The sequence below is a fragment of the Chinchilla lanigera genome, unplaced genomic scaffold (genome assembly GCF_000276665.1).
Source record: "Chinchilla lanigera isolate Chin_1 unplaced genomic scaffold, ChiLan1.0 scaffold00025, whole genome shotgun sequence".
Taxonomy (NCBI): domain Eukaryota; kingdom Metazoa; phylum Chordata; class Mammalia; order Rodentia; family Chinchillidae; genus Chinchilla; species Chinchilla lanigera.
In genome coordinates this window covers 22,355,190-22,427,278 of record NW_004955426.1, presented here as the reverse complement: position 1 = coordinate 22,427,278, position 72,089 = coordinate 22,355,190, and the positions used below count along the sequence as shown (strand labels likewise).

At 43.2% G+C, this 72,089-nt stretch overlaps 1 protein-coding gene across 7 annotated transcripts; it reads left to right on the top strand.

The window, feature by feature from the left end:
* Positions 1-14,954: 14,954 nt before the first annotated feature.
* On the top strand, positions 14,955-40,666 carry Gdnf (glial cell derived neurotrophic factor). 7 transcript variants are annotated; one of them, XM_005386221.2, is made up of 3 exons: positions 14,955-15,305; positions 19,991-20,089; positions 37,580-40,666. In XM_005386221.2, the coding sequence occupies exons 2-3, from the start codon at positions 20,017-20,019 to the stop codon at positions 38,062-38,064; spliced, it is 558 nt and encodes a 185-aa protein (XP_005386278.1). In that variant the 5' UTR covers positions 14,955-15,305; positions 19,991-20,016; the 3' UTR covers positions 38,065-40,666. The 7 variants fall into 7 exon arrangements, with proteins under 7 accessions (XP_005386278.1, XP_005386280.1, XP_005386276.1 ...); XM_005386223.1 differs by having other exon boundaries at positions 19,991-20,167; XM_005386219.2 differs by lacking the exon at positions 14,955-15,305 and adding an exon at positions 17,414-17,624.
* Positions 40,667-72,089: the final 31,423 nt, after the last annotated feature.

Sequence of the window (72,089 nt, the reverse complement as noted above, 5' to 3'; positions counted from 1 at the left end):
ACGTCCAGGACAGTCTCCTCGCAGCGAAGTCCAGAGTACAAGAGGGCAGAGGAAACTTGCTATGTCTATTAAAGTCTCACACAGAACTGACACATAATCACTTCTGTCCTCTTTCTACAGGCCAAAGCAAGACATGTGGTGCTTACTATAGGCTTGATTTTTTTCATGCATTATAATCTTAATGACAATATAATGAAGAAAGCATAATTATTACCTTTCTTATAGAAGAATAAACTGAAAATAATTTTTCAAAATCCTAAGGGTAGTAAATAGCAGGAATTTCAATATGGAGAATCAGATTTCAATGTCCCTCATATTCACCCAGGAGTTGGAAGATCCTAGATCCACCCTTTATTTCACAGTCACAGCAGTCACAAAAGTCTGAAGTTAATTGGGACATAAAATTTTTATTATTCTGTTTTGTTTTTTATTGGTACATGTTTGCAGTGTATAATGATCACATTCCTCACAGGGAGATGGCACATGTATATAACGTATCTTAATTCCTTTTTCATCTCCTTTCCCCTCACCCTTAGCCTATCTTGTTTTCAATTTCTTCTTGTGTAAAATGACAGTTATTCTAGATTGATCTTTAATCTCATTTACAGGTATAAATTTAATGCCAGAATTTTATGAGCTCAGAATCATTACATTTACTATTAAACTGACAACAGCTGCAAGTGAATAATCTGCTATCCCTGACTTTGGTATGAGCAGCCATATTCTTGGAGGTCACAATAAGTTGATGAGATCTTTCCATGTAGAATAAATATCAATTTTTTTTATTTTAAAGATAAAAGGAGGGAAACATTAACAGACATACAACATTTTACAACATATCACAAGCACAATACAGACAATACAGAGTTACAAACAAAGTGGTAGGGAATTAACAATGGTGGTTGTATTACATATTGATATCTTCAATCAATTTAACCACCACTTAAAAAAGAACTATTGAAGTTTGCTTTTTGGGTAATCCTAAAAGTGCTAGAAATAAAGGAATTGCTTTGTAGAATTAAATTCTTCTCTTAATGTAAAAATTTTCAACAATTTATAACTGCAAATTACAGTTCCCATGGAAGCGCTGTTATGCTACAGGTACCAATCTTACCCTATGCACTCTGTACTTTTCCTGAAAAAAGCAGAGTGAAGTGGATGCATCTAGGTATTCACAGAGACAAATCCCATTTCCCTAAGAGCAAAAGCAAATGCTGAAAATGCCTCATATCTATTGTTACTTAAAATAGCCTCCTAACATTTTCTAAGGATTTTTTTTACAAATGTACTTCCCTATTCTTCTCAAATAGATTTTCAGACTTAAGAAAACAGACAATTTCTACTTGTTTGATTCCCTCTGATCACTTGTATTGTTCTGTAAAACTGGATGGATGTAATGATGGATGGATGGATGGATGGATGGATGGATGGATCAATAGATGGATGAATAGGTTAATAGGCAGAGCGAGAGAAAGAGAAAGAGAGAGAGGGAGAGAAACATTATACCTCTTTTAGGACTGCTTTTCCACCCATCCCAGACAACACCTTGCATCTAATCTAACTGGCTCCTACTCAGATATGGATTTTAACCTCAAATGTTGCATCCCAAAGAAGATTCTGCTGCTCCCCATTTGAGGTCAATTTCCTTTATTTTGTCCTGTCTAGTGCAGGGTTCCTTTCTGTAGAGCATTGATACTGTGCAGTTATGCACTCATCAGTGTGGTCACACAGCTACTCAATGCTCATCTCATCTAGGCTGTAAATCTTATGAGAGCAGCAGCTATGTATGAGTCTTTACAAATGAATAGATGAATGGCTAGGCAAGTGTATGAAGAATGGACTATGAGTTTGGAACTTTGTTGTAAAGATGCTTTTACTGAGCATTGGATTTTAGTATTTAGGAAAAGAGGAAGCTTCAAGGTCAAAGAGTATTTATAGAGTAAAAAGGTGTGAGGGATTTGAGGAAACTTCTGTCTAACTGCCTGCCTACACAATATATCTGTACATATCTGTGGTGATATCGGACCGACATGAACAGAGTGCATAATTTGTTTTTTGTTTTTTTTTTTTTTTTTCCTCCGGTACCGGGAACCGAACTCACGACCTTGCGCTTGCCAGGCAGGCGCTTTTGCTGCTGAGCTAAATCCCCAGCCCCCAGAGTGCATAATTTGTGTAGGACTTGATCTGGGGAGTAGCCATTTAATTTCTTGGGAAATATCATTTGCCATGATCACCTAAAACCCTGAGGTACTTAATTTAGTTTACATCTGTGCATATTTTATTCTAAAGAACCATTTTACTCATGATTTTTCAATTAACCAAGTTATCGTTTACCTAGTTCAGTGCAATGCAATACAATATATAAGCTAAAAGATGTGGAAATCATATTTTCATCAATACAATCATTTGAAGTACAGCAAAACATTTTACTATTTCAAGGAATCTAAGATAAATTTTATAAAATGAAGACTCTTTTAAATTTCAGACCATTTGACCTCTAATTTGTGTTTTATGAGTCTAGATTCTTAATCCAGACTTTGTGAAAAGAAGTAGACATGCAAAGGTACCTCTGAAACTAGATTATACAAAGTAGAGATTCCTCAGGAAAATGACTCTAGAGTTTGTATCATCATATATACTTGATAAGTAAACTGGCTCTCTCTAGTATGTTCTAGAAGCCACAGAGAGAAAACCTTCAGATTTCTCTTTTCTTCTGCTTCCTTCCCAGATTAATGCTGACTGATGAGATTCTGTCCTGATGCAGTCTCAATTCATAGCTTGACTTAGCAGCGGACTACAGTGGTCCTTGCCTATATGTCCTGATGAAGACAGGTTGTGTGGCAACTGCTGTGTCCTTAGGGAATCATCTCATCAGCTATTCCTCCTACCTGATGCTATACACATAATAATTGTAATAATCTGGCCGCACCATTAGCTGCTTCCCCATCTTCCTTGCTAGCAAAACTCTGGCTACCCAGGTAGTAAGGGGCCCAACTCCAGAAGCTGATTCATTTTGGTCTGAAAAACTTGGTACATCAATCTCCTCTTTTGCCAGTGATTTTTCTAGGATGTGAATATAAGCCTGTTTTGATCAACAAGATGCGAAGGAAAGGTAATAGGGAGAGGGGTACTAGGGGAGACTTTCCTCCTCAATTGAAGGAGAGAGGATTGGAAGGAGATCCCTTTTCACGTCATATCTTCTTTCCTTTTTATTTGTGACACTGTCATAGGACATGATACTTGGAGCTGTAACATCCATTTTACATCATGAAAAGAAGTATCACTAACTTATGTATATTAGCAGAATATAGAAAGCAAATGTCAGGATTTTAACAATATTGTCAAGCCACTGGGACAATCTTTGTAACTATACATTCAGATAAGTGAACTATAAATGTCAATACAGTTTAAGCCACTGCCTATCCAGTTCTCAGCTACTTGTAACCAAATACATCCCTGATAAAAATAATAATACAGTCAAATCTTATATCAACATTACTTCATATTCTTGAAAATAATTTTATACCTATTAACTCATTAATCCAGTCAACAATCTGGGAAGAGATAATGTAGCCATTATTATCCTCCATGTTTACAAACAAGATTTAGAAAGAACTAGTCTTCTGTAAAACATTGGAAGAACTAGGATTACAAGATTCTTTATTTCAGTTCAGGAGTTGGCAAACTACAAGGGGTGACCAAAACGTATAGTGAACGTTCAAATTGTAAAATTTCATTACAGTAAAAGTCATATTGCCAATAATCCCCTCAGAATATTCCTCATTTTAAACACACTTATCCCATCATTCTTGCTGCTTTCTTATGCACCTCTAGAAGACCTCTTTTATGAGTGTCTTCATGAAGTGCTATCAAAAATATTTTCAATGCTGTTCCTGAATACCATCCAACAGAAAAGCGGATCCACAAACACATTATGGTATGTCCTTATCCACCTTAGTCTTTGGGTCTGCCATCAGCAACTTCTGGCTCTTCCCCAAAATGATCATGAAAGATAAATATTTTGAATCAATTTATGACATCAAACCAACTACGACAGCACAACTAAAGACACTCCTAAAAGACTTCTAGAACCACTTCAGAATGTGACAAAAATGATAAAGTGTTTTTTAAGCAAGAAGGAGTATTTCAAAGGAGGTTAATGGCAATGTGTCTTTTATTGTAATAATTTTTTTAAAATTTAAATATTCACCATAGCTTTTAATCATGCCTTGCATAGTTCATAAGCCAAATACACGGCTGGCAAACTAAGAACACTTTGTATTCTTTAAGTGCTGATAAAAACATTGAAAGAACACTATTTTATGACACATAAACATTATGTGAAATTCAAATTTTAGTGTTCATAATAAAGATTTAGTGGACTACAGCCAAGTATATTCATTTACATGTTGTTTATGGATGCTGTAGTGCTGCAATTATGGAGCAGACTAGTTGTGGCCAAACATATGACACACAAATCCTAAAACATCTACTGTCTGGACTTTTACAGAGAAGCCTTGCAGACTTCTGCTTTAAATCCCATTACTCTACTCAAAAAAAAACTATGTGGAGTTGCTAGGACACCACAGTTTATACCCTAGCTGTCTGTCATTTTTTCCCACCCTCCCTAATCTATTGACAGGACCATAACCCCAAGACTATGCTTATAGGGGCAGGGAAATGTCTTGACTAACTGCTAATTAACCAATCTGGCTTGAATTCTTCCCTCAGTAAACACCAGAACACATCTGTTTGAAGCAATGTTTTCACGAAACAGTCTCTCAGTCAAAAAAGAGAAGTCTACTATCCCATGCAGGCCATGCTGCAATATTTTTTTTCCTTTTCTGAGATTTGTCATCACATGAATGTAAATGGATCATGCGAAATCAGGTGTAAAGCCTGCAAAAGAACTTCTGGAGAAATTATGGGTGTCCGCGTTATGCCAACCAAGCTTATGCAAACCAAGCAAAGCAGATAAAACAAATTTCTTTATTTGTTAATTGCTTTCCAGTCTTGATTTTTGTAGCATAATATTTAATGAATAATGCATTTTATCAGATTAGAAATACATACATAAAAATTCAATACCATGCCTCATACATATTTTGTGTTCATTAAAATTAATTGACTGCTGGGGATATGGCTTAGAAGTAGAGCACTTGCCTGGCATGAATCAAGCCTTGCTTGGGGTCAGTCCTCGGCACCACAAAAGCAAACAAATTAATTGAATCTGAAAGTCCATAAACTATGAAGAAGAGTATTTTTAAACCATTTAATTGTTAAAATGATGAAGGAGTATGCATCTTTAGTAATAAATGCTAGCAGTCAGCAATCCACTAAAATTCAACTAAAATAAATTTTTTCACATTTTTGTGGCTCTGGTTTAAACCACTTCATAAAATCCCCGAAACATTCCTTGAAAGATACAATGCCAGCTCTCGTCCAGAGCAGGCCAACATGGTTTTGCCACAGTTTATATAATCTTCACATTGTAATAAAACAACATGCATGCTGGTCTGTAAAGATTTTTTTTTAAGAGCCTCTGAAGAGTTAAAATGCTGCCCCATACACCATCATCAAATGGAGGACGTTGATTCTCCAAGATAACAGGTGTTTTTAGGGTTTCAGAACCACTGGCTGTCTGTCACCTGCAGAACTCAATGTTCTGGGTTTATCCGCCCGCTCTGTTGCTGGATTCCATGGTAATTACCAGGCTCCTACAGCCGGCCTGACATCTCGTGTAATAGAAGTACACAGCAAAGAAATAAACACAAACAGCTGTGGTAATTTCAGCAGCTTTCAAACCATGCACAAGCTGAGGAAAAGTTTCTCAATCAAAAGGGATCAAATTCAGGGAAGAAGCTCTCAAAATACACAAGCAGAGGTGAAGTTTGCATTCAAAAGCCCCCTTGCTGAGCCCAAAAGAAAAAGAATTATAAAATGTGCAGATTATTTTAAATAGCTGAAAATACCTTTTTTGTCCTAGACAAAAGCTTTATTTTAGAGATTGTACATACTCTGGCTAAATGATAAGAAACTGGTGTGTTACCAAGGAAGTCAGTGCTTAAAGATGGCATGAAAATACCTTTGCACTTTCTGAAAGGTAGGTGTGCAGGTATAATTTAGTGAAGTAATTCCATTAATTGGTTAAGTTTTTAAGATTATATATTATATATGATAGACACTGTGAAATGATAGGAAACCAATGAAGAGTAAAGGGCTTCTGGGATGTGGGAAAAGAGAAGGGAAAGAAGGAGAAAGTTTGTATGTATGTATATACAGGATAGTTAACATGGTTGTTCTTCTGTCTTCTATTTCTATGCTGAAAGAAACTGTCAATGAGTCTTTGGTTGACCAGTATTGCATGTTTATATCTGTTTTCACGAGAAGCCACTTTGAAGATATCAATATGTAATACAACCACCATTGTTAATTCCCTACCACTTTGTTTGTAACTCTGTGTTGTCTGTATTGTGCTTGTGATATGTTGTAAAATGTTGTATGTCTGTTAATGTTTCCCTCCTTTTATCTTTAAAATAAAAATTTAAAAAAAAAATCAAACAAAAAACGCTCTTTAATTAAGTATGTATAAAGTGTAGAGAGAAAAAATCAGCATGTCTTGTGAATCTACTGCTCACATTAAGAAAGAGATGCATTACCTTTAATGTTCCTTGGAGAGACATGTTATTGTCATCCCTGTCTGTGTGTCCTGGTAGGTAAATGCTTTTCTTGATTTCATGATCTTAATTCCCTTGTTTTTTCTTCATAGTTGTATCTATATTTTTCCATAGCTAAGGAACAGTTTTATTTCATGTACTTGAAGTTATAAAAATAAAATCAGTGTACATTGTTTAAAAAAAAAAAAGATTATATATTATATAACAAACAAGCTTAGACCTAAGTTAGTAAAAATATGAATACAAGGTATGATTCCTAATGAGCATGTTCATTTTTTCATTATTTTATATGCTAGAAATTAGCACATGTGTGACAAAAGAGGCAAAAATGAATGATATAATACCTGCTTGTACTGGCTTAGACCTAGAATGTTCCCCAAAGTCTTGTGTGTTCAGAGGTGGGGTTTGGAGAAGGTAATTGATCATAGGGGCGCTATACTCAGTGGATTCACCCACTGATAAGTTCATAGCTGAGTGTACTATTAGGAGGTAGGCCTGGTTAGAGGAGGTCTGTGACTGGACATGTGCCTTTGGAGGGTTTATTTCCCTCCCCAGCTCCTCCCTTCTCTCTCTGCTCCCTGGCTGCCATGAGTTGAGCAGCTTTCCTCCACTGTGCCCTACCACTACAAGGTTTCTTCTTTGGAGCCGGTCAACCATAGACTGACTACCCTGAACTGTAAGCCAAATTAAACTTCTCCTCCTTTAAATATCTGAGGGTGTCAGATATTTTGTCCCAGCAATAGGAAAGTGACTAATACACTGCCCTTACAGAACATTTTGTCTAATAGACCTATATCTACACATACGATCAACTGCATACAATGCATACAAAATGCAGTAGAATAAAGGGTGTTTACCCAATAACATTGGGACATATGTTATCCCAAGTGTATACTACAGCCTCCTAATAGTCACCTGGAGCCATCATTCACTTCTTACAGGAATGTTCTGATGATTCAGCACTGAGAGTTCTTTTGGAATCAGTGTATAAGCTGTGTTGGTTATCTATTGCCAGAACAATACTGTATAACAACCACAAAACCTCAATGTAACAACTATTTATTGCTCATCTATCCAGAGTGACTGGTGAAGCAGCTCTACTGATCTTAACCAGGCTCACATGTCTAGGATAGGGAGACAGTGATTTGGATCTTATTGACCTTGGCTGATAAAAATGGAGCAACACATCTTTATTTCACGTATCACAATCTCCAGCATGCCAAACCAAGCATGCTCTCATAGCAATGACAGAGTTATCAAAAACTAAGTGGAAACATGTTAATCTCATGGCTCTTGGCTTAAAATGGGCACACTGTCACTACCATTGTAATCCGCTGGCCAAAGCAAGTCACAATGCCAGTTCAGATTTATGGGATAGGAAAACAGATATCTTCACTTTAGGAAGAGGTGCTATCACAGGGCAAAGAGGATGAAGAATTTGGCCATCATTATAATTTACCACCAGATCATACCAGAAAAACATCTTCTAAATTATTTTCTCTTGGGTTTACCACCTTGTTCACTAGAATTGATTCCTGATCATTTGGTTTACACCAGAAATTGAATCTACCTCAATGTCCAGATAATTTCCACTCCTGGATATAGGGATGTTGTCTCACATTTTTTGTGAGCTTTGGCAACTGAGGGTCTTATGAAGAGAGATGCTGAACTGATATTTGTTGGATGAATGAAAAACTATGTTTTCATATGATAAATGTGTTTTGAATGATAGCTGCATATTAAGATATGCAGATAGTCTCCTCAGATGACTATTTTGACATGGATGCCACATTATAATACATCAGTGTTCCTGGTTTTCTATTTTTAAACTGATCCATTGCATTTAAATCACATGCCTACTATTCAACATTTTAGAACAGATACTTATATTTAACTTTGATTTTAGCTTTAGTTTTTTTCCTCAGGTTTCTAAAATGCACTTCCCAATCTTTCTCCCATTAATTTTCAAACAGCAAAGTCATTTTGCAAATATGCTGTGCCCTAACCTTCTGCTGGGTATATTATGGACTGATTTTTCATTGGCTAGAGCATGACTCTAGCAAGGATAACAACAATCTACCTTGCAGAATTGTTCTGAGAAGTTGCATGATGGATTTCTTGAAAAATGGTCTGCAAATGTGCTTTATGTAATATTAATTCTTTACATTTCTACAGCCCACTTTCTCTCAAAGAACTCCAAGCACTTCACATATGGTTGGCCAGATTCTCTCAGAGCATAAATTATGCCCCAGGAGTAAGTTAATTGCCTGGAAGGGGGCATTAACTCTTTCAGGTCACTAGGGTTCCACTTAGAGCACTGCAGGAGGACAGTAATTTACGAAATAGCACCCCAGCAGCTGGAAAGGATATGTGCAATATAAATTATTCCCAGGGAGTAATTTATGAACTCAGAAAACCTGGTTTATTATCTCATCTACTCACACTGTAGCCCAGTGAGAAAGAAACAGCAAGAAGAGAGAAATAGGTAGAAACATAGGTGAGGTTGGGGATGCTAGCTAGACATTTTCTAACTTCCCACAGCTTGTCAGGGGCAGGACTCCAATCAAGTCTCCTGATCATCCAGCATGCCTTTTCCCCATTGAGTGCTGTAGTATCTGGGGCTCTCAACTTGAAATTTCTGCTAATCAGGCCTGGGACTGGAGTGGGCTCAGAAAGATGTCTAGGATACAAAGTTAGAGACCCTAGTGCTGGACCTGATGCTAAATCAGGAAGGGATGGATTAGCTTGAAGCCCTCAAAGAAACAAAATCCACACTTACATTTACTACTTATGTCTAGTAAACCCATTAATATTATAGGAATTCACTCGTTGATTAATCAGTTTTCCCACACTGAGAAGTAGAGAAGCCAGCGGGGAAAGGGAGTGTGAGAGTACAGAAAAGAGACTGCCTTATTGTTTTGTTGCCATAGTTGGAAATGGTCAAATAGTTCATCTATTTTAGGTAGCAGAAGAACAGTCTAGATTGAAGTCTGTTTATTATGCAATTAATACATGGCAAAGAAGTCCCTTGGACAATTTTGGCTTGAAGGTCCAAACATTAACTCCTTGTCCCAGAGTCAATTAGCCATAATGGCAGTGTTCTCGAACTGCCACTTGTGAATTCCACCTTTTGAAGAAGGTCCCAAAAGCTTTACAACAGGCACTAGATGTTCTGCTCCGCAAAAGAATTACATACGCGTATCTTGATTCACCCCGAAATCTCAGTCTTTCTCTTCTCTCTCTTTCTGTCTCTGTCTCTGTCTTTCTCTCACACACACACTCTCTCTCTTTTTCTTTCTTCCTTCCTTCTCTCCAACTTTTGTGATGGCTATTAGAATATTACCGGTCTTCTGAGGAGAAAAAAATCTATTTTGCTCTGTTTTGCCTGGGATCTTTGCTATATTCCAAAAGGTAGCAGTGAATTTCTTTTCAAAATTCAGTTCTTCGTTCAGCCTGACAGCAGCCTCTGACATGGAGAAAGAGCCCAACAGATTTATCTGAATTTTGACTCATTCCTTGCCCAATAAATTATTCTAAATCACACTTTCAAAGAAAAATAACACAGCACATCCCCCTGGGCTCCTACACACACACACACACACACACACACACACACACACGCAGAGCAGTGAAGTAATTTGACCCTACACTTACTTGGATGGTACAGAATGTCATTTATTCAGTGACCCTGCATAAGTCATTTAACCACCCTCTGCCTCCATTTGTTCTGCTGGTAAAATAAGGAGACTAGACTAGAAGTCCTTTCCACATCTGTAATTTCATAATTCCACTAAACCATTTCCATAGTAACAAAGTCTGCAAATTCTAAACTAAATTTTATAGCTTACCTGATTGAAGTTTTATTTCTGGAAAAGAGGAGGCTCATAAAGTAATCTCAAGAATGGAAAACAAAATTAGCAAATAATTAGATAATCTGATCCTTATCAAGGAAACTGTTGCAAATTATTCATAACTTTACCTTGACAATGTCAGGATTAATAAGTTATGAAAAATAATTTGCCCCAAAGATTTTGCTTTACAAAAAGCCCATTACACTGCCTTTTCCTCCCCTTCCCCTTTTTCCTATTCTCTTTTTAAAGTGGTCTGAAGGCAAATTTGTCTTTTCTTCATGAATAATAGTACCACTGGTGAAAATAGCTGTTAGAGAGTGAACGATCATGGAACAAATCCCGGACCAATAAAGCAGTGACTTTGAAAAGGAAATTGCCCTGCTTAAGTGATAGATTCCTTTTCAGCCGTCATGACCCAAGTTATGAGGGAGTCCAGGGACTCGGGTCCTGCCCTTATAGACCAAGCAGCTGCAAAGCCGCACTGGGAGCTCGCTGAGACTCTCTGTGAAGGGCCAAAGGCTGCCTGCTCACCCACCCCACCAGGTTGCACGCTGCAGCCCTACAGAACTAGGGGCTGAGCAGGAATGTGTGTGTACTTCACATGAGTCTCCCCAAGAGTCCCTTTCAACTAGCCTGGATCACCCTTCCTTCTGGTACCTACCCCAAGACCTACTCTGAGTTCACCAGCTCTGCGCTACTCAGTATTATTTTTCATCATTTCATGTTTGCCTTTTTCCTTCCCAGGGTCTGTAAGATCCTTGAGCACAGGAAGCAACAATTATTTGACATCCATCCATTAGAGATCCACGAGAAATCCCCATGGAGATGATGAGACCAGTGAAAGGGAAGAACAGAGCTTCAAGTTTTTTCCTAAAAGAAGAGATGGGATGTTTGAACAACACTTGCTCTCTGATCCTTAGGCAGTGTTTTCTAGATGAAAAGCTGAGATCTGGGACAAAATGAGAATTCTTAGCTGCTGTTGTCCCCGATTTAGCAGAGGATGCTCTGCTATTAAGACCCAAAGCGATGCTTTGACTTGTTGTCTCCTAGACTTGGCTAAGAAACAGCTTCAAATCCAACATATCTTTGTATCCTTAAAAAGATGAACAGTCAGAGCTGTGGGTGCCCCTCCCCAGCTTTTTCGGATGAGTGATTGCAACATCAGGCCATCTATACTCAAGACACCAGATACTTATGTCTTGCCTACCTACATTCAAGGCAGTCACTTCAGAAAGAACATGCTCTGCATTCATGAGCATGTGGTGGTTCTGTATAGAAATGTTTCAAATTTATTTGTTTTAATTCTAAACTAACTTTTACATCTTCCTTTATAATACTGTTGGTGATAATTACTAATATTCCAAAAGGAATTTAATGTTTTAGAAGACACTTAGTCCTAGAAGCTATCAAAATATAGTGAGCTTCTTAGTTTTTGCTTTCAAAAAGAATCACAAAGTGATTGCACCCACTGAAAAAATAAAGTTAATTGGCAAATTTAGGGATCACTTCAAAGCTATCAACTCTTGGGCTGATTTAACTGCCTTGGATAAGTCTGAGTCTTTTTTGTAAACTCCTCACGGTTCCATGGGCCATGTGAAGATCAGGCTCCAGCATGAGTGCCTCATGCATACTTCTGTTAGAGTATTTATCACTTTACACTGCACCATGATTACATGTATGCATTGGTTCCTTACAAAGTTGTGTCATGAGTCCTGTAGTGGACACAGAGCTGTTAAAGCCTCAAGCGCCTGCCATTCCCTTTTCCCTTTCTGAGGGAACCTCAGGAAGTTTCCTAAACAAAGGGGGCCAGGCCGTGTGCCCTATGACCCCAATAATCTGGACACTGATGATTGGCCCAGAAATAGGCACCTGACCTCAGTTCTGCCCATCTACAGGGTGATCAGCCACCTATAAGGAGGTCTGATACAAAAGCTCAATCAAACTGCAGCACTCAGAGCCCTTCTGAACCAATTAGATCCTTTCTCTAAAGGAGTTTAAATGTGAGGTCAACAGAGAGCTGAGCAGTTGGTAGCAGGAGCAGAAGCCAAAGGACACCAGGAGAAAAACAGGGAGCAAGAGGAGCTGAATCACCCTGGCGGCTAAGCCTCTTAGTAGGGACCGGCAGATGCCTGCTGCTGAGGGGGCAGCAAGATAACCCAGTCCCACAGCCGTATCCTGAATGACCTTCCAGTTCCTGAATTTCAATCCAGTTTTCGTGAGTCCTGGCTGGGTGGACTTTCCGGAAGGCTTTTCGGAGACATGTGGCTGAGTAGTAGAGATTCCAATCAGCCTTCCTTCCACAGTTAGCCCCCATTCCTCAGGGTTAACTCAGTGATATCTGGTCCTTGAAACCCCAAAAGCCCAATCACCAGAATTCCCAGGGCCTACCACTTTGCCTGGCGTACAACAAGTGCTAACTAGCGGCGGGTTCTTGGATGGCCTGACCATCTCCAGTAAAAAGCCTTCTTAAAATGAAGAAATCATTTACAATAGAAACACTGATCAGGGTCATCTCCAGATTCCCAAAATAATACTATAGTGCAAAAAATATGTTCAGCTCATTCCATCTGCCTATTTCCAAGCTCATATACATTGCTACCATAAATCTATCAAAGAAGGGAATGTCACATTCCACAGAACTGCAAAGAGCATTTTGATTTCAGGTAAAGGATGTTTGGATGACTTGACTTTCACTTCACTTAATGTTAAATCACAGTAATGTTAGTAAAAGCAATTTTCCACCCACACTAACTTCACTGACAACCTTCAAAGTAGCTGATCTTTGACTTTTAAGAAGTTAATAATATGCGATCTTCACTCTCCTGTGCCACACACATTCCCCATGTCTGTTGTCTGTACCAGCTACCTGAAGAACACATACTCCCCAGCAACCAGATGAGTCATCAAATAAGAGGTGCATGGATGTAAAACTGGGCCTGTTCATGCTTTCCTTGTCCTCAGCTAATAAAATAAAAGAGGTCCCACTGAATTCTGGTCCACTGGCATCCGGAAAATAGGTTAGCAAAGACATACCTCATTTAGTGCATGATTTTAAAAGTAGAGCTAATTCCACACCCCATGTGAATGGAACATATTTACGGTTACAGCCATGCACAGGGTGTGTAAGGACTTGCCCTCCTCTTGTCCTCTACAAAGGAAGGTTTCTGGTTGCTCTTGGTGGTGAGCTAACCAACAAAAGGAATGCTGAAAAGGTCTCACCTCTCCCATTCACAGAGCTCGGGAAGGGGGCTGGGTTCTTGCTCGCTGGAAACGCAGTACCGAACCGGTGCTTGCTGAGATTTCCCACCGGCATATTTGAAAATCTGTATAAAGTAGGTTTTCCCCAACCTCCCCTGACCTCTCTTTGATAAAGTGATCTTATGCCTCTGGAACTGGGATTTTGAATGTATGTGCCTACTCCGTGTCTGGTATTATATTACGACAGCATGAAAATGAAGCCTAGGACTGAGGAGCCGGCCAGCCTCAGAAGCCTTCTTCATTGCCTGCCATGTAATACATGATATGCAAAGCCTCTGACTTCAGCCAGCAGATATTTGGAGACCGTGTTGGCCCTAGCATGGGGACTAAACTAATGTGTGTTTAGGTCAGAAAGCGAATCAGAAAAGCTACTGGAGGGCACGTCACGGAGTGAGAGCCCTATAAATGCATCCCCATTCGCAGCGTCCCCTGGCAAACACTCGGCTTCCCTCCCTGGGCTGCTCCACATCTCTCCTTGTTGGTGCTAGGAGAACTCCAGCTGGTAGCTCCTCTTCTGCCGCTGACTTCTGCCCAGCAGAAAAGCGAGAGGGCGAGACACCAGAGGGGGAAGGAACGCCTTCGACAGGCGCGCGGAAAGCCCAGCGGAGCGCTGCACCAGGCAGAGCGCCCTCCCTCCTAGCGCGGCGCGCAGAGGCGAAGCCCGGCGCGGGCGCCGCAGCCAAGTTCGGATTGCCCCCTTTGGTCGATCTGAGCCGAGCTCCGCACATTCCTCCGGATCTAACCCGCGAGGAGAAGGCGCAAGCCCGGCTGCTTCTTCACCGGCTCAGCGCTCTCCCTCCACCCCCGGGAGGGGCGCCTGGCGTCACCCACTTGCACCCCGCACCCCCACCTCCGGAGCTCCGGCGCTCCCTCGCTGCTCTCCTATCCCTCCCCCGCCGCCGGCCCGCCGCAGAATCTCGACCCCTCCCCTGCCCGGGCCCCGCGCCCCCCCTCCCCCACCCCGGCCCCCGGGCCCCGGGCTCTCGACGAGCAGCCTGCGCTCCTGGCGCCCTCATGTCTTCAAGGGACAGTCCGCGCGGGTTGACGTGGTGTCTCGTTCGGATCTCCAGGCAAGACCTCAGCTCCCGCGGCAGCATCAGACCGGCCCGTCTCCCCGCCGCTGCGCCCCGAGGAGGCGCGGAGTGCCGCGGCCGCCGCTGAGCCGCCCGCTGCGCCCGGGACCCGCGCAGCCTCAGCCCAGAGCGCGGCGCGCGCAGCCCTGTCACCCCTCGCTCGAGGCAGGGGCGGCCGCTCGGACTTCGGCTCCTGGGGGTGCGGGAGGCCGGCGGGGGAGGCGTCGGCCGCTCTCGCCCTGCTGGCGGCAGCGGCGGCTGGAACCTTGGCCGCCGCCTCCTGTGCGCCCCGCTGCCCCGCGCGACCCCAGGATTGCGAACTCTTGCCCCCGACCTGTTGGGAGGGGCTCCGCGCTCCTGCCCTCGGCCCGGATGGGTCTCCTGGCTGGGACTCGGGCCACCTGGAGTTAATGTCCAACTGGGGGTCTGCGGAGACCGGATCCGAGGTGAGTGAGGGCGCAGGCGGGGGTGGCGGGGGCGGGGGGCGCCTGCGTGGCCAGCGCCAGCGGGCAAGGGGGGCTCCCGGGCGCCTGAGGCAGAAGGGCGCGGCTGGACCCCGGAGCGGCAGGGAGAGTGAGAAGTAGGTGAGAGAGGGAGGCGAGAGAAGTTGAGCGGGAGAGGCTAGCCCCGCGGAGGAACAGGTTGCCTTTTCTCCACGTAGGCAAGGATCTACGGAGCCCCTGGGCACCGCAAGCCTGAGAGGAACAGTTTCCTTCCCCATCGCGGCAGGGCGCCCCTCTGCCAAGTACCCAAACGACGTGGGGCTGGGTTCGTCTTCGAACCCACCAGAGTGCCTCTTCCAGACGTGCAGCCGCAGAGGTGTTAACACTGCCAAGAGTGTAACGTACTGTTGGGCTTGTTTCGGTCTATTCCGAGGAAAAGCTCAGGCCCGGGGAGCGACTGCTGCAAAGGTGCTGAGAATCTAAAAATAGCGGGCTCATCTGCTCCCGGCGAGGTCCTGCGGGGCTGCGTTCTTCGCCCAGTTCGAGCCCGTTTGCTCGTACTTTCCTAATGCCCTCATCCTGTCGAGGTCAGGGGAGGGGACAGTCCTGGCCTCAGGGTTCCGTCTCCAGCAGACTCTTGGGACTTCTGAGGTCTGGGCTAGGCCATAGAGGTGATTATTTTGCCGACTTCCTTTCTCCCGTGCTGTCTGCCTCCTTCCCCAGTAACACCCCGCCGCTATTTTGCACCACCTCGGGGCTGACCCCACTGTACTTTGGTTCACGCCCCATCCAGTGAAAAAGAACCTTTATCCGGCGGGAAAGGACCTTCAGCGGGTCCCCCAGCCTCCTGGCGTCGCGCTCCTTTGGCCCCGGGCAGAATCCGCCTGCGGAGCCGCCGAGAACTCCCAGGGAGGGCCGAGCGGCCCCAAACTCGCCACGCTTGCGCTCATTGGTGGGGACAAACAACTCTCGGCCCCAGCAGTGAATAGGTTAGAGCGCGCCTCCGACTCTTCCCCTGTATTTTCAATATTTACTTAAGTGTTTCAGGGAAGAGATGCAACTTCCCACCATCCCACCCCCGCGCGCACCCCTCCTACGCAGCCCTCAGAGTGGGATCCGCTGGCTTTCCTCCTTGCTCCAACCCTCCCTGTCTCACTGTGCCTTCACTTTGGTGGTGGAGCTGTCGCCTTTTCAGTGAGTGACAAAAGTCGGGGGGCCAGGAAGCCCGCCCCCCTTCCTATTCTGGAGGAGATTCCTAGCGCTCCCGGGCCGGGGCCCTCGAACAGACAGACCCCTCCCCAGCTTGCTCGCCAGAAGCGCCCGCAGTCTTCTTCCTCCCGTCCTCTTGGGTCTGGCAGTTATGGGGGTAAGAGGGGGGTAAATTCTCCATCCAAGGACACCAGGCACTGTGAAGACAAGCAATAGACCTTTCAGTAGTTTCTGTTCCCACCCGCAAAGAAAACCCTCGAATTTATAGCGAGCCCCGCCCCCACCGCCTCCGGCCTCGGCCGGAGACTTGGATCTCGCAGGCAAAGCCCAAACAAACCTCCCCAGCTGCCGCACGGGAGGCTGCGGGGGCGCTGGCGGCGGGATGGCTCGCCCCGGCAAGGCTGTCTCAGCGGCGCAGGGAAAGGGGTGTCTAAAAGGAGGTTGCCAAGGAACTACCTCAGGCGAAGTGGGAGAGGAAAGCTCGGGGCAGAGAATGGAGAGGCAGGAGCTTAAAAAGCGGGGATGTCGCTCAGGACAGGTTCCCGGGCTAGCTCTCGGATTTGGGGAGGATTGTAGCGGGAGCGCTTGTTCTCCAGTTTTATACTTAAAATGACAACACAGCCTCCCGGCCGCTTGGGCGCTGCAGGACTCTGGCGGATTCTGGTGCCCCCTGGTGCCGGGAACTCAGAATCGACACGCGGCGGCTGCTGCAGACCTCTGGCTTTTCTGAGCGTCCTTTCCGCCCCGGGCCTGGGGACCCACAGAGGGCAGCGCCAGTGGCGCTTCCCTTTTGCCCGTTGGACCTACACCCAGACCGGGAGCGGCCTGCCTGGCACGGGCGCGAAAGCGGGGTCACCTGGTGCGGCCGACTCCGGGAGGAAAGCTTGATTGGCGCACGTGGTAGCACATTAAACTATTCGCGCGTGTAGCAAGGGCGAGGGTTATGTGGAAAACACGTCCGGCAAACGCAGATGTGTTTTAGGAACACGACAGAGAGACGAACGGGGAAGCCTCGGGTTGGAGCCCAGACTGACTCAGGACAGCGTCCCAGGAAACCGCGGCGCGCGCGGAGTCCCCAGACCCCCGCCCCTGTTTGCTGCCTGCACAGACCCGGTACTAAAGAGCCACTAGGACCCGAGCTGGCCCCGGTGGAGGAAGGAAGCTCCTTCGAGGTGCTTTCGGCGCCCAGCGTAGGGCGGGAACGGGAGCCTCCTCTGGCGAGGCGGAGAGTGTTGCAGTTTCCTCTCTTGCCAGCTTCGCCACACTTCTAATTGAGGCTCTCAGCGTCCAATTTAAAAAGTCCTCGGTCGTCAAGCGGAGGGGGGGAGGGAAGACCTTCTTAATGCGGAAGGGAAATCTGGTGCCTCTGTCGCTTTCTGCTGGCGGGCACCGCGATTTGGAACGGCGCCTTAGCCCCGCGCCGCCCTGCGCCCCAGCCCGCCACTATTTCACTCGCACCCCGGGTCTGGCGGGGCCGGAGGGGCAGGAGGGGCAGGAGGGGCAGGAGGGGCCGGCGCCCAGAGAGCGGCAGGCTTCGCGCTGCCCGGATCCCTGCGGCAGAAGCGCCTCTCTGCCCTCATTTTGCAAGTCGTGGTAGTTTTCCTAGGCCTGCGCGCGGGACCCAAAGGCGTCGCACTTTCCCGGGTTTTCAAGCCAGCCCGCGCAGGGCGAGGGCTCTGAGCCGCGGGTCTCTCGGAGTTCTAGTCCCCGCACGTCTCCAGAGCCCAACAGCTGCATAGAACAGACGCCCAAGGGATGGAAAATGCATTCGTCTCCGCAGCGGTGGGAGGTGGCGGCCGAATTAAACGGTTTCCTGGGTGGCCAGCCCCCGGCCGCGGCCGGAGTTCGGAGTGGGGGGCTGGGGACGTCCTGGAAGGGAGGCGGGAGCGCCTGGGAACTACAGTGGCACCTCGGTTCACAAACTTGATTCTTTGCATGATTCTGGCCACAAGCCGAGTTGGAGAAGTGAGTCAAATTCAATGGTTAGGTTCAGTATCGTCCAGACAGGAAAGGGTTGAGGGTTGTTTTGGGTTTTGGTTTTGTTTTTTTTCATTATCTGGAAACTGTCTTTCTCTTCCCCAAGAAAAAAATTCAAGGAGGTTTTCCAAAGAATACGCTTTCTTGGGGAATGCAGTGGGGGGTAGTCAACGCCATTAATTTCATAATGTGAGGAGTCTCTTCAGTCACTTGTTCCCTGGAGACTAGCACACTGCGATTAGGAAGGGACAGGGTAGCTCCGAAACCCAAGGTGGCTGGTCCCTCTCCACCCCTCTTTGGGTGGGGCTTAGTCCCGAGTTTACTGTGGCTTTTTCTCCTCCACTCCCCGCCTTGTGGCTCTCCTTCTCAGAAGTGTAAGGCCTGAGAAGCCAAAAGGAGCCCTCTTGCTGAGACCGGGAACCTCCATGGGGTCTCAGTCTAAGCCTTAGGGTGAGGTGTAGCTGAGCAAGAGTTCAGGCGACCAGGGTTGTGAGGTGCAGGGAGCTAGCAACGCCTGAAGGGAATGCGACGGAATTTCACGTAGCTACAAAAATAAAATCAAGAGTTTTAGATTAGGATTTTCCGGGGGCTGGGGATTTAGCTCAGCGGCAAAGCGCCTGCCTGGCAAGCGCAAGGTCGTGAGTTCGGTTTCCGGTACCGGAGAAAAAAACCAAAAAACTAGATTAGGATTTTCCTAGACAAATACAATCCCAGACCAGCGGCAATGGTGAAGCATTTATTGTGCTCACCGCCATAATATCCCCCTGGATCTTTTCCAGCGTCGACTTTCATAACCTTAAGAGGTGTGATTGGTATTTTTAACCCAGTCGATGCTTCAGAAGTTAAGTAACGTAACTCAGATATTTCCATGCAGACCAAAAGTCTCCAAGTTCCTACCAGTGGCAGCGACAACTAGGTGGTAAACTTCAAAGGATGGGGGCAGCAGGGAGGGTAGTGGTTCCACCGAGCTCTGGCCCCTGTACACACACACCCGCCTGGGAGAAGCACAGTCCCAGGCAGACACCTGATTTTATTGCCAAAGGCTTGTCGCTTGTTTGGGTCAAGAGCTGGCTCTAAAGCCTGAGGGGTAGTTGCCAGGCCAGGAAGAAAAGTCTCTGGCTGGGGGCCAGGATGGGGGCTACGGGATTTACCCTCCAGGTAATGGGGTGATGGCGGGGCGCTCCAGTAAAGGGGACAGGCCAGCGATTTCTGTGTTGCTTTGTTGCAAGGTTTCCTGGCGGGGACGGTGGTCATGCTCGAAAATCTGGCCGCTGGGTGAGGTGCCAGCCACACCCGGGGCGCACCGGGAAGAGGAGCCGTCGGAAGCCTTGGAAGGAGGGCGGAGGGTGCCCAGGGAAGCCCGGGCAGAGGAGGGTGGTGACGAGTTTGGGCGAAACGACCCGCGGGGATGCTGGGCCAGGGCAGCGCCACAGCCCTGGGCGCCCCAGTCTAACTCGCATTCTGCCGTTCTCTCCCCGCCGCCCCGCCGCCCGCCCGCGCAGGTGCCGCCGCCGGACGGGACTCTAAGATGAAGTTATGGGATGTCGTGGCTGTCTGCCTGGTGCTGCTCCACACCGCGTCCGCCTTCCCGCTGCCCGCCGGTAAGAGGCCTCCCGAGGCGCCCGCCGAAGACCGCTCCCTCGGCCGCCGCCGCGCGCCCTTGGCGCTGAGCAGTGACTGTAAGAACCGTTCCCTCCCCGCGGGGGGCCTCTGGAGGACCCCGGCACCCCACCCGCCGCACACACGCACCCCAAGCCAGCTCTCAAGGCTTCGTGTCTCCGGGCCAGGCCCTGCGGGTCCTAATGTCCCCTTGGGGTGTGTGGCTTCCCAAAGGCCCCAGGTGCCTTGTCAATGAAGCAGTGTGGTTTTCCTGGCCCCAAGGGGATTCATGCGGACCTTTTATCACGCTGAGGAGCAAACATTCCTCCGCCACTATCACCGCAACAACACACACAAGCTGTTTCCCTTTCTCCCCTTTTCTATCACAGAGACACATTCCCATTTTTTTTCTTTCTCTCGTAGCAGTTTGTTTTGCTGTGGCTGGATGTGCTTAATTCTCAGAACTATTGCACTTTCAAGAGGCTGGCTTTTCACAAAACCAAGCCAGAGACAGAGAAAACACAGAAGGGCCTAGGTTTTCAGAGTATGCATCTGGGGAGTGTCAAGTCAGTTCAGAAAAGTTCCAGTTCTAGAAAGATGTAAAGGTAAATAGTGCAGGCTGGGATGGGGAAGAATCTGTAGTTCATAGCCCCGTGAGCCAAGGTAAAACAAATGCTAACTTGTATAAGAAAAAAAATTATTCTTATCAGAAAATGTCAGTGACTTACCTCTCAAAAGTGAACACATTTCAGAAGCAAGTCACTTAGAGTGTGTCAAGTGACTTGACATAATTTACTCTCTGTTCCTCAAGACTTGAGCATAAAGTGAGGTGCGCTAGATTACAAGTTATAAAGAGACCACAGGGGAGGTATGCAGGTAACAAAGGTAGCAATAGACAATTTGACACAACCCCAAAGTAAAGTAATAGGGAGCTGCACGCCAGGATGCCACACTGGCTTTGCCCCACCCCCAAATGTTCTTCTAGCTTGAAACATACTCTGGTCCTAATGATGGGAGCAGCCTGGCGCACATCAGCCAAGCGCTAGGAATTCCCTAAACATGGTAGCCTTGGGCTAGCAAACACCCATGAGAGGTGAGGTACTTATTTTATGCTTAGTTATAACAAAAGCATCTTCTTGCACAAGTCCCAAGAAAGAAAAGGTGCATATTATATAGACAAAATAGGGTTTCAAGAGTGATTCAGGGTTAGAAAGAGAATGTGTTTGAAATTTAGGTACCTGCTCCAAGAGCTTCCATCATTTAATTACATACACCTATCTTTGAAGGCTTTCCCTTCGATCACAAATTTGGTGTACATAATTGTTCTCCAATAAAAATTAAATTTAAAATGCCCTTTGTGCCATTGTCTTCAGAGCAGTGTGCAGTGGGAGTTAAGTAACTTATTTTTCCTTCAGTGAAACAGGTTAAGTCAGGAACAGACACAAAGTGGCAAGTTACTAACTTGGATGTTTAAGAGAGAAAAATGACTATGCCTGATTATAAAGCTGATTAATTATTTAATGGAGGTTTAATGGCCATTTTAGTATCTTATCTACCTAACCTCATTAAATACTGGCTTCTGGTTCTGGCTGTACTTTCAATTAACTCTGGAACAAATTGCTTACTTTAGAATCTATGAAGAGTCTACAACCATAGACTAAAGGGAGGCCTTTCTGCTCCAAAATGCCAGTGGCTATGAAATTTGCTCCTTGGCATTTCGTACTCCTGTCCCAACTGTCGTTTAGGAGGAGATTCAGGAGCAGAGACTAGACTCACCCAGGGAACTTTAAAATTTGATGCTGGACCTCACCCCAGAAGATTCTGGTAATTAGTTTGGGGTATGGCATGGGCATCTTTTAGACATTCCCCAGGTGGGTCTAATATGCAGCCAGGGTTGAATCGCTATAGCTTGATAATACTAAGAGAATCTGCAGTTCATAAAAGGTACAACCCACACAGTAAGCAAGTTAGCATTGATCCTACTGATTGCATGAGGGAGGGCATGACGTGTGGGAAAGGAGTTACTTCCCTTCCCCCCGCCCCACTGATGGTAAGTCATCAGTAGACAAGATTCTGACTGTTCTGTTCTATTTGAACCAGCACAACATACTCAATTCTGTTTATCTATAGGAAGACTCAATAGATCCTAGAGGAAACCTGACAGAGAACTGTTCTCAAAGAGAAAGTGAACTGAATCCTAAGCCAAATTGACTTCTTTCCAGGTATGTTCAATTTGGTAGCAAGCTGTCAGTGCAGGGAAGGCAAAATAATGACAGTGTGCAGACTTTGAACTCTTAACCAGTGTCAACATGCCCATCATCGTGCTGACATTTATATTCTGCATTATACACGGTGCAACTGGTTAAGGCTTATGTAGAAAAACATTAAGTCACGTATTTCATTTGAAAATAGAAAGTACTATAAATTCTGTCCTCTATCTCCTTTCAGATGCTTATAACTTAGTAATTGAGCAAAAGAACTTTCATTATATTAAGTCACTGTGTGCTTTTCAAGGGAACTGGAACTATACCCATTCCACACACTCACCCTCAAGAGTGCGTGTATTCTGCTGCTTCCAGCACAAATGAAGTATCCAGAATTCAATCCATACATAGCCTGAACTAACCATAATTGGTTAACTTCCTTGCCTACAGGTTGACTTTAAAGCGAGTGGCCCATAGTGGTCTCCTGTACTACCTTGTAACTTGTCTAAATTCAAGGACTTGTGATTTGCCTTTTGGAGCATCCAAGATTTTCTCCTTAGCTACCTTTGTTCACTTGTGGTATTTTTGTGCCAGTATCTTCTCCAAAGGGGCATAGAGTTAAGTGTGAGGAATCTTCAAGGTAAAACTCGCAGATATTTTAGCATTTAAAGCTGAAAGGAAACCTTTCTGGTTCTGAGATCTAAAAAGGTAAAGCAGCTTGTCCAAAGTGCCAGAGATCCATGATGGCAGGATGCAGGTCTGCTGAAACTGGGACCAGCGTTTCCCCAGACGATTGAAATGCAATTTTTGTGGGAAAGGGAAGCACCTTATTTAAGAGGAAGTTCTTCAACTAAAACCTGTCACACAGATCCCCTGAATTTATCGAAGGTTAATGCATTGTAATCTTGTTCCATATCTCAGCTCTAAATCTGTTTTACACCTAAAAGCATAGAATGTGTGTGGTTTTACAGTTGTGCAACCTGAGCATACATATCTATTCAGCAAGTAGTTAATGTGTGCCTGTGTGTGCCAGGCTGTGTCCTCGGTGCTTAGAGTACCTTGGTACTTGGTCTCTACTAGGTGAGCCTTGGTGTCTAACAGGTGAGACTTTTCACCTAGCAGAGAAAAGTCTTTGCCTAGTGGAACATACTTTCCTATATGAACAAGAGTGATAGATGTAAAAAAATAACCATGAAGGACCCTTGGGTTGACAGAGTGGGCTTAATATTTTATACAACTAGAAGCCAACTAGAAGAGACATTATTACATTGTTAAATTGTAATTACAGATAATCCTCAATTATAATACAATGGGATTATATCCCACCAATTTGGTAGCAAGTCATGAAGTATCCTATAAAAACGATTTTTAAGCAAACTATCAAGTTCTTAGGCCAACAAAAACCTAAGTAAACCATTATGTAACTGAACAATAACTTGCAAGATGACCAGGTGAGAGTCTATGCCTTAGGTGCCACCACTCATAATCTGCAGAAGAAAAACACAGAGCAAGATATCAGGAGGCTTCAAAAAAAGAGCACAAGCTAGTATATATGGATCAGACCATGTTTGTATCTCAGCCTGCCACTTACTTAACCAGCTGCAACTTTACGTCTCTTCAAGCCCAGTTTCCTCATCTGTATGACAGGGATAATACTAAACCTGCCAAGGCATTAAATGAAATACTGTTCTGTGATGCCTGTGCTCCATAACTAGATATCATAGTTGTTATTTGCCAACTCCTCCTTCCCAAGGCTCCTCCCCAGGTACCCAGTGAACTCCCTTCTGCCACAACTGCTGCCAGGACTTTCAGCCGGCTCAGCACAGTATCAACAGCAGCAGAAGTGCTGGCTTGCATGAGGCTGTTTGGACCCCATAGTTGGTTGGTCAGGCTGGCCTCGCCTGAGATTCTGTCCCCCGCCCCATCAGCTGCCTTTGGCCTTTCCCAGCTTTCCCAGTCCCACTCTTCCCCAGTTGCTGAGCTCAGGTACTTCCTGTGGAATTTTCCCCACCAGCCTCCCTTGGTCATGTGAGGGAGCCTCTCTTCCCCTATGAGAAGAAAGGGGCCAGGCCAGGGTGAATCCTCCCTTTAAGTGTTAAGAGGGTATGAACTGGAAGCTACCTATACCAAGAGGGAGAAGTTCTGTTTTGATTGATCCTGGTTGGGCATTTAATTTAAAATATTTCTGAAATCCAGCAAAAAAAAAAAAAAAAAAAAAAACCGCTAGTAAACTTTAGTAAATGTTCAACTCATTAGTATACAACTAAGGAAGCTTTTAGTGCTAGGTAGATGTTAAACTTCCAAATCTAACACTATGAGATGTAGCATTTTAAATAAATAAGCACCATCCACCCATTGCTTCATGACTGTATGGTGGAACAAATACCATTAAAAAATAACTACATAAGCTAGCAAGGGGCTCTTCACTTGGAAAAGATCTGTTGGAATTAAAATCCTGCAGGTCAGACTCTTTTAGGAGGCACTGATCCCTTACTTGAGGTCCAACACCAGCATCTCCCTCTGCCCCTGTCTGGAGACTGATTTCAAAACATTGCTATTGAGAGAAATACAGTTAAGACTCACTTTGAATTGGCAAATCTTAGGGTATTATGCTGGTCCAGCAGCCTAAACTTCACAAAAGTCTGTTTCTGCAGATAGGAAAACAGAAGGTATCTGGTATTTTGCTTTCCTGACCTTGCTTTGATTTTGTCTTTATTTAGCACTCATAGCCTTCACTTGCCGAACATATTTGTTAGTTAATTACCTGAGTTCAGTCAAAAAACATCAAGTGCTTTTCAGTTGCTAGGTGCCGTGCAGCATTAAAAAGGCAAAACTGTGAATTTAAGTTGTTTGTGATCTAGTTGTGAACTGTACATAGGCAGGTGGGCAGATGGACAAAGGAGTGGGTAGTGCCAGGCTCTATTGAAAGGGGGTTACTCCGACTGAAGTCATGACAAGAATTCCTGGCACTGAGGTCCCTGGGATTTGAAGATTACAGCAGAAAAGAATTCAGGAAAAAGGGCGGATTTGAGCTGGTACTTGACAGGCATTGGAAGGAAAAGGGAGACATTCTAAACTAGGGAGCAGCATGGGAAAGTTTGTGGCCATGACATAGGGAAGGTGTAATAACAGAGACAGGACACAGCAGTGTCCAAGTACTGGACAGTAAAGAGGCACTGGGAAGGAGTGGGAAATGACAAACACCTTGGCAGGTGACTAACAAGTATTTTCCTACAGAAATCTAGGAAAGAAAGGGGTTGCTCCATTTTCGGTGACAGCAAGTGCTTCAGAGCTGTCTTGCACCAAATATTAGCCAGGCTCCCGTGCGTGTGCTCTATAGCATAGGCATATTCTTTTCATTTTGCAGTATTGTGCCATTATTTTTTATAAAGCTTCTAGACATAGACACAATCCAGTCAACCTATTAACCCTTAAGTAAGTGAATAAGTACAAATAAAAACAATGTTGAAGTTGGGGTCATCTGTTTTGAACAAATAAGTTTATATCTCATCCTAAAATCAAAGAAGACTGAGCTCTTCTGGACAAAGTTGTCTGTTTTATAGGTGAAGAAATGAGATGCGCAGAGGTGTCTAAGGTCACACATCTAGTAACTGGCAAAGCCAGAATTCAAACCTCAGACATCTGGTCCCAAAGCCAGGTTTTTCTTTTTTCCTGGCTTAATATAGACTATGCTGTCAGATGAGTAGATTAAGAAAACACAAACATTTGGCTTGCTGATAATAACATTTCTGAACCCTAAAACACAGATTTCCAGGAAAACCACACTAGATAAACAAGAAATAATATTCAATTTCTTTTAGGTACCTTTTTTGATTTCCATTTGGACCATGTGGACCTACGGTGTTATTAACAACCACCATTTTAAAGCCTGGATATAGACATTTTAAGGAGAGAAACTTGGATTTTTATAAGAATCCCTATAAGAGTGATACTTTTCACAATTAGAGAAGGCTGACCATCTTGGTGACAACGCAAAGGCTCCTCCAATAGCTTGTGGGAACTGCTTCTCAGATCACTCCCATTCTGCTTAGGAACAGGGACATTCACATGGAAACCAATGACAGCACAAGTGCCAGAACAACTTGCCCAGTGGGGACAGGAGTTGGTTTGCATCAGCAGGGTGTAGGTCACCATCAGAACACAACTACTGTAGCTCAGACAAAGCCCACTTTTGTGTAACTTGGATAAGGTAAGGGAGGTAGAAAGGCCTGGCTCTAAAAAGTCTGTGGTATTCTATTTTGCATGCAGCCCTGCCACTAAAAATGTTGGAAACTATTGTCCACTTTTATATTGACATCTAAAATTTTTCATCATAAATTTAAGTAGTTGTATCACTATGTCATTTTTGGCCTAATCAGGAACTTTATACATGCTTTAAATATATTTTTGACAAAACTTTGACCCTGCCAATATTTTCAATTCTTGGAAAAGTCTCAACCTAAAGAGTCCAAATAAACTGGCCTTTTAATCAGAAAAGGTCTGACTTCATTTTCAGTTCTGATACATATACTGATTATATACCCCTTGATAGCGATGGCACTTCTGGATCCTAATAACTAGACAAATAGATGGACAGACAAGCAGATGGAAAACCCAGGCTTGCCAGGAGTCTGGCAGGATGAAGCGTGGGGTCACTGTTTCAGTACTCCTTGGGTAATTTCCACGCCTCTCTAGCAGGGACATCCCCAGGACGGTGAGCACCCACACACCCTTCACTAAGACTGGCCTCTTGGTAGGAACTTGTCTCTTTTTTCCTGAGAATTCACTGCAAACATCCTAACATTAAATACTTCTAACAGGCATTTTCTAAGAACAAGTACAATTTTTTAGTAACAGTATCAAAAAATTTCACATCAATATAGTACTGTTATCCAGTAGCTAGTCCATATTCCAATGTCCCAACTGTGGCAATAATGCCTTCTGTAATTGTTCCAAATCCAGGGTCACAAATTGCATTTGTTTGCCTGGTCTCTTTGTTCTTCTTTAATTTAGAATTGTTCTCAAGTCTTTTATTCCTCCATGGCATTGACAGTTTTGAAAAGTCTGGACTCTCTTGCTTACTGTTTCCCAGACTGCCCTTCAGTTTGAATTTGATTATTTCTACATGATTACTTTGAGGTAAGCATCTGGAGAATACTATATTTGTGATGCTCTATCTTCACATCCCGAGGCATCTGTTATCAGTTTGCCCCCAAAAGCTCCATGTTCCTGAGTGTCTTTGTGTGTCCCTTGAGGCTGCCCATCCCCAGGCCAGGTGGTAGGAAGTGTCCCTCTCACGGTAAGCACATGAAAGGCTTCAGAGCGGGTGTGGGGAGGAGCCAGCACAGTTGGCAAGCATAGTTATAAGACACAGCATGAGTAAGGTGAGGAAGTAGACACTGGTTCCCTTAAAGCTACCCACAGACCTGCAAAAAGCCTTCATGTGTCCCAGAGGGACACATGCCTCAGTCTGAAGACAGGCAAATATCACTCATGGGAATCTGTAACTCACTGATTCTTGTGTGATTCATTGTGAGGCATTTCTAGGACACAGAGAAGCACCATAGGTTCCCAAGGTTGGCCTGTACCTTCTGCCCACAGACCACTATGCTAGGGGCTCCAGGGCCTAGAGAAAGATCTCTCAGTAAAATATACTAGCCTAAAGTGGACCCAGTCTGGATCCCCTTTGGGGTAATCTTACTTGCTAGAAAGCCCTCTAGAGACTATAGAGTCTGTCTTGTGTAGCTACCACCCGTCTAAGCATCACTGAAGAATGACCACGGATGTGGCCACCGTGCAGAGTTACTTGAGGCCTATTTTTCACGTTTTCTGTGAGCCAGCTCCTGAGCTCAAAGCTTTGTTATATTAACCTGAACACAGGTAAACGTGCGACTATCCCTATGTTAAAATAGGAAGACTAGGGCTTCCTGGGGGCAGCAACATAACCGGGTCTGGACCAGGGCAGCTGAGTCCAGAACTCTTCATTCTCACCAGTCCACGAGATCATTTCCTGCCGGCCTGGGTCACTCAGATATGACTCTTCTGATGACACCGAAAAGGCCACAAGAAAAGAAATCAGGCACTGGAGTTTTGCAAATGCAGGTATCGCAGAATGAAATCCACACCTAATATCTGAAGAGGCCTCAAGATTCCAGTAAATTTATTCACTGGGGGTAGAAACTATCTGACCACAGGAATCTATAAAACAAGGTCAAAAGATAGAGAACTTTTTTTTCTCCCACTTTTTTGTCCTATCTTCTGTTAGTTCTTTCTCATTCTCCGCCAAGTCCTAAGCTTCTCAGTCTTCATTTATTCATTGCTCAGCTGGTCCCCTGGGACAGGAAGGGAGCTGAGGATTCTGTGGGCCCCCCAGGGGCATCCTGTGTCCTCAGGCTGGAGGCAGCGCTTTGTAGGGAGGAGATTTCCTACCAGGGCCCTTTGGAGTCTCCCCCACTCCCACCACCACTTGCCTCTGATTACACTACAAGGCATTATTTTCCCTCCTGGGTTTTTGTGCACTTAATTTTGCTAGGTAATTCCTCACCCTTTCCTGTTCAGTTTTTTATAAGAGCAGGAACACAGGTCACGGCGTGTGCCTGTTAGCCCGGGGTGTTTATTGCTGGCTGTGGAGTGCTTTTAGCTCACACCAGGTGTCCATGGGTTAGCTAACAAATGGACACCCTGTTGGGTGTTTTTCCGACTTAAAAGCTAAAGAATGGGCATTTTCCCCCTCCGGGGGGCCATGCTGTATTACTTCAAAATCATTAGCATAACTATAATGAAAGGATGGGCCACATACTTAGAAATCAGAGCAACTGGAATAGGGATAATGAAATGAATATATTGTTTCTTGAGTGGGCTTTTTCGGCTATTTGTATTCATGAAGTAATTTCCAGTACATTATTATTATAAGTGTTCTTAGCTGAGGTGTAGGCTAGCAGTTCGAAATATAGTGTAAGTAATAAGTGTGTGCCGTGTGGGTCAAAGTGGGTGGAAATGGTAAATAAAATGGCATTTTGGTGGGCAATGTGGCTTTTACAAGTATACCCTAGTCTCCTTTTCCTCTATTCTGAAGTGGTTTGCATTTTGGTTGGTCTTTTTCTTCTGCCTTGAGAGAATCCAGAAATGTTTTGTTAAAACAACAAAACACGGGTGTTTTTACAATGCAAATACTTTTCAAATAAACTGATGTCATGCCTTATTGTCAACAAGCCAGTGGTAATGGAGAGAATTCACTGGTAGCTCCGAAAAGGGTCACAGTGACTTTGTAAATCGCTTCATCTGGTGATTGCTTTAGAAAAATGGGTGCTATATACCCCTTTTGGAGTTAACCCAAGAGTAGTCTATGATGGGCTTTCAAACAATAGATGAATTCTGTATCCAAATAGGAAAGCACAAAGATGGTCATTACGTAATGGAAGATGCACCCCTATTCAGTGCTTTGTGACTTATAGGCTCTGTTATTATTATGATTAATTATTAATTAATTCAAATAAATGAGAAAGGGACCACTTTTAAATAGTAGCAGATGAAGAAACTTTTACAGAATTTTTCAGAGAACTGAAACACTTTCATGGACTCACACCATCCGTTTCAGAGGTCCCTGCAGATCAGAGAAGAGGGAGAATTCACAGCACAGTGCATAGACGGCCATCTAGGACAGGTTGTGGGGTCCTTATGATCCATTTTGTGCCAGTTACAGTAGACAGTTCTAACCTTGGAGTCACTGGCCAGGAATAACCTAAACATACTTGCAGCAGCAAAACCAAAAATGAATAATATGGAGATTTTAAGGAAAAGGTGAGATTAATGTTTGACTTCTGGTTGATGGACACTAAAGGAATTATAGACTGTGGCTGTAATGTGTCCTCTCAGACAACACTGGGTCTAGCTCTGCTTTTGCAGATGGAAAGTGAGGTTGAAGAATGTTTCACAATGGAATCTGGATTTTTTCAGACACAATTACAGGGTCCTTTCTGCACATCCTTTTGCTTCTCTTAAACAGGGCACTGGGAATAACATGCTGGTTTGAGAGAGGATTAGTGATGGTTATTTCAAACATAGCAAACCCGCTGAGCCAAGAGGTTGAGTGAGAGCTGCTAGATCCTGATGGTGGGGACTGAACTGAATCTGCTCCCTGACAGAGGCAGCTAAAACCAATGTCTGGTAGCACTTTCCAGCCAAAGCTTGGACTGTCCACATCTCAGGGCTTTAGAGCTAGCAAGGGTATTGAATTGACCTCAGAAGGGTTAAGTGACTAGTCCAAGGTCACGCGGTTGGTCAGGGCCCAGCCCAGGCCTGGAATCTTGGGCTCTGTCCTCTCCAGCTCTGCAGCAAGAGCCTCCTCATTTGGTGCCAGACTGAGCACGAGGAGCTTCCGGAGACAGGTCCTCTGTCTGAGTCTGCCACGCTGCTGGCTGGTGGTGTTCCGGTTCTGACTGGGGGCTTGCCAGATCTGTCTTAGAGTGACATGCAAGACCAGGACACAGGAGAGATGCCCTGAATGTCATGCGTTTTCCATATTTGGAGACTATTTGCTGTATTCTGTGGCCCATGGCAGCTTATTTTTGGAATCTACTTAACGTACCTAAGTTCATCCTGAATTTTTCAGTAGAAAGTTTAGCTCTCACTTCCTATGCTGAGTTTGGTAAGTAGGTGAGATGAAGTGAGCATATCTTGTGCTTGTTTCAAAGTAAATGATCCTTTGCCTAAAGACTTGAAAAGGTGTGAGGTAGAATTTTTCCTTAAAAAGGCAGCATGCAACACTAGAGCTAGCTTGAGCTTTAAAACCAAAACAGCCCATTATTAGTAGCCATGTGGTCTTGCACAAATACTTGTCTTCTCTGAACCTCAGCTTCCCGATCTGTAAAGAGAAGATAATGTTCAATCCTACATTAGTCTTATAGGGATAGTGTCAGGTTCAAAGTCAGTGCTACACGAGAGTAGGCATCCACTCCACCTTTACACTGATATATTTTAAGTGCTTCAAGGAAGCTATTAAAATATAACCCAGTGAAATTTTATAATGTGAGGAATTTTACAGGTAGTGCTTAGCCATGCAGTTCTTATAATAACATTTCAATATTAGTGAAAGAAAATCACATTTGTATCTTATTGAAAGGTGAAATTTACTTATCTCCAAAAAATGGCATTAGTCATTTTTGAGATGTTATATCATTCCTAGGCTGATTTTTCTTTTCACGTACATGCATGTGTGTGTAGATGGAGATAATGTCTATTTTTCAGATAGTTGGCATACACGGCAGTTTGTACAATACAGATAGGCAAAGAATGTCTCCCACACTGGTAAGGCTCCATTTTCTTGCCGTTTGTGGACAGCCTGTCTCGAGTGCTCTGCAGGTCAGAACCTGCCCAGTGCCTCAACAGCCCCAGATGCAGCAGTCTGAGGCCTCATGCCCCAAGGCTAGCTCCATTCGAGGGCTGGGCACTGCCCCAGGTGAGGGCATTGGATGCTGATTCCAGACACATCACTCACCTGTGTGGGCCTGGTTAAGGCAGCAGCTCACACCTGCAAAGGTCAGTATGTTAACCCTTGGACAGAACTTGAGCTGGATGCCTTGTGGTACAGTAGATAGGAGGGTCCTCCCCAGAGGAAGAAACACCTGTGCTTTCTCTCCAGGGCCCTGCCTCTGCCAGGGCTGACTTGGCAGAGCTCAACTCTGGCCAGGAGACCTCATCTCCCAGAGAGGGGCACCATGGATATTAGGGTCAGGCCCCTCTTTCCTCAGCAAACTTTTCTCCATCCTCAGAGTCCAGTTCCACGCTGGGTGAGGAGTCACTTTCTTGCTGCTGAGGCAACAAGCTTGTTCTGCCTCTCTCTTGGGTTCACAGGTTGAAGACATAGGTTACGAGCCAGCTTAGATGTTCAGCAGGGCCAGGATAAAGGCAAGAAACATCTATAAGCGTATACCCGACCTTCTGATTTAAATACAGTAACCTGTATTGTTTCTGAGAGAAAGCTGACATTTTAGGAAAATACTTTGCCCACTGAGGCTATCTTCACTAAGATAATATTTTGAATTATGTAATTTTGAGTTCAGCTATTAGAAAGAATACTCAGAGCCTTCACTGTTGTTCCTATAAAAACTCAGTCAACTTTACAAAAGAGTCAGTCTCCCAGTCCTTTGTTCCTAGGGTGATTTCATTATGTTTGTGCATAATCCAGGCAGATAAGTTCCTTTCAGTGAACGGTCTGTTCCCAGAGTTGCACCCCGGTACAAGGCTTCATTTACCTAAATGGCTCTGTTAAAGGGACACAACAAAGTTAAAATACTTTAAATAGAATAAAGCCAAGACTTCAGCATGGATGACGCTGAGGGATGACTTATGTACCCTTGAGGATTTTTTTTTCAGTACTTTGCTTTGAGATGGATGTTTTCCAAGATATGTCTTCTAAGTGTGTTTGAGAAATGAGCAACCGTCTGACCTACCTGCTTTGTTTTGTTTTTAATGATGCTCTTCTTTTGTGGCTTACAAGTATTTTATTGTCGAAATTAACTTTAGTGAGGGCTGTTTGTGTATCTCACATTCTGCCAGGACTTTGTAAAGTAGAAAGTGATACCCTGCTAAGGTTTGTGTTGTTTGTTTGTTTTGTTTGAGATGGTGTCTTGATATTTTGCCCAGGATATTCTCAAGCTCCCGAGCTCAGTCCTGCTACCCCAGACTCCCCAGTAGCTGGACTACAAGCACATGCCACTCTATCCAGTGCTGTTAAGTCTTACTTGAGGGAACTAACCCAAACCCTAGCCCTGTTCCTTTCTCCTCGGCTCAGGGAATTGTTGGAAAATTGGAGCAACTGTGGGCTTCTCGGTTCATCTTGTGGAGTTACTTGCCTGGGCTGGGCTAGATGCTTCTGTGGAATTCTTAAGAACAGACCCAGTGATGTTTGCCCAGCCCCCGTCTGCAAAGGTATATGGCTCCTAATGCCCCCCAAGACCCCACACTGATAAATTGAGGTTCTCTGTGAATTAACTCAATGGTATCACAAAGCCTGGAATTAGGAATTTAGTTGGAAGAGTCAGTTGCCCATTCCTGATTTCCACAGTTCATATCTATGTAAAATTTTCCAAAGAAATATTTAATTTTTGTTCTATTTTTTAAGAATATGAAGGAAGGAAGCCTTCAACTCAATAAAAGTCACATATATTGAACTTAATATTTCTGTAGTAGTTACAAGGTAGGAGAGAGACTTTTCCATCAAAAGGAGGAGTTTTCAGTACTATATCCTCAGTTTAACACATCAGATATTTATCCAAGAAGCTTTCTTTTTTGTTTGTTTGTTTTTTGTTTTGTTTTGTTTTCCCGGTACCAGGAATCGAAGTCACAACCTCACGCTTGCCAGGCAGGCGCTGTGCTGCTGAGCTAAATCCCCAGTCCCCAAGAAGCTTTCTTTTAACTTTATTTTTTAGAGCAATTTTAGGTTTACAACAAAATGAAGAGGAGAGTACATAAATTTCCCATATATTCCTTGCCCCCGTACATACATAGCCTGCTCCATTATCAACATTTGCTACAATTGATGAACCTAGGATGACATAAAATAATCACTCAAAGTCCATAGTTAGCACAGGGGTTCTCTCTCAGTCTGGTACATGGTGTGGATTTTGACAAGTTTATTATGGTATATATTCACCATCATCAAGAAGTCTTTTAACTCCTGATTAGTAGGCTGTTAACCGCACATCATCCAAAATCATAAGCAGTTGGGCATTCACGTTCTGCATGGGCAACAGAAAGGGCCAAGTGGAATTTAAGGAAAAAAGCACTAAACTTTCTCATGAGTGTAAGTATATCTCAAATGTTGCATTATTTGTCCTGTGCAATATTTGGGATGACTTATATTGAAATTTTATTCACTATCTGAAATTTAAATTTATTAGGGCACTCTTTTTTTCTGGTAAACTAAGCTGTGATAAAGCCATGCAGTCACTATATCTTAAAAGGGAGGAGGAATATTTTTCAACAACCTCAGAAGTATCAGGAACTAAGTAAGAATGCTGTCAGTGCTGATTCAAATTATTATAACTCTAGTAATATGAAATTAAGTAGCTTTTATAAATTTATAAATCTGTAAACCAGGGTAATTTGAACTCTTGTAACTCAAATATTTTACCATTACTTTTGTTAAAATTTTAATAATATTTTATCCCATTTCTGATTAATCTTCAGATGATTGTTAACTGATGTTCCTATGTTCTTAAGTTAATGATCTGTTTAGGAGCTGAATAGAGCTGGGGACTTCAAGTGTCAGTCCCTTTGTAAAACAACATTTTTATTTAAAGACTCCTTTATGTTTTGGTCAATCACTTAGAATATATTCATTTTAGAAGTTCCAGGGAATTCTTAGGAACAGATGTACCTATTTTTCTAAGAACAATCATGATTTTTCTACAAGTACAAGTATTTATTTTTAAAAAGAAATACAGTTATATTTATTTCCTCTTTAATAACTTATTATGGAAAGAAATCACAAATAGCATAAACAACTCATTTTTAAAAATTAGTTCATTTTTTTAAATCAGAGTGATTTAATTTTGTCGTTGTTTCTGAGAAAACTTCCTAAAGGAAGACCAGTTAAAAAGCAGTCTAAAGGCAAGGAGGCATTAGGAATGCTCTCCCACTCTCTGGGCCCTTGAAAACTCTTCCACTCAGGAGCCCTATGTCTGGGAGCCCAGCTAGGATAAGGTGGGTACTGAGGGCTAAGCTTTAACACTACAGGAAGCTGTTAAGGAAGGTGATGCTGGAGGTGGTTCTCATGGGAGGTGACTGTGTCATGCAGGATATCAAGTCCTGCCTATGTACTGTGTGATATAGGCTGTTTATTTTGGAGCCTTTCATTTCAAAAAGATGCAGTTCTCAGTGAAAGCCCTGTGTCCCCTTGAAAAACTAAGAACTCTTTCTTTCTTGTAGAAAGTGATTGATTCACTTAACAAACAGTATCAAGACCTCCAGGTACCAGACCCCATTCCTAGATTTGTTTGTGATTTTGGAACTGGCATTCTATCAGAGAAGACAGCTCATACATAACATACCTAACACCTCAGATAGTGTGTTAGAACATAGCAGTGTACGGTAGAGTAGGGGGGAGCGGGGCATAGGGAGTAGGGGTTGGGGACATATTGCATTTTAGACAAGGAAGTCAGAGTGTGACTATTGACCATGACATTTGAGCAAAAACTTGAAGGAAACATGGAGTAGCACTGGGCTCCCCTAAGGAACAGACAGCGATCTAGGCACAAAGGAGTCAGCCTGCACAAAAGCCAGAGTCCCTAGCTCTGGTGCTCTATCTGGATGGTTTTGCCCCCATGGAGACACTTGGCCATGTCTAGAGACATTGTGGTTGTAGTGACTAGGACCGGTGGACACTGACATCTTACAGTGTGCAGGACAGCCTCCCACAAAGAAGAATGATCCAGATCAACATGTCAGGAGGCTTAACACACAAGTAGTTAAGCAACCCTGCCTATATTTCATTTTATACCATAGAATACCTGCTATGCTTTAACAATTAAATAGTTTAGGTTTATGGTCAAATAATTTCAGGTTGGGTAGGCATAGTCTACTCTTCCTGTGATTTAACACAGTCCTGGAAAAAGTACCTCTTGTTCACAGCTCTTCTTAGGTACGTTTTTCTAAGCCGCATATAATCTTAAAGAAACAAAATTGCCTGAAAATAGGGCCGGGCGAACATAAGGCATAGTATCTAATAGTTCAAGCTTGATTTACTTTCCCTTTAGAAATGTATTAAATTGTCCCGATTGAGTTAATTTTCCTCTTACTCAGTTGGCGAAATACTGCACCAAATGCTGAAATACCCAGAAGACATCAAGAGATTGCAAGTTCATACTGCTTTAATCGGAGGTCTCACACCTGGTAGTGTCCTCTCATTTTTCCCTATGGGACCTCCTGAGGTGTACATCTCTCATCTTATCTGCTGTGTGACAGCCTACATCAGAGACCGAGCTTCCCCCCGGGGTAAAGGCTGCATCCATCCGCAAACAACGTCTCATTTCATCCACTGCTGTGATACATTTGATACATTTAAATCACCATACCTTTTTGTTAAATTCACACCAAAGAAAATGGCAAATTAGTCTCTTTGTTAGTGAGATATAAGTTGTTTTTCCATTCCTTATAGTTTTTAAAGTTTTAAGGTAGAGTTGGGTTCTAGAGTTCTTTTTTGTTCTGTCCAAATGTTCTTCTCATCAGCCACACAGTGTCGGGATGAATTTCAGGGACGAGCACTCAGTATTCCATATGAAAGTCACAAGGTTGGGAGGTGTACTTTTCTTTTGGCCTCTAAGACAGTGTTTCTTCAAGGTTAGCCTATGAATTGTAAATATCACAACCCCTTGGGGGCGTGTTAAAAATGCAGGTTTCTTCACACACACACACACACACACACACACTCACTCACTTCTTGGTCTCCGAGGGTGAGCTAGCACCGTGCATTTCAGTGAGCATTCTGAGTGTTTTCCTCGTGTCTTAGTTACTTTCTCATTGCTGGGACAAAATACCTGATACCCATAAGTTAAAGAAAGAAAGGTTTATTTTGACTCACAGTTTATAGAGGTTTCAGACCATAATCAGATGGCTTCGGGGAAGGGCAGCATGGTAGAAGGGCATGGCACAGGAGAAAGAGTTCATGGCGTGGAAGGCAGGAATCAGAGAAGGGATCAAGGGAGAGGAAGGATTTATACCCTGTCAGGCCAGGCCCACAGTGACCCACCTCTTCCCATGAGGCTTCACCTTCCAACATTACAAAACCCAGTTGTAAACCCATTAGGGGACTAATCCAGTAACACACTCATGATTCAGTCTGCTCCCCAAAACCCCACCAATGTGTGTGTGAGGTTTTGGAGGAACATTTAGATATAAACCATAACATTGCACAATAAAAGAACCAAGCTCTAGGCTATATTCCAAGGCAAGAAAAGAGCCTTCAATTGTCAGCCTGCTCACAGCCCCCTCTTCTGACTTCCTAAAATAGGCTCAAATGTAAAATACACTTGTAAGGGTTGGATTTCTACAAGGAAGTGGATCGCCCACCACAATAGTCTCTTCTTCCAACTAATCTTTCTTCTGCAGAGTTAGAGGATACATATTAACCTCTGTTTTTAGGGAGTTATAATGTGCACTTAGCTTAAGCGGCTGAGCTTTCACTGTGGGCCCAATTTGCACTGACTTTAGGGGGCACTTTGATCTAGAAGACTGCCTGAAATGGTCATTGTTGTCTCATGTGACATTTTCTGTTTTCTTGTTGAACAGCAAATATGCCAGAGGATTATCCCGATCAATTTGATGATGTCATGGATTTTATTCAAGCCACCATTAGAAGACTGAAAAGGTCACCAGATAAACAAATAGCAGTGCTTCCTAGAAGAGAACGGAATCGGCAAGCTGCAGCTGCCAACCCAGAGAATTCCAGAGGAAAAGGTCGAAGAGGCCAGAGGGGCAAAAATCGGGGCTGTGTCTTAACGGCAATACATTTAAATGTCACTGACTTGGGTTTGGGCTATGAAACCAAGGAAGAACTGATTTTTCGGTACTGCAGCGGCTCTTGCGACGCAGCTGAGACAATGTATGACAAAATACTAAAAAACTTATCCAGAAGTAGAAGGCTAGTGAGTGACAAAGTAGGGCAGGCCTGTTGCAGACCCATTGCCTTCGACGACGACCTGTCATTTTTAGATGATAACCTGGTTTACCATATTCTAAGAAAGCATTCCGCTAAAAGGTGTGGATGTATCTGACTCCAGCTCCAGAGACTGCTGTGTATTGCATTCCTGCTACAGTGCAAAGAAAGGGACCAAGGTTCCCAGGAAATGTTTGCCCGGAAGGGAAGATGAGGACCAAGGAGGCAGAGGCGGAGGAGGAAGAGAAGGAGGAAGGCAGCCATCGTGGGAGCCTGGTAGAGGGAGGTCCAGCTATAGAAAACTGGATGGGAGAGAGAAAACAGCCATCTGGGTTCTCCAGGACAGCAGCCGAAATCACCAGAAGCTCAGGGCTGGCGTCCCTGGTTGGCTGTTGTCATCATTTCTTCTGATACAGTCCACCATCACCAACCACGGTTGCAGTCGCGGATGTACTCAAAGAACCAAACCAGTGTATCTCCTGTGCTTTGTTTTCACCTGTCTGAGGACGTCAGGCAAACAGTGAGTCTGGTGTCACTCCTTGTCATTATGTTCTACTGCTGAAAGTAAGAAAGATTTATTTTTCTGTCACTCAGTGGATTCATACCCTGGAAAGGAGAGGGGGAAAAATAGCGGAGACACAAAAGCGGAGACACAATTTAAAAGCCGAGGCCTGAGGTTGACTACAGCAAGCCTCTGGGGGAATGGTTGATGATGAATTTTGAACACAATATGTGGGGTAGGAAGAAGTTGGCTAGGAACCAAAAAAAAAGCTGTCTTCATGATGAAACACAAACCTGAAGGTATTTCCTTTATGTCCTTGGAAACAGGAAGCGATCATGGTTTTCGACAGCATTCTCCTAGGAGAGCAAGCAGGGAAGGCCCCGCTGCCCCAGGCCAGGGAGACCCATCCCAGGGCCTTCGGTTTACAGAAAGACAGATGTTACATACCCAGCTCCGTTGATGCATGGTCACCAGTGACCAGAGAAGCTACTCGATGCAATGCATCTGTTTCAGATACAGAAATATAGAGAAGATATTTATTGAGATTTAAGTTATTGTTATTTATTACCATTCACTAATGAATTTCTCTTCTTTTCCCCTTATTTATTAAAGTTTCTTTTCAAAGGTGCCAAAGTGTATATGCGCGCAAAATGCAAAGAAAGGTAACAAAAGGAAATTTTAATTGGGAACAAGGGTCCATGCTTTCCAAAGTGTTAAAAAGGTTTTCTCTAAGCAAAAATCACTTACTTTACCTTTTTAAGAAAATCCCTCATTAATTTCCCCAGACTTCAGTCTTTTTCCGTTTGTATTTTTTTAAGCGTGTCAGAAGGAGCACCTCCAGGTTGGCTCCCTTTTTGGGGGCAGTGTGCAGAAACCACCAGCTTGGCTTCATTTCTTTGCTGCTCCAGCACCGAACAGATATTGCCGTATGCTCCACTCTCTGTTGTAGTTATTGCCCCCCCCATGTATCTACCTGTAATATGCATAACCATATACATAAAAGGTAAAATGCCTGTCGTGGGCAGTCCTGGATTTAATGTTGACCTAAAGCAAAGTGAAGGACCCTGTCAGGCAGCCATGGTTTTGCCCTGACCTGTGGTGTCTCTTCCTCCATCACTGCCATCCACCCCTGCCTTTCCGAGAACCACAGGTGCATAGTGCAGCCAGCACCATACCGATGCCTGGTCCCCTACAAGCCCCTCGGCTATTGCCTGGGGTCAACTCTTGTAGCACCTACTCACCTGAAGGCTTCCTGGGGAGAAGGTGGCTAAGAAGGATGGACAAGGAAAATGCATGTGGGCCAGCCGCAGCGCGCGTGCACACACACACACACACACACACACACACACACACACACACGGCCTCACCCCCAGAGCAGGGTCCCTCTTTGATGAAAGAGCTCAGGGGAAGAAGCACAGGATGGAAGCAGCTGCCACCTCTGTGGCCCCATGTGAATTTTTCTGGCAGCCAACCTATGGGTGATGATTAGGCCCTATGCTAGAGCTTGCTACACACGTTATAAAAGGGCTTTTTATCCAGGAGCTAATCTACCACTACCTAAGTGGCTACTGGCCACAAAAGTAGTACACATTTAGCACGTATAACCTACTGGCCTCCCTCAAATAATTATGTTATTTTTGCAAAGTAACCAAGAAGCAGTTACCAGACATCTTCCCCACTCATCACCCTCAAAGACCCAAGTTCTCCATTGTTCTGTCCCTCTGTCCTTTCTGTACCCTCGAATGACAGGGAAATGGAGGAAAAGGGTTTCTCTCACCCTCTCCTGCTCAAAACAATGACATCCCCAGCTATGCAGCACAATTTGGATGTTGCCCCAAATTCAGAGAATGCTGGCAGATGTGGTGGCTGATGTTCCCGGGTATCAACCTCAGCCCCAGCTCCCCAGAGTCCTCGCCCAAAGGGGCTGCAGGGTTCAATGCGTGGTGACAACTTGTTCCCAGCATCACCTGTACATCATAAGCAGGTTCTAATGGGAGCAAATTGCTCCACGAAATCCACAAAAGGGTAAAGTTTGTGATTTTTCTTTTTGATCATTGTGATCACCATCAGATACAGTAAAGAGTGCACTTCTTTGGAAGTTCTGACTTCTCTGATCTGTCCCGGTCGTTTGTGTTATACAACCAAAGTTCTCTACAGACTTTATTTTTGTACAATATCATTTTGTAACTTTTTACAAATAAAAACTCATTTCTATTGCTCTCTGTACTTCCCTACTTCCTCATGTTCCACCGGACTTATGGCTGGGCCAGGCAGCTATCCACAGGTATTTACTACAGACTATCTCCCTCAACACCACACAGCCCATTTGTTGATCAGTGGCCACACCCAGCAACTCCCAGCAATCAGTCGATGGGGAAAAGGATAAGTTGTTCTCTACTTACTCAACAAACACTTATGGTGTGTCTATACTGGGTCAGGCGCTGTTTTAAACATTGGGGACCCAAAGGTGACTGAAACAACAATATCTGAGCCCTGGTGGGGTTGTTATTTTATTTGGAGGGAGACAGGCAATATTCAAGGGAGTAATGTGTGTTGATCTAGGTGATGGTAAGTGCTATGGAGAATACAAACAGGGTACTGGAATAGAAAATAAAAGGAAAGCTTGCTTTATTCAGAGGTGACATTGAGGCTAAACTTACAATTCAGTGCCAGTAAGTCAGAAGCATCCCGTCTGGAGAGGGAAAGCAGCTGCGGCAGCAAGAACTTGGTGCCACCACAAGGCACACGTCTGAGTGAACACTATGCATGTTGCCCCTACACAGCAGTGTGGCAGAATGCTCGGAACTGTGCATATGGTAGTTGTGGCTTAGCGTGTTCTGGTGTGAACAGAGTGAAGAGAGGAAATGTGAGTGCTCCGGGCTGAGGGAGGGGAGCGCATTTCCTCCTCACATACACACGCCCCGCTCTGGTATGGCGCCCGCGTGGCTCCTCTCCTAGTCACCAATCAAGACCACCAATGGGCAGCACTTAATGTGGTGCTCGGTCTGCCAGGCATGCAGTGCCTCCTCCTCCCCGTACACACTGTCCCTTACCTCAAGACTCAGTGAGACCACGAGTGAGAACATATGGGCTCAGGTGTGTGGGGTCCTCCTGCCAGGGCTGCCTGGCAAGGCTTCAGGGCAGTGCTGAGGATAGCTGCTTTTTTTCTGAGCCAAAATACAGGGAGAGGGAACAACCAGGGAGAAACCTCTCACTTTCCTTCACTCCCTTGTGAGATCCAGTCTCCTAAAACATGTTCCTGGGGTTACGGTGGGATGGATGTTCCTCAGAACAAAAGGAGCAGCACAGGATAATTTTGGAAAACACTGAGTTAAATAACATCATCTCATTTTTAAGTTAAAAAAAATCACTGTTCTGTAGAAATTATCAGAAACTTTACTAGACCAAAGAACAGTTTGAACATGCCAAGAGGAATGTAATGTGCAGAACTCTGGAACTGGATTTGACCTGGCGACAGCTCATTGTTTCATTTTCTCTCTCATTTCACCTGATGACTGCCCTGGAAACAACTTCAGGCCCGGTTGCCTGTGCCTTTAAGCTGCAGGGTGAGCTGAGACGTGGATGAGAGATAATTAAGGGGCAAGAACACCTGTCATTAAACACACACCCACGTGCGCACACAGATCCACGCTGGGTATTTGGGCATTGTGGTTTCTTGCTCACTATGAATAACAAAACAACCAGTGGCCAACTTTGGAAATTTTACTCAACTGAGAAAGGGAAATCCTTAGCAATAAAAAAGGAAATTTTCACCACGCTTCACAAAAATTCTTCCAGGCTTGAGTCATTTCAAACTGCCTGGCTCCATCCTCAGGGCTCGCTGCTACTCACAGCCTCCGAGGGAAGGTTGCCCTCAGGGGCATCCAGCTCCAAAGCTTCAAGTGGTGGGAAAGCACCAGACAGAAGCCTGGCCCCCAGGCTCCTGTGGTCTCCTGTGGCTTGTGCCACTCTACCTCATTCTGGTTTTTCCTATGTTAAGGAGTCATCTGGGCTGTGGTGAGCATTGAGAGAAGTGCACTGAAAAGAACTTTTTTAAAAAACCATACACTCCCAAGACAAAGAAGGACAATCAGAATTTCCTAGGCCTAAGTCTTAAAACCAGAAACAGCCTCTGTCACATGTGGTCCTGCTTCAGCTACAGCTGATTTGCTCTCTGGCACCAGCCTAAGACATCCTTCCCTCATTCACACTGTTGACCCTCACACCATGAGCTTTGTTTACAGACATGTTACAATTGTCCTATGTAATAGTTAACTCATTTTTAGTCTCAACCTCATGATATCCTGAATGAAATGAAAACCAAATGCTGCCCAGTCATCCTTGAAAATGAATACGTAGTTGGGGAAATAAAGGGAAATTATACAATTACTCATGTATGACAACTGCTACACGGTCACCTGCCCAGACCGTGGCAGGTAAGTATAATGATGGTGGGAGTGGGGAGGGTGTGTGGTGAGGGGGCTGTGCAGAAAATGCTAGAACACTTCGGTGGTGGGGGAGCAGGTGGGAAGGAGAGCTGGCAGAAAGATGACTCAGAAACCACAGGGGCAGGGCTGCCAGTTACAACACAAGATGTCCAGGAAAATTCGAATTTCAGATAAACATGTATAATGTCTTAGTACAAACATGTCTCCTGCAATATTTGGGATGTTTGGTGTGAGACACACTCATGTTAAAATATTTGGGATCTTGGAATCTCCCAGAAATTCAAAATTAATGGGGCATCCTGTAGTTTAATCCACTGCATCTGGCCGGAGAAAGTGATACTGTGGCTGGACCCTGAGTATGAGAAGGAATGTGTCAGGGTGGATGGGGCAGAGTGGGGTGGAGACAGGGCTGGGCTGGGAGACAGGGACAGACGTTTCAGGCAGAGGGACCCCGGGAATCAAAATGTCAGAAGGGCACTGTGTACTCAAGGACCTGCGGGCGGGACAATGGGCTCAGGGTGAACTTAGCTCTATGCATAGCAGACGCACAAGGCTTTTAGTGGTCCCAGAAATGTTCTATTTTTAAGTTCTATATTATTTTTAATTTATGTTGTACAATGTGATATTTCAATACATGTATGCATTATGTAATAACTAGAGCAATTAGCGTATCCATCACCTCAAACATTTACTGTTTATTTATTGTAAAATGTTTTATTACTGGAAAACATTAAAAATAATCTCTGTTGATTATTTTGAAGTATGCAGTACCATAGTATTGACGGTAGTCACCCTGCTGTTTGCGCTCATTCCTCTGGACTTTGTACCCATTTGATATTTTTAAATCAGAAAAAAAAATCAAGCAAAAAAAACCATCAAGCATAATGGCAATTCATGTATAAAATGAATCCAGTCTGCACTATATTCAGGTGTATAGCAACATTGTCATAAGTTTTAATTTTTTAATGGAGAAGAAGTCACAAAGGCAAAAGTATGTAAAGCCCATGAAAGTCATCACACAGCCCTGGGTGAGCTGCTGACAACAAACTTGTGACATCCTCTGCTTCCTGTCCTTCTAGTTTCCCCTTTCCTGCTCCTCATTAAAGCCAAGTTCATCGTAAAAAAAGAAAAGAAAAACACTTTTTTCCAACCTTCAAGTCAGATTGTCTTCTCAATACATTTGCACTTATTTCCTGCTAAGAAAACATACATCTAGAGGCAGGCCATTAATAGTCCAGTACTCACAAATTTTTTAAAGAAGACAAAATGAATCAGGTGTCCCAGAGCAGACTGGTCATCAGAGGAACAGTGATGGAGGGACCAGGCCAGACAGAAAGCGGACTGGATGGACAGACAGGGAAGGAGGCTGTGAGAAGACTTGGGCCTCCAGGAAGTCAGAGCTCCAGTGAAGCTGGGCAAGGACAAATAACACGCAGAACAGTCTTTTTCTTAGGAAACACATTAAAGGTGCCTAGATAAGGGGTTTAATGCATACATCGTTCCATGCCTGGGTCTTATACATTCAACTAATTACTGAACACCTGTCTCCTACCAGAGGAGGATGTAAAGATACAAAGACAAATCTCTCCAGGATCCCCAGACTAGAGGGACAGAAACAGAGGGTGGTATGCACAGTGTGTCACAGAAGCTCGGGGAGGAGTAATAAATCCAGCTGAGAAGGGGTGAGGAGCGGTGAAAGCTCTCAGGGATGTCTTCCTAGAGGTGGTCACATAAATGATATTAAAAGATGCGTAGGAAGATCCCAGAATGAAGCCAGGCAGAAGGGACTACGGAGTTCAGCCCCAGGACCTAGAAAGGGCTGGTGTCCTGCTGGCTCGGGAGGTGCGGATGGGAACAGGCAGAGCTGTGGAATGCAGGCTGATGGGCTCCACTGTGGCGGGAGGAAGGAGAGGAGCTGCATCTCCTGGAATAAAGGCAGCAGAGACATGGGTGGCGAAGGGTGGGGCACTGATGCTCCTGCTCTGCCAGGCTCTAAGTCAGCTGCCATCTGGGGAGAGGATCATTTTGGGTCTCCACGCCAGCCCCTCCCCAGCAGACACTCCATCCACAAGCCCCCTACTGGGCTCAGCTCTCAAGGCTTTGTCTATGTGGCTTTCGTTCTCCCTCATGATCCCTAACCCTAGACACATCTGCTTTCCATAGGACACTCAATGAGACTAAAGAGGCTTCCAGACCAGCATTCCACAAAGTTCCCAGTTGAACCCCAAGAGGCATTCGTGGAGGCAAGGCTTCCTTGATTCTAAAACTTGAGGAATTTCCTCAAACAAATTTCCTCAAATTCGTTTATGCTTTATTCCTTTCCCAGGAAATGACACCTCATATTAGCATATTAAACAAGGCTCTGAGAATGTCTGCAGAAGAAAAATCTGATGAATCTTGAGCAACCCAGCATTTCATAATCTCATCTGATCAAGGGACAAAGTCTAATAGAAGTGTTCTGCTGAACACAGCCTGGGAAATGCTGTTCTAGAACCGAAGGAAGGAATGTCTAGTGGAAGAATTATAGATATCAAAAGACAAGTTATTTTTAGGCAGGAGAATCTTCCCAGCCCAGCATTTGTGTGAATGTGCCTTTTGTCTGAAGGACCTGACAAATGGTCACCAAGTTTCCTTAGAAGCATCCCTGGGACCAGGCCAGTGAGCAGCCAGACCTAGCCAGGTTGTCATTTCTCTCCTTCTCTGGCATCCGTCTCCACCCACCATCTACCCTAACCCCACTCAGCTAACTGCCATACTTCCCAACTGCGGCCATCATTAGAGTTATTCATAAAGTAATATAGATCCCTTTCATTTGTGGCTATGTGGTAAAGACTGTACTTCGGGGTTCCCTTGTGGTTTACTGAGGCTGGTGACTGACCAAAGAGCATGTGCAGAAGTGACATGTGCCTCTCCCTAGTTAAGCATTTCATTGCATTTATGGGACTCTACAGAATCTTTCTTTTCCCTTTGAGACAACAGACAGCAACCTTCAAGATGGCGGCTGTTCCATCAAATTTAACTCTGGTGAACTGGACCATTCTACCAACTCACAAAAGACAAGGTGAGGGGAGTGAGAAAGAAATCTGTTTTATTTTGAGCCACTGAAAATTGGAGCTTGGAGCAGCATCTTTTACTCTATTCTGACAGATAGACATGCTATAGGCCATGAAGAGAAGCAGAAGAGTCAGGCAGGCGTAGGGAGAACAGCAAGTACAAGGGCCCCAGGGGATGGCAGGTGGTGGAAAATAAAGTTTAAAAGGTCTCAAGGTTCATAACCCATAGAATCTTCTGGGCTATGGTATGGATTTAGGATTTCATTCTGAATTAGACAGGGGGCCATCAGAAGATTTTTAGAAGTAGTAGACAGTAAGTAGACAGTAGTTGGATGTTTTTAAAGAATTAGTCTAGTAGCTTTGTTGAAGATATATTCTACAAAGTTGCTTTGTAGAGGGGTGACAATAGAAGCAAGGAGACCAGCTGGAAGGCTATTGAGAGAATTGTGCAAATAGACAGCGTGACTTGGACTATGGTGCAGTGATGGTGGTGCTGACAGGACATGCTCAAGGACTGGGTGTGAGGAAAGCAAGAGAAGTTAAGGTACAATATTAAAAAAAGGGCATGGGTCTGAAGTCAGTGCAATGACATCTTTTACAAGGCCAAGCTACACCTGCCTCACACAGGCAGGGGTTGGGAGCTCATCCTGGACATTCTCTGTTGAGAAGGTAAGAAGATAGATGTTCCCTTCTGACATCCCAACTCTGGGGAAGGCAGGAGCTAGTGCAGGGGCACGGATCAGAGTCTGCCAGGCTCCAAGCTCTGGAATGCCATTAAAAGTGTGCATGCCAGGCGGACTGGCTCATGTTCTGGGATGAATCTGCCACTGCTCTCTCTGACAATGTTTAGCATGAAATAAAAAGTATGGCTTTCAAATGATGCCACGAGGAAGATTCTTGAGCAAATATGGCTAAAGCCTCTTGCAGAATGTTCTCAGAGACTGGGATTCCAATCACCTCTAGCTTTTTCTTTTCCAAATCTGGTCTTTCCCAGCCCTGCACTAAAGTTCATCTGGACAATTGATTGGCCTCTTAACAAGTGATGCTGCCCATCCAGACTGCCCATGAGAGCCCCACAATTTATTTCAAACAAATCTTTTCTCTAGTTGTTTTTGTTGTTGTTTCACTCCTCAAACTGTTGAGGAATGTTGTTTCATTCCCTTGGAACTTTACCCTCAGTGACTATGAATGTCCCCCAGAACTTCAAAATACATGCTGAAGCCAGGTGTGGTGGTGCACATCTGCAATCCCAGCACTTGGGAGGCTGAGGCAGGAGGATCGTTTAGAGTTTGAGACCAACTAGGGCTATAAAATGAGTTCAAGGCCAGCCTGAACTGCATAGCAAGACCCTGTCTCAAAATGACAAAAAAAAAAAAAAAATGCTGACTTCTTGGCACTTTCTCCCTGTTGTACCATTGCTTGAGCCACTTCTGCTGAGAAGACAATCACTCACATCTTCAGACCCCCAAATTCTCCCCAGCTAGTATTTACCGTTTTCTTCATTATGATCCTATTGACAAAGCTCTTCCTGTGGTGGTCAGGCTGATGAAACAGACATTTTTGCTTACAGAGATTTCTTGTAGAGAAGATATATGCACTGTTCACATGATTTCTTCTAAGTTGAGGGCTCATGTGTTGCACATGCTTAAGAAGCATATCTTTGTCAAGACTTTGTGTTACAAGCTACAGAAACTGAAGGCAAGGTGTTTAAACAATGAAAGAGGATTGATTCATTCACACAGTTGAAAAGTCTTGGAGTGGACAGCTTTAGAAAAAGTGATGATCAGTTGATGTCATGAAGCATATTTCCCTCCCCCACTGCACTCTTTCTCCTGTGTTGGCTTCATTCTCAGAATATCCTTCCCTACATGTCAACGGAGCGATGCAGTAGAAGTGACTAGCTTAGATCCCACTCTCTGAGCTATCCCAGTAGAAAAAGTAAGTTTCTTATTTTATAGTTCCAGCAAGAATCTTGGGCAGATGCCATTTGGCCAACTAGGGAGAAATACCAATTTCTTGCCCAGTCACCAGTGGTGAAGGGGATGGATAGTTCTGTCCTCGCCTAGGGTGTATTCCCTCCTCTGGTGCAGGCAGGCGTACTGGCCACACATATGTTGTATGGACCAAGAACATGGGAGATGGAATTCTGCAAAGGAAATCTGAGTGCTATGACCTAAAGAAGGGGTTAGGAATGTTGCATAAACAAAACAACAGATGTCCACGACAGAGTCATTTTTGTGTAATAGCCTATCCCAGCAAAAACAAATTAACACTTCTTTTATCATAACAGTTTTGACAACCATCTGCTTAAGGAAATTAATGTTCCCATCTTGGCCGACGTCTGACAATAATAGCAAGCTTATCTAACAATTCAAACAGAGCAGTAGAGAGGAAAGCATAGTCAGAAGAAATGTGAAGATTGACATCTCAAAATTTTTTAACCAAAAAAATGAAGTACACAGGTGGTAGATGTATAAATGGATGGATGAATGGAGAGCTAAATGTAGTGTTTTATTGATTTTTCCATTTATCAGATTAAATTAATCCCATTAATGGACCCCACTATAAAGATAATTCAAAGAAGATTAAATAAATAGAAAATCACACTTTAGCAGTTTAAATAAGAGTTTGATAATCACACACAACTAAGCAATTGTGAACATGGATAGGATCTATGCTATAGTAATAACTTTTGCAAACAGTCCTACCAATGGATATTAAAATTAGTGGGCATATGTTTGAGGAGAAAAGTTTCTTTACATTATCTCAAAGAATCTTCTGCAAGAGATTTATTAATTACAAAAGGGAAAATCATAACTATTTATTTATTTTTTGTCTTTTTGAGACAGGGTTTCACTATGAAATTCAGGTTGGCCTTGGACTCACTTTGTAACCCAGGCTGGCCTTGAAATCTCAGCGATCCCCTCCCTCAGCCTCCCAAACACTGGGATTACAGGTGTGCGCCCCCGTGCCAGCTGAAAGTCCTAATTTCATAGTGGAGAAACCCGGACAATACCAAAGGATCATGGCTGAGCTTGCCAGTAACAAGCTATGCTGATACCATGTTTCCTAATATAAAGATGCACCAAGAAGGTTACATCAGCCCTGTGTCATTTCTACAGAAAAATCCAAAAACCTCAATCTAGTCTTGAGAAAACACCAGACAGTCACAATTTGGGAAACGTTTTATGCAATAACTCACCAGCACTAAAGTACGTGAAAAAGAAGACCAGAGAGAAGAAATATTCCCAGAGCAGAGGAAACTAATCTGGTAACTAAATCACATAGTATCTTGAAATGGATTCTGGAACAGGAAAAGGGTATGTCCTTGGGATGCTCTAACAAAATACCACAAATTCGGTAGCTTATAAGCAATAGAAATTTATTGCATATAGTTCAGGAGGAACCAAATGAAGAAGAGAAGTCCAAGATCAATGCTCTGGCAGATGGACGTCTGCTGAGGGGCTGCTGCCTGGTCCGTAGAACAGTCTGCTGCCTCCTCACTGTGTCCTTACATGGTAGAAGGGGCACGGAAACTCCCTGGGGCTTCATTCTTAAGGGAACTAACCCTATTTGTAAGGAATCCATTCTCATGATCTTTTACCTCCCAAAAGGTCCCATCTCCTAATAGTATCACCTTAGAGGTTGGGAATTCAAAATGTGAATTTGGGGGCACACAGAAATGTGCCGTGGCAAACAGTAATGGCCTATGGCAAACACTAATGAAAAAACTGAGGAAATTGCAATAACGTCTGTGCCTCAATTAATAGCATTGTATCAAAGTTAATCTTCTGGGGTGCTCGCTTGCTTGCTTGTTTTTGTGGTACTGGGAATTTAACCTGGGACCTTCACATTGAACTACACACCCAACCCTTTTAACTTTTTATTGTGAAACAAGGTCTCATTATGACACTAAATTGCCCAGATTGGGCTTGAACTTGGAGTCCTTCTGAGTCCCAGAGTACTGGAATCTTCTGGTTTTGATCACTGTGCCATCATTATGGGAGATGTTAGTAGTAACATCTAATAAGCTGGGTGAATGGCATATAGGAATTCTCTTATTATTATTTTTCTACTTTTCTGTCAGTCTAAAATTATTTCCAAATTAAAAGCCAAAATAAAACCATTGTGTGGGTCCTAAGTAACCTGATAAACCAGTTGCCACTACAATACAAAGGTCTATAGGATTTAGTGCCTAGATCAGAGATACAAACAAATTGTCTTGGCTACTTTTCTTTCATTGCTGAAACAGATACCTGACACCCAAAATTAAGGAAGTAAAGGTTTATTTAGTTCACAGTTTATGGAGGCTTCAGCCCATACTTGGCTGCCTCCAAGGCAGAGTGGCACATGACAGAGGGCAACAGTTCATGGCAGCAGAAGACAGAAAAAGCAGCAAGAGCAAAAGGGAGGAGCAGCAAGTAAGCATTTTTCCCTCCCTTATATCATATGCAAGCTACCCGAGCCCAGGGCAGGTGCAGCACTCACACCCAGGAATCAGTCTTAAATTCTAGAAACCCACCCCCATGACTGCATGAGGCTTTGGGGTGAACATCCAGACACAAACCATTGCACAAATCTTCTAAGGTTTGGAGGAAACAGCGAGCAACATGGCCTTGGTACCTATAATGTCTTTAGGAATGACTTCAGTATTCATGTGTTTTCAGCTAAACATTGAAAACATGGATCAAAGGACAAAAGGACTTCTACAGGGGACCCAAAATAAAGAAATATAGACATATGAGCAAATGAATGTGGTACGTTCAAAGGTTATCCAAACATCTTTCTCAAACAAAGAAATGGACTTTGGGCTCCAATTGAACATTCTGGAGTTCCAGATTGGTGTAGTAGTGGAGGAGCATGGGATTGGCTATGGCACATGAAATAATAAGATGTATCTCAGGAGAAATAGGTTGAAATAATAAGTACTTGTGTTAGTTTTCAATTACTATGATAAATACCCAAGCTAATCAACTTATAAACAAAAGAATTATTTTGACCCATAGTTTTAGAGGTTTCTATCCATGATTGGTTGTCTCCATTGCTTTGTGTCCATGGCAACTCATCACAGTGGAAACACATGGCAGAGAAAATCTCATGGACAGGATGTGGGAAGGGAGGAAAGAGAAGGAGGAGGAGGGGGAGGAGAAAGTAGAGGTATAGGAGGAAAAAGAGGAGGAAAGTGAGAAGAAAGAAGAGAGAGAGCAGGGTCCCAGTCTCTTTGGAGGGCACACTCCCAATCACTTGAAGACCTCCCACTAAGCCCCACCTTTTAAAGGTTCCACCATCTTCTAATAAAACCAAAGGCTGAGGACCAGGTTTTTAACATATGGACATTTGAAGGTTACTCTAGATACAAGTTATAGTAGTAATAGACAAATTTCTGTGTTCAGAAAAACATAGAATAAATTAAGTCCAAAAGTAAAAGCCAGGGCAACTAGAGTAGGGGAGAGTTTTTAAGGGCACCAAACTGATTTAGACCAGTATCTTCTGCAGTGAGTATTTATTGGAGGAGTAAAGAATGACACAGGGTCAGCTAAGGATCTGTGCTTTTCTCAGCTATTAATGTCAACCAGACAACATCCACCTTTAATGTACATGCAAGGCACTAGGAATCTTATTCAAATGTAGATTTTGATTGGCAAGTCTGAGATGGAGACAGATTCTGCATTCCTAACAAGAGTCCAGATGATGCCGGTAGTATTGGCCCTCAAATCATGCTTTGGGTAGCAAGGATACAGACCACTGGAGATTTAAATGGAGGAAAAACACAGTACAAACAAGAGTTAAACAATGCTCATATGGGAATATATTTAACAAGGACAAGCTCATCCTGAATATGTCCTGGCTTGAGTATGAGGCTGTTATCATATGAAGAGTTAATACTAGAAGCTGAAAACTTGGTGTGCAAAGCCCTAAAGGACAGGTAAAACCAGTTGGAAGAGAAGGCTGGGGATTTAGCTCAGTGGCACAGAGCCTGCCTGGCAAAAGAGAGGTCATGAGTTCGATTCCCAGTACTGGAAAAAATATATATATGTGTGTGTGTATATATATATACACACACACACACACACACACACACACACACACACACATATATATATATATAGAGAGAGAGAAGACAGAGGCTGCCCTCTGAATACAGTTCAGAGGTGAGCTGTGGTGGGTGCATTTGCAGCTAATCCACTGAGCAGAGCTCTCTAAACACAGTTGGGTGATGGCCAAGAGTTCTCCAAGAAGCAGCAGAGGCCTGGCCAAATGACACTCCCCAATTACTGTCTCAACTGTCATAAATCCCCCTGGCGTGGCCTGTTTGCTTCGCAAGATTGGAGAAGCTGAGCTTTCCCAGTTCATTTCTCCTGTCATCGTATGTCATGTCTCCTTCACTTCCAAGTCAAATATTTTCATTTTCTGGAAAAAGATCTTTCACATCACACCAGAATGACAAAAGACAAATACTTACACCAAAATGTATGCAAATGTGCAGGAGCTTGGAGGAAAAAAGAAAGAGATGATCCTTTGACCTCACCTAGTGATGTGGTCATTCCTCCTCTTTTTCCTCTGAAAGATGGTGTGTGTTCTGCTTCCTGTCTCTACCAGGCAAATCAGAACTATTATTTCCACAGAGGGGATATTTTAATTCTCTGTGGTTATGGGGAAATGAGGTACTTTCCCTAAATCAGGTCAAATTCTATTCTCCCAAATGAGCAGAGTGAATGAATACTTCCTGCTTAGTCACGTGGTGACCCAGATCCATCCCCTGCACGCAAGGTGAACCCAGTCTACTGGAAAACAAGGATGCGCTGGTGATGATTCAAAATCTAAGGAAAAACTGAAGCCAGAACCAAAAGCTTCAGGAGTCCAAGTGAGATAATACTGTGTGGACTCAGCTGCAACATTTCCAGTTAGAATCTTTGGGAGCAGAAAATTGGAAATCTTTCTGAAAGCAGAAACTTTCTATCTCCAATGCCCATAACAGAGTCATTACACAGATATTTGCATGACAAATGAGTGGCTCATCAGACTTCTGGTCAATCCAGTATCTTACTTTTGGAAAAATGTAGTAATAATGAAGTCCAGCCAGCCTAGAAGCAGACAAAACTTGAGATTTTTATATCCTTCAAATTCTCATCCTTCCTCACTTGTCTTTTTCTTGCCCTAGTTCTATTTTTCAATTTTTATTTTGTATTAGTACATGTTTGCAGTGCTTAATGATTACCTACTTTGTGGGCAACTGGTGCATGTACATAATACATCTCAATTCTTTCATCCCCTATTCCTCTCCTCCCTCCCTCCCCTCCATCTCCTGGTTCCCTTCACATTTGAAAAAGATCGAGCTCCCTATTCCCCATTATCTATCTATTATTTTCCCCTTTATTTGTATTTTGGGCTTGGGCATAAAGCAGACACACAAGTCTTTCTCCTTTTAATTGAAGTGAAATTCACAGGTTAGCCCACGGTTGCTCCGTCTCCCCATGTGATGCGCTGCACCATGTTTCAATGCAGCAAGAGGCTCTCTCCAAACGCCAGCGCTGTGCTCTTGGACTTTCCAGCCTGTAGGGCTGTGAGCTAAATAAGCCTCAATCCTTTATAAGTGACCTGGACCTTTCTTTTTCTTTACATGCAGGAGATGTTGTAAGGAATATATAAATGTCTCAATTTCTTGGCCATTGTGAATATCTTGTCCATTAACTTGAACTCATCATTTTTAACTTTGGGGAATCAAGGCTGTGTAACTTCATGAAAGGGTGAGCTTTGTATTCTCCTTACAGAATAAGATGTGCTCTGCCAAATGGGGCTTGTCAGCAATGGAACCGAGAGCCAGCCCTCGTGGATGCAGGTGTGGTCAGTGCCCTCCCAGGAACGGGAGCCTTAGCTGAGGGACTTCCTGCCTTTTGGCCCTGTAGCAAGGCTGACTCAGACACTCTCTGTCCCTCCTCATCAGACATTCGATTCCTCTGACTCTGCTAGGGGGCTCTATGTCTGCCTGATGCACGGAGGGAAGGAGCTTGCTACGCCAAGGTAAGATTCCAGATCTTCCCACAGTGATTTCTCACTGGAAATTAACTAATCTAGCTTCTGCTTTCATCTCAGTCTTGGGGGGCCTGGGAAGGATGTCTGCCCCTGGATTTGCCCTTGATCTGCAGACAAAATGCAGTAACAGACCCGCCAGCTGAGGCACAGCCCTTGGACCTGGCAAATTCCTCAGGGCATGATTTCTGCCTGACAGGCTCCTGGGCTCCAGCTCCTGTTTACATTTCCCCAGGAATGACCTGGGTGCTTCTATTTTTTGTGTAACTGTTTCTCTCTACTTTGACCTCCTGGCACTCCTTTCTACAACTGTTCCTTTCTTCTCCTGAGTCTGCTATGAAATTGTAATTTCAATGTCAATAATAAAAAAGTATCTAAATTAATGTTTCCTTTTTAATATTTAGGGATAATGTTTTTAGACTTCAACCTCCAGACTGAAAAAAAAAAAGGTACTCATGAAATGACAGTGTCCACAACTCTGTTGAGTAAGTTGCTAAAAGTACCTTTTCTGGATACATTTTACAGAGGCACAACTTTTAAAAAACAAAAGTTCCCAAATGGCTTTAAGATTGAAGCTATCTGTCAGTTGGCAATCAGATTAACTCAAATGCTTTCTTACATTTCTGTCATCTTCCATACCCAGATGCAGAGATGGAAAACAATTTTTGCAGAAATGTGCTGGTGCTGCTGGGGGCCCTGGAACTGCAGGGACATTGCCTGGTCCCTGTTCCCACAGAACACCTGAACAAGGACACACACACACACACACAAATGAGAATGACACATGGGATACATACATGCAATTAGAAGGTGACCACTGACACCTGCTGCTAAGGTACAATACACATCAACCTGCAAACCTGCCCCCTTTTAACAACTCCTTGTATTTTTTTTTTTACCCAACAGATGTCTTTTTATGACATTTATCTTCTCAGTTCAGTCCAGGCTACCTTTGACTGTCACTAGAAGACATGCTTGTGAATCTCAGCACAATGAAAGGAGAAATGCATGAGGTGGTGGGTATACTAAATGCCCTGATGACTGTTACACATCCTATGGTTAGCTCCCCGTATTCTTGGCTTCTGCATCAGAGAATCTTGGATATAAAATATTTTTTTTAATTCCAGGAAGTTCCAAAATGCAAAACTTGAATTTGCCACATGCTAGGCAGAAACCATGGGGACAAAACGACATGTGGACACACTGTGCTATAGACTCCTGTTTTCTAGCCTTGTTTCTCTCAGAACTGTTTGCGTCCTTCTCACCCAGCCACAGCTGTGCACTCACACTCAGAGCAACAATCGCACCACTTGTACAGAACAGGTACAGACTCTTTCTTTCCTGGTCATTGTTCCCTGAATATTATGCTAAATACTATCTACATTGCATGGATAAGTAATCTGGAGGTAATGTGAGGCACACAGGGAGATATGTGCAGATCGTATGCAAGTACTGTATCATTTTATGTAAAAGACTTGCGCATCTGCAGATGTGAGTATCCCCAGGGGAGTTCAGGAACCAATCCCTTAAGGATACCAGGAGACAACTGCACATATACTGTATCATCACACTGTGTCCCATAAATATGTACAATTATTATCCAACAATTAAAAAAGTAAAAATAGTGTGTATGGAGTGTCTGCTAATTTCTCTGTCTCAGAAACAGAATCGCATTTAATCTTGAACTAACTTAGAGGAACACAATAAGTACTCGTGCTTTTCAAGGAGAAACCTAAGACTCAGAGAGACTCCTACAACATGGCTAAGCCCACCAAGCTGTAAGCAGCAGGGCAGAATTCAAACCCCACTGATTCTGATTCTTAAGTGCCTACACTATCCCACTACACCCCCTGGCTTGAGGCCATTTCATTTAGCAGATGGAGGAGCAGGTTACAGGAGTTATAGCTACCAAAGAAGTGACCAAAGAAGGGCTTGAAGCAGGTCTTTTGGTTTTCTTTTTTCTTTTCCCTTTCTTTTGTTCACTAGTGCACGCTATATAGAATAGTGATGTTCATTTTGGATAATTGCTGCATGCATGTAACATACTGTGACCACTTTCGATCTTCTAACCTCACTTTCCCTTTTCTCCCTGCCAAACCCTTTCTTCATCTACAATTCTCTATCTTCCAGGTTCCTATCATCTCTCCTTTATTTTGTTCATTAATTTATTAATATTTTGGTTTATCATGTAAAAGAAAACATGCAATATTTAGCTTTCTGCATCTGGTTCATTTCGCTTAGCATGATGGTCTCAAGTTCCATCCATTTTGTTGCAAATGATATGATTTTACTTCTCTTTATGGCTGAATAATATTCCCTTGTGTATTTGTGCCACATTTTCTTTATCTATTCATCTGGTTTTTTTTTAATTTTAAAGAGAGTAGTACACTAGAAACAAACAAACAAAAATGAACACTAGAAGCATACCAGTACCACAAACATAAACAAATCAAAGCAAAAGCATTCAAAGTGATACAGGGCCTCAAGACAAATTAATACAAATCAACAGTGGTTGTTACATTGCATATCGCTATCCCTAACTACATTGCTCAGATTATCAGATGTAAAAATGAAAGATTGCTCAAACCATAAAAGAGAATAAGAAAATAATTCTTCAGAAAAATATTAGAGATAATACAGAGTTTCACTAGACAAGATGATAGGAGTTCACCATTGTAATCCCATTCCATATTGTTACCTTCAAATCAGTTGCTCAGACCACCAGACGTAAGCATGCAAAGTTGATTAGAACATAAAAAATTGTGAGCATTAACTGTTCATTTCAATACACCATCAGACAACAGCAATACAGTCATCACAGCTATTCATATATATATATATTTATATTTTGCCTTCCTTCTCTCTTTTTTCTTCTTTCCCCCATCCCAGTCATTCCTTCTTTTGAGCAGTTTCTTTCCCTTTCCTATCATCTATTGCACGTTTTGAGTTTTACCTAGTCTTTCAGGTTCCTACACCAAGGAGACAATATGATGTTTATACATGTGGGTCCGATTTATTTCACTTATGAGCATGGTCTCTAGTTGCATCCATTTACCTAGAAAAGCCTCAAGTTTATCTTTTTTAATAGCTGAGTAATACTCCATTGTATAGAAATACCACATCTTTTCTATCCATTCCTCAGTGGATGGGCATCTGGGTTGTTTCCAAGGTTTAGCTGTAACAAATTGTGCTGCTATAAACACAGGTGCGGTGTCGGGGGCTGGGGATTTAGCTCAGCGGCACAGCACCTGCCTGGCCAGCGCAAGGTCGTGAGTTCGATTCCCGATACTGGAAAAAAACCAAAAAAATAAAAAAATAAACACAGGCGCACATATATCGCTGTGGTATGATGTCTTTAATTCTTCTGGGAAAACACCCAGAAAGGGAATAGCTGGGTTAAATGGGACTTCCAATCCTAGTTTTGTGAGGAATCTCCGAACTGATTTCCACACTGGTTTCACCAATCTACACTCCCACCAACAGTAGAGTAGGGTTACTTTGTCCTCACAGTCTCTCCAGCATTTGTTATTCGTTGATTTCTTGATGATAGCCATTCTTTCTGAGGTGAGATGGAATCTCAGTGTTGTTTTAATTTGCATTTCTCAAATGACTAATGATGTTGAACAGTTTTTCATGTATTTATTCGCCATTAGTATCTCTTCATTAAAGAAATGTGAATTCATTTCAGATGCCCATTTTTGGATTGGGTCCTTGAATTCGGGGTGCCTGATTTTTAAAAATTCTTTATATGTCCTAGATAGAAGTCTTTTGTCTGAGTGCAGTTGGCTAAATTTTTTCCCAATTCATGGATTTTCTTTTTACTTTATTGGTGATTTCTTTAGATGGGCAAAAACTCTTCAGTGAGATGAGATCCCAGTTGTTGATTCTTTGAAATATTTCCCGTGCAGTTTGGTTTTTGTTCACGAACTCTCTGCCTGCCCCAATGTTTTCAAGATTTTTACCTACTTTCTCTTCCAGTAAATTTAGTGTTTCTGTTTTAATATTTAGATCTTTGATCCATTTTGACTTTAATTTAGTGCATGGTGAAAGACATGGGTCTAGTTTTAGTCTTCAGCATGTGGAAAGCCAGTTTTTCCAGCACCATTTATTAAAGAGGCTATCTTTCTTCCAGTGAACACATTTGGCCCCTTTGTCTAAGATAAGGTGACTGAGTGAGTTTGTAGTTGTATCCGTATTTTCTAATCTGTTCCATTGATCTTCAGGTCTGTTGTTGTGCCAGTATTATGCAGATTTTATCACAGTAGCTTTGTAATACAATTTGAAGTCAGGAATTGTGATGCCTCCTGCCTTTCCTTTGTTTCCCAGGATTGCTTTTGCTATTCTAGGCCTCATCTGGTTCCAGATGCACTTTAGGAGTGTTTTCTGTAGATCTGTGAGGTATACTAATGGTATTTTAATTGGGATTGCATTGAATCTGTACAACAATTTTGGGAGTATGGCCATTTTCACAATGTTGGTTCTTCCTATCCATGAGCAAGGAATACCTTTCCATTTTCTGATATCCTCTTCAATCTCTTTTCTCAGAGTACTATAATTTTCACTGTATAGATATTTTACTTCTTTTGTTAGATTGATTCCTAAGTATTTCATCTTTTTAGATGCTATAGTGAAAGCTGTGGTTTCCCTAATTTCTCTCTCAGTCTCTTTGTTACTTGTGTACAGGAATGCTACTGACTTTTGAGTGTTAACTTTGTATCCAGGTATGCTACTGAATTTGGTTATTAAATCCATGAGCTTTTTGGTGGAGTTTTCGGGGTCTTCTATGTAGAGTATCATGTCATATTCGAATAATGACAGTTTGACTTCTTCCTTTCCAATCCTTATTCCTTTTATTGCTCTCTCTTGTCTCATTGCTCTAGCCAGTAGTTCCAGAACTATATTGAATAGGAGTGGTAACAATGGACATCCTTGTCTTGTTCCTGATTTTAAAGTGAAAGCTTTTAATTTTTGACCACTTAGTATGATGTTAGCTGTCGGTTGATCATAGATGGCTTTGATCAGCTTGAGGTAAAAGCCATTTATTCCTATTTACTGCAGGGTTTTCAATATGAATGAGTGTTGGACTCTGTGGAAGGCTTTTTCTCCATCAGTGGAGATGATCATATGATTTTTGTCCTTGGCTCTATTGACATGGTGTATTACATTGACTGATTTGTGAATATTGAACCATCCCTCCATTCCTGGAATAAATTTGACTTGGTCATGGTGTATGATTTTGTTTATGATTTGCTGCATTCTATTTGCTAGTATTTTATTGAGAATTTTTGCATCTATATTCATTAGGGAGATTGGTCTGCAGTTCTCTTTTTTGATTGGGTCTTTCTCTGGTTTTGGTATCAGAATAATACTTGTCTCCAGGAATTAGTTGGGGAGAATTCTTTCCCTTTCTATTTCATTAAAGGGTTTGAGAAGAACTGGTGTTATATCTTCCTGAAATTGCTTGTAGAATTCAGCTGTGAATCCATCAGGACCCGGGCTTTTTCTTCATTGGCAAGTTGTAAATTACATTCTCAATTTCACTGGCTGATATTGAGTTATTTAGGATTTTTATATCTTCTTCATTCAGAAGAAGAGGATTCTGAGAAAATTATAGTACTCTGAGAAAAGAGATTGAAGAGAATATCAGAATCCTCTTCTTTGGTAATTCATATGTATCTAGAAATCTGTCCATTTCCGTGTTTTCCATCGTATGAGAGTAAAGATTTTCAAAGTAGGTATTGCTGATCTTCTGAATTTCTTCAGGATCTGTAGCGATTTCACCCCTTTCATTCCTTATTGCATGTATTTCACTTTTTTCTTTCCTTTTTTTGATAAGGTTGGCTAGGGATTTATCTATTTCATTTATTCTTTCAAAAAACTAACTCTTTGATTCATTAATTCTTTGTATTGTTTTTTAGTCTCCATTGCAGTAATTTCTGCTCTGAGTTTTCTTCTTTGGGCTCTGGGTTTGACTTGCTCTTCTTTTTCTAGGAAGTTGAAGTGCAGCATAAAATTGGTTTTTTGTGCTTGTTCTGTTTTCCTGAAGTGGGAGTTCACCACTATAAATTTCCCTCTGAGGACTGCTTTCATTGCATCCTATTGGTTCCTGTAGGTTGTATCTCCATTTTTGTTTGTTTGTAAATAGTGTTTAATCTCTACTTTGATTTCATCTGTTACCCATTGGTTGTTCAGGAGGATGTTATTTAATTTCCAAGTGTTTATAGAGTTTTTGTGTTTTCTTTTGTCATTAATTTCCAATTTCATTGCACTATGGTCTGATAGTATACATGGGATAATTTCACTTCCTTTGCATTTACTTAAACATGTTCTGTGTACTAGTATATGGTCTATTTTAGAGACCGTCCCATGTGCAGCTGAGAAGAATGTGTATTCTGATGCTGTTGTGTAGAACACTCTGTAAAGGTCTACTAAGTCCATATGTTCACAGGTTTGGTTAAGTTCCGTTATTTCTTTCCCAATTTTTTGTCTGGTTGATCTCTTTGTGACAGTAGTGTGTTAAAGTCCCCTATTATGATTGTGTCACTGCTTATTCCATTTTTCATGTCTGTTAAAATTTGTCTTATATAGGTGGGTGCTTCTATATTTGGTGCAGAGATATTTATGATTGTTATCTCTTCCTCTTGAAGCTTCCCCTTCACAAGTATGTAGTGACCTTCTTTATCTCTTTTGATTGTTCTTGGTTTGAAGTTCACATTGCTGCAAACAGAAGAGCTACACCTGCTTTTTTCTGGGTTCCTCTTGCATGGAGTATTGTTAAGATGGTTTGCAGGGTACATCAATCTGGGTTGGAAGTTGGTTTCTTTCAGTAACTAAAGAACTTCACTCCAATCTCTTCTTGCCTTGATGGTTTGTGTTGAGAAGTCTGCTGTGATTCTGATAGGCTTTCCTTTATAGGTGATCTGTTTCTTTTCTCTAACAGCTTTTAATATTCTGAGCTTTTGTTGAGTTTCTGGGATCTTGATCACTATATGTCTGTGTGTAGATTTATTTTGGTTATGATTAACTGGAATTCTATATGCTTCACTTACTGGATGTCCAATTCTTTTACCATGCCTGGTAAATTTTCTGCTATTATTTCTGCAAATAGTCTTTTTTGTGTTGACACCTGCTGTTTGATTAATACCTATTAATCTAACATTTTTTTCTCTTTGCTTCATCTTGCAGTTGTTGATTTTTTATTTCCTGGTTCCTTGTTTTCTTGGGTTTTTTTGTTGTTGTTGTTTTGTTTTTTTTTTTCCCTGTACTGGGACTCGAACTCATGACCTTGCACTTGCCAGGCAGGCGCTGTGCCGCTGAGCTATATCCCCAGCCCCTCCTTGTTGTTTTTAAGAGATCCGTCCTTTCACGTTCATTGGTGGCAATGCTGATGCCGTCTTCAAGGTCTGAAAGTCTATCTTCAGCTTCATTCAGCGGTTTTGCAAACTTTCAATGGAAATTTTAAGTTCCTCGATATCTGTTTGCATATGTTTCATACCTTCTAGTTCTTTTCTGTTTTGTTCCCTGAAGGTTTCATTGAGTTGTCTGTGCTTTTCTATTTTCTTCTCTATGTCATCTTTGGATATGCTAAACGTTTCTTTCATTATTGTTATTTCTTTTCTCACCTGAGACATTATTTCTGATCTGAGGTCTTCTATGGCCTGATGGAGTTGTTTCTTTACTTCAGTTGCTATCATTTCAGAGATTTCAGGTGCATGACTTCCAGGCTCTTCTGTGTTGATGCCTCCTGGACTTGTTTTGGGTGGTGTGGAGGTCTGGGATTGTAGTTTGCTCCTTTGTTTTGTCATTTTTAAAGAGCCAGAGACTCCCTGTAGTGCAGTCTCACTGTCCTGATTGTGTGTGAGTGGCAGGGCAAGAGTCTGAAGATCCCCAGTGCTCAGTGTAGCTCCTGTGCTCATGAGTGGTGGCGGCCTAGCCCAGTCAGACACGCTATGGGTGTGGCAGGTAGCCACGGAGGCCCCAGAGGATGCCTGAGGCTTCGCCTGCCTTGCATGCTGGTCAGGGAGGCAGAGCCCAGACTCACCGGACTTTCTGAAGATGTCCAGGGTTTAGCCCAGCCTGGGGCAACACACTATGGGTGTGGCGGGTAGCCACCGAAGCCCCAAAGGGTGCCTGAAGTTTCACCTGCGTTGCATGCTGGTCAGGGAGGCAGAGCACAGACTTACCAGGCTTCCCAATGATGTCCGTGGTTCAGCCCAGCCTCAGGCAACCTATCTATTCATGTGTTGATGGGTATCTAGGTTCTTTCCAGTTCTTAGCTATTGTGGATTTCACTGATGAAGCAAGTTTTTTCTTTGCTCACGGATGTGGCTCCTTCATCAATGTATTTCCTACTGGAAGTGGAAATGCCCAAGAATTTATTTGTAAGAGGTACAGAGGAATAAGAGGGAGAAACGGTCACAGAAGGACTAGAAGCTCAAGCTTCAGTACTTCTACATAGAAATGACCTGACTTAAGTCACCCACATGCTTTGCAAATGAAGATAAGCAATACCTTCTTCTCAAGGATGCTATGAGGGTCAATGTGGCAATAGACATGAAAATTACACATTTCTATAAATAATATCATGAGATATCATGCATACAGTTTTTGTGTGCGTATATATCCCTGAGAAAGAAACATTTTGGGGACATTTTAGATCTGCTCTTTGATATAATACCTGACATCTCCTGACCTCAGTTTCCCCATCCCCACATTATAAGATGTAGCCTCTTTCTAGCTCTGACATTCAGCAAACTGATGACTTTCCTAGTTTTTAAATGACCTAGATCATCAGCAGGGGCTAAGAGGTATCTAGAGAAGTGGGGGATATTCTGGGTAGAGGGATATCTAGTGAAAGAGTCTTTTAAGGCGAAGAGTTCTTGGTGCATTTGCATTGCTAAGGAGCCCGTTTGGCTGGAATGTTGATCACAAAGAGAAGAGTGCGAAGATAAGTTTTCAAATATAGACCTGGTTGATTATGTAGGGTTTTATGGGTTGTATTAGTTAGCTTTTCAATGTGTGACTTGAGAAAAACAGCTTAAAGGAGGAGAGATTTATTTTGGCCCATGATTTCAGAGGTGTCAGTCCATGGTCAGATGGCTCAAGGCAGAATATCATGGCAGAAGGGTGTAGCCCTTCACAGCATTGAGGAAGGAGAGAGCAAGGGAAGAGCCTAAGACAAAGGAGCCAGGGACTACGTACACTCCTCAGGGTCACACTTTTATGACTCACTCCCTTCAAATTGGTCTCAGCTTCTAAGTTTTGATCACCTCCCAATAATGCCATAAAGTTATGATACCATCAATGGATTTATACACTGATGAAGTTAGAACCCTTATAATAAATAATAATAATAATAATAATAATAATAAATATAATAAAAGCCCTACCTCTGAACACATGAGACTTCTGAGAGACATTTTAAATCTAAACCATATTATAGGTCATTAAGAATTTGAGTTGGAAAAGCACAGAGATGCCACTGGAAGGTTTTAAGCTACAGAATGTGTTCCAGGTGATTGTCCATGGTAGAAGAAGCCAGTCTGTTAGAAGATGGTAGAGGTGGGTATTGTGCAACTGGTCAAGGAGGCGGTGCAGTTATTGAAGGGTGAGACCAGAGTGGTGGCTGGGGAAAGCAGCAACATGGGAAGAGTCCAGAAATGCTTATAAGTTTAAAGATGTGGTACAAATGGGTTTGAGAGGGGAAGAAGGAAGGCAGATTATACACTATCTGTTGTAACTGCTATGCTGTGAATGAGTCTCCAGAGTTCATGTGTTGGAGCTTAATCTCCAAGGCCACTAGGGTTGAAAGGTGGGATCTTTAAGAGGTGATCAGGTCATATGGGTTCTGCCCTCAGATGGATGAAGGCCATTATTACAGGAGTAGGTTAGTTATTACAGGAATAGTTAGTTATTACAGGTTAGTTAGTTAAGAGTAGCCTCCTGATAAAAGGATGTCAGGCCCCCTACCTCTCCCTCTACATTTCTCTCCACCCTCTTGCATTCTTTCTGGGGTGACACAGAAAGAAAGCCCTCACCAAAGACTGAAATTTTGATATTGGCCTTCTCAGCCTCCAATGTGAGAAATACATTTCTTTTTCTTATAAAGTACCTAGTCTCTGATATTTTGATATGGCCACACAAAACAGACAGCTGGGGTTGCTGGTACCATGAACCCCAATTTCCAGGTGAACAAACAAAGTTTCTGAAAGCTAACTGACTGTGCAGTAGCAATTCTGGAACTGCTGACACTTAGGCCATAATTATCTCAGGTACATACCAAGTGATTCATCCCAAGTGTTCTCATTACTTCACGGAAAATTCATGGTCTGACTTCACATGTATCCGATTCCAGCCACACCATGGCAAAGGCCATAAGATGAGAAGGGACCAGAGGGAGCAAGTGACATCATAAGCCAAATAGAATCGCTATTCAAACGTGCACTGTGGGCTCCTTACACAATCACCTAATTATAGTTCCTGAGGAAGCGCCGTACAATAACACACTGTACAGAGCCAGTGAATAATTGTCAGTGGGCCAGATGGTCCTTTTAATCTGGGCTGATATTTGGAAGATAATGTGTGACAAACTCAATGAGGTTTTTGTGGTAGGGCTCTCGGCTGAACAGGTCATAAATCTTTCATGTCTAGAAGAAATGTCTATCTAGCTTGTTCATTGAACAGGCCCTTCTAAACTCCGGAACTAGCACAGTTAAAACTATGCCTAACCTTAGGGTTTCTCTCCTCACATCCCTAATGGAGGAAACAAAAAGGTCACACAGTTCACGTAAACATGTGTGTATCTTACATGCAACAGGACATCTACATACCACCACTCCTCTGACTGCACTGATTTAGCCTGACTGGCACAATGCACATTGATTTCTTTCCAAATATGCTGGTTTCAATAATCATAGGTAAGTGACTTCCCCAAAGTCTCATAATTAGAAGCTGCAAAGTTTGGAAACTGAGTCTCTCTGAGCACAGGGGGAGGGTTTCCAGGGCTCTGAGCTGCCTTTTGGCCCCACCCCACCCCCACCCCACTCCCACTGCCAGCTCCTGCCCCTCCTGCCTCACTGGGAATCATCCACTTCACTGTGTTGCTGTGGTAGTTGCCACATGAGCATGATTTGACACATGGTGGAATCGATCAAGTACCTGAAAAATTCGAACTGGAATTAAAATGAATGTCAGATAGTACAAAGAGTATAATTTGATTTATCCGGAATGGCTGAGGTTGAGACCACAGGGTCACACATACACTGGGGTTATTATCTAACATGAATCAACAGCCGATTTCCCAGCTCTTAAACAATTCCATGAATAAAATTTTGCTGGCTATATTTGCCTCTCTGCTCTCCTTGGATGACGCCTTCTTTGTTCAAGGTTCCTCAAGCTCTCCCAGGTCTTGCTATGCTTCATATCTATGATGGCAGTAGTGGGAACTTGTGGAAATGCAAGCAATGCTGCCAGTGACGCTTCTGACCTACCCTGGATTTTCCCTTCCTTCAATTGACGAGTATTTATTGATAGTTTATTTCTTCCAGTTATGGAAGTAGATGCTGGCCCTACAAGTGAAAGGTATAGTCATTGTCATTATGTGGTCTACATTCTAGGTGGGAAGAGAGGCCTGCAAGCCTCAAATAGGATGTCATATAGATGTGCCCCATCTGTGGGGAAAAGAAAGAGGAAGTTACTACCTTTGCCTGAAAAAAGGTTTTTAAGAAGAACCTGTCTTTCCCTCAATTCTACTCTCCATGGAAGAGCCAGCGTTGCAAGAGAAGGCTTTGTCCAGCTGAGCAAAAGGAGGGAGGGGCTGGGGATTTAGCTCAGTGGCAAAAGCGCCTGCCTGGCAAGTGCAAGGTCGTGAGTTCGGTTCCCGGTACCGGAGGGAAAAAAAAAAAAAAAAAAGGAGGGAATGGCTTGGAGTCCTGCACAGAACCTCACAGTGATTCAGTCACATTTAGTTCCGCTTCAGATCGACACAGGAGAGATGAGCCTGGCCTCCTCATAGCTAACAGACTCTGGCCAGGCACAACCTCTTCTCCTCACCTCACCCCACTCTCCTCAGTGTATCACTTTCTTTCATCCTATCCTTAGCTTCTGCCACCCAGAAATTTTTTCTCCAGATGGGAGGACTGGCAATCAGCTTCCCTCCCTTGTGTAATCAAATATCTCACCCTGAAGATATGCTCACACTCCCTGGCCTCTGCTCAGTCATCTGGTTTACAGCGAGCCAGAGGGCCAGGGCCCACCAGCTTTTGATTAGGACAGGGCAGGCATCGTTCTGGACACAGGCGACTTCTTGGAGAGACAACAGGTTCCTCTGAGTTGGCCCCCAGGTCGCTCATGGATGGGCTCTCTGTGAAGGAAAGGAAACAGGCTGGTCTTCAAAAGGACAAATAAGTTTTATTAGAGTTATTATCAGTTATCACTATTATTATTTTAGCTGTACCACAAAACTGACACTGGCTACAAAAAATTAAATATGTCCCTGGAATGGCATTCTACAAATGAAAAAAATCACATTATTTTAATGTGTTGAAGCTGAAAAAATAAAAAATAATTTCCTGTCTCCCTTAGGTTATAAAATTTTACATAATGCTCTCCAGATTGACCACATTCAGCACCATGCTATGGAAAAGTAAACACTTCTGAAAATAAAACAGCTTTTATAATTAAAGGTTTTTGGGGAAAATCAACCCAAACCCTAAAGCCATCTGGGACTGAATGCATCCCCTACTTATAGGGCCTCTCTTGCATTCTCTGTGCCAGGACTCGAGAATGATCCAGCCCCAAGATCACACAGACTTCATCCCCCAAAGCAAGAGTGATATTCAAAATATCCAGCAACCACTATGGCTGAGGGTGAAGACTAATCAGAAGCTAGATGTTGGACTTAGTGCTGGAGCAAGTACCTCGTGGTCCCGTAGTTCCGGATGGATCTTCCTTGTGGCCGAATATAGAGACATAGGTTGGCAGATGCCCCTGGGGAATGGCTTGGCACATGGGAGACACTAAGGGAGTTCTGAAAGCTATTTGCCAATCAGAACAGAAATATTTCACCAATTTCACAACTGGTACATCAGTGTCAGTACATATCCACTAAATATCAGCCCTAATAAAGAAGGGACCAGGCAAGAACCAAAATAAGGGAAACAAGCTGGCTGACAGTGGCGGGACCCTAAAGGGACAGCCATGACTGCTCTAGCTAGTGCTGCTAGACCTTCTGATTTTTTTTCATGAAAAGCTAAAAATCTATATTTCATTTTGCCAGGTAGTACACATTTAAAAAATACCACATAAGCCAATCCAAATAGGTTGGCTGGTGACCATTTTATGAACTGTGGTTCATAAAATCATTAAGTGTGAGCTTAATAATCAAGGGGTCAAGGCTACCTGGATCCACTGTCCCCCCCCGAAACATGAACCCACCAAGTTGTTCCAAAATCCCACACTCCCCCTCCCATTCCCTACTCTACTGCCCACCAGCTGGTGCCCTAGTTCAGGTTACCTCATGTCTCACCTACTTCAGCACAAACTCGAAATGGGAGCTGTCTTCTAAACTCACTTTGTATTGCAGTGACTTGTTTGCCTCATGAAGCCTTTTTGTCTTGTTTATTTCTGTATCTGCAGAGCCTATCTTAGGGCTTGACAGTTGTTGTAGTCAGGGTTGTAAGGGAATAGATTTAACACAGGACATATACTTTATAGAATTATTTTACAATATTCACCCTAAAAAGTCAAATGCAAGAGATCTGTCCATGCAGCAGAGACCCAAAGAATCCAGCTGAGGGCCTGGATCCCACAGCAATGTCCACACAGGTCCAGCTGAAGACCTAGAGCCCATAGCGAAGTCCTCCACAAGTCCAGCTGGAGGCCTAGAGCCCACAACACTGTCTCATGCAAGTATGTGTCAAGGATCTGCACTGGGAAGGCCCAAAGGCCAGTGGTGGAAGCTGGAAAGTCTGCGAAGAGAATCACAACCATCCTCAGCAACAGTGAGGACCCAAGCTTTTCTGAGGGTGAGAACAGCCGAGTTCACATGGGGAAAACCAATGTAACAAACTTCTCCAGGAGAATCAACAGCGCACCATCTTCCCCTCCAGTTCTTCTTGTATGCTTTTGGCAACGATCCTCATGTAGGCCTTTCACATACAGCACCACACTGATTCAGTTCAGCTGAGAGTCACAGGTTGACCATTAGTTCATCTACCACAACAGTTAACAAGCACAAAAAAAGGGGGGAAGAAAAAGGGTTTAGATTTTAGATTTCAGTCCCTTTACCATCATGTCAAGTAGCAGCACCTAACGGTGATATGTGGTGCTGCTACCCAGCTTTATTTTAGAACATTCTTATCCTAAGCAAAAATAAGTAGGAATGTGGTATCTAAATATTTCATGTCATAAAAAACTGGGTGTCATGGCCTAAGTATGTAGTTCTAGCACTCAGGAGGCTGAGGCAGGAGGAGTGCAAAATCAGCCTGAGCTACATTGCAAGACCTTGTCACAATAAAAATAAAAATAAAAGGATTTCAAGTCCTGAAAAAGAGCACTGTGTTGGTTTGGGGCTTATTTTTGCAAGGTAACAATATAATACAAGACACATGTTTTACAAGATTATTTATAATAGTCACACAAAGAATGATATACAAGAGAGTGCAGGAAATCCATCCACACACTAAGACCAAGGAAACAAGCCCAGAGCCTGGATCCCACAGAAATGTCCTGCATGAATCCAGCTGTTATGAGCCTAGAGCTCATAACAATGCCTCCCATGTGTCCACCTGGAGGCCTAGAGCCCATAACAATATCTCATGCAGGCCTGTTTCACAAATCTGCACTGGGAAGGCCCGGTGGTGGAATCTAGGAAGTCTGTGCCAGCAGGATGAAGGATCTGTGCTAGCAGGCTAAATGATCTGCACTGGAACAAGGAAGCAATGCTCAGAAGAACCAGAGCTCCCCTGAAAGTTGCCGCAGCCATCCTCAGCAACAGTGAGGTCCCAAGCTCCTCCAGTGATCAAGATGGCCAAGTTCCCATCAGGGAAGCCAACACAGCAAGCTTCTCCCAGAGACTGGCAGTGCACCATCTTCCCCTCCAGACTAGGAAGTGATGCTCAAAGTGAGGACCAGAGCTGGCTCAAAGTGAACCAAAGCCATTCTCAGTGCCAACGAGGCCCCAAACTCCTTGGAGGATGAAAACAGCTGAGTTCATCAGGAAAGCCAGCATGACGAGCTCCTCCAAAAGGACCAACAGCTCCTTACAGCTTCTACCGGCTCCCATAGCCTTTTACCACTCCCAACAGCCTCTTTAGTTCCCAGAGGGCTTTTGTTCTTCTTCTCCAGGTCTGCCTCTTGTGCTGCTGGCAACAGTCCCCAGATGGGCCTCCCACTCCTAGCACCACGCTTACTCAGTCCAGCTGGGGGTTATAAGTTGACCACCAGTTGTCAATCTACCACAATCACCAAATTGTAAAGTGAAGCAAAGGCATTTATAAAAGTAATTGCTGTCATATTGGCTATTTTTTAGTTTATAGTTTATTAGTACATGTGTGTACTAATAATGTTTACATAATGTTTACATTCATTGTAGAAACTTGATACATAGCACACCTTAATTCCTTTTTAAAATCCCCTTTCCCTTCTCTTCCCCCTTTCCTCCTTCGCTATCCTCTTCCTTTTTTTTTTTGTACATGTTTTCAGTACATAGTGTTTACATTCCTTATATAGGGCCAGTGCATGTATGCAACACATCCCTATTCCTTTTTATTTTCATTCACTATCCTTTCCCTCCCTGCCTCTTTCTCCATCTCTTGATCCTTTTACCCTTTGACCATGATCTATCTCCCTACTTTCAACTCAAAGAATTAAGGATATTTTTAATCATAAGATTTTTAAATCCATAGCTCCAATGCTTCAGTAATTTTTCAGAAATTAGATTTGAGATTTTAGAAAGCAGGTTTATAGTCATTTATTCTATAACATTTCATTTCTAAAGATCCATGGATTTTCAGGTCTCAGGTGTTTCTCATAAAGAATACATTGTCCTTGTTTCACAGTAGTATGATTGTACTTAACAGTACTAAACTACATACACTTAAAATGGTTTAGATGGTGAATTTTATGTTTTATACCACAAGAAAAATGTGTGTGTGTGTGTGTGTGTGTGTGTATACACATACACATTCTATTATATATATATATATATAATAGAAATGGTATATATATATATATATATATATATATAATAGAAATGGTCCTCAGCCACCTTCCTTCTTCTGAGGTCCTTACAATGGGAAATCTGGTACCAACACCGGGTAAAGAAAAATAAAGAGAAATCAAGATAGGGGCCACAGCCTGGTTCTGGCTTTTGACAGTTCAGTCTTGGGACATTGTGCTCAGGGTGAGTTGTTTCTTTCTAGTTTCTATCACCTCATTGTACAAGGATGTTCACTGATTCAGAAGAAATTGAGTTCCTGCAAGTGAGGCTCTGAGGATGTTGTTAAAGCATTATCTCTGCTCCTGACTCAATTAAGTCCAGATCCTAATGAATGTACTTCCAATATACTTGCAGTTGAAAGTAGACTTGGTGCCTGCCAAGATCCAGCCTCTCTGTGACTCTCTGGTCCTTAGCAACATTCCTATGCTTGCTCATAAGATCAAGGCAGCCCCAAACTTCCCTGTAGCTAGAGATGTCCACCTTATTCTGATGTGCTTCCAAATATGACAGCACCAAATGCCACCTTACCAATTTCTTCTTTGTCATGACCTGCTCTGACCACAAAAGGTTCTGGGCTTCCCTCAAGTCACAACACAAAAGCAGCAAGTAGAGGCAATGGGCATCTGTATAAGCCTAGTGGGCAATAAAATGTAAACATACCTTTATCCTCATATGTTCCCCAAGCCATGAGACTTCTGCTTTTGGTACCTCTGGAAATTCACCAAGAAGCAATGCTTATTCTCAGGCTGATTACTAGGGAGCATCCATTCATCTGTATCCTTAGCACTTCCAGTCACTTGGTAGGAACTGGATTAATAAATATTAGACATAGAAAATGTACAGTAAGAGATCTCATGTTATAGATGAAGACTCTGAGACTCCAATAGATTATTTTCCCAAGATCACTGTAAATTATTTGCAAAGCCTTTACCAGAACTCAGTGTGGCATTCCTTGCGACACCCGTTGACTCAGGAGGCAGAAGACTGTTAACTCTGAGGAGCCTAAATGTCTTGAAAATAGAATGTTTTGCCAAGTGGAGAAGAGATGGCCCTTAAGGGGAAAACAAGGAAGCTCTCTAGAGAATAATGAGATAAAAGTTAGTTATTCAGCCAACCTGTCTCCATGCCCTGCCTCCTGTCTTTCTAACCTAAAACAAACACCTATGCTCAGCAGAACTCTGTGGCTTTGTTGTTCCTCAATAAATCTTGGCCTTTGAGTCAGTTTGGGGCTCCATTTCAGTGAGGCCCCCTAAGCTTTCTCAAAGAAATTTTCTGTCTCTTGTCTCTATCAGGGTTTGCTGACCCAAACCTGGCAGCTCTGGTCTCCTGACTCCTACCATAATTTATGTCAAACACGAGATACCTTCACCAAGAGAATAAGATAGACAGCTGGTCCAATTTGAAGAAGAACTTGGTCACATAAAAGACTTAAAAGTTTTCGTGGTTATTTAAAATGGATTTTTGGTAACTCTGTGCATAAGGTAGTAGTGGCAACTCCTGTTCCATATAATCTCGGGCCACAGAATGTTCACTCCTGTACCACATAATCAATACCAACAACTAGCTACATGAAACCCCATGGATGTAATACAGAAGGCCTGAAGCACCTACCAGGAAGGCCACCACCCTGATCACTGATGGTATATAGTTTTGTGAGCACTTGGGCAATCAAAAAACAAAAAACAGAAAATGTAAGAACCAGGTTCTAGAGATTTCTTGTAGTTTAAAAACCACAAATGAACTTGTTGGCCAAGCCACATAGAGTCTCAAAAGGCTAATTTGAAAAACAAGTCCTCCATCAAAGGGGTGATGTTGGACGCCACTGTTTACTCCAAAACTCATTTCTGCGCCTCTGTTTCTTCATGAGTGAAATAATTTATTGTGAAATTC

Coding starts and splice junctions, on each gene's coding strand:
- Gdnf (XM_005386218.2), top strand. CDS start 17,483: ATGTGTTTTAGGAACACGACAGAGAGACGAACGGGGAAGCCTCGGGTT. Junction 17,625..19,990: donor TTGCTGCCTGCACAGACCCG/GTACTAAAGAGC, acceptor CCGCCCGCGCAG/GTGCCGCCGCCGGACGGGAC. Junction 20,168..37,579: donor CTTGGCGCTGAGCAGTGACT/GTAAGAACCGTT, acceptor CTTGTTGAACAG/CAAATATGCCAGAGGATTAT.